At 45.2% G+C, this 70,838-nt stretch overlaps 3 protein-coding genes across 7 annotated transcripts in view; 1 reads left to right on the forward strand and 2 right to left on the reverse strand.

Moving 5' to 3' along the window:
• The first annotated feature begins 2,840 nt into the window (after window positions 1-2,840).
• Window positions 2,841-13,492, forward strand: LOC109317519. The gene is made up of 6 exons (XM_019546240.1): window positions 2,841-3,142; window positions 6,036-6,769; window positions 7,968-8,102; window positions 10,019-10,080; window positions 10,722-10,985; window positions 13,263-13,492. Exons 2-6 carry the CDS (start codon window positions 6,037-6,039, stop codon window positions 13,305-13,307), a joined length of 1,239 nt encoding a protein of 412 aa, XP_019401785.1. The 5' UTR covers window positions 2,841-3,142; window position 6,036; the 3' UTR covers window positions 13,308-13,492.
• A 4,670-nt stretch (window positions 13,493-18,162) lies between these two features.
• Window positions 18,163-47,900, reverse strand: LOC109317520 (patatin-like phospholipase domain-containing protein 1). 5 transcript variants are annotated; one of them, XR_002103060.1, is made up of 7 exons: window positions 47,564-47,900; window positions 46,309-46,541; window positions 45,176-45,241; window positions 44,310-44,520; window positions 21,128-21,184; window positions 20,550-20,785; window positions 18,163-19,293 (listed from the first exon to the last, which is right to left on the reverse strand). XR_002103060.1 is itself a non-coding variant. In XM_019546241.1 (6 exons), exons 1-6 carry the CDS (start codon window positions 47,694-47,696, stop codon window positions 20,613-20,615), a joined length of 873 nt encoding a protein of 290 aa, XP_019401786.1. In that variant the 5' UTR covers window positions 47,697-47,900; the 3' UTR covers window positions 19,932-20,612. The 5 variants fall into 5 exon arrangements, 3 of the variants coding, with proteins under 3 accessions (XP_019401786.1, XP_019401787.1, XP_019401788.1); XM_019546241.1 differs by lacking the exon at window positions 18,163-19,293 and having other exon boundaries at window positions 19,932-20,785; XR_002103061.1 differs by lacking the exons at window positions 18,163-19,293; window positions 20,550-20,785; window positions 21,128-21,184 and adding an exon at window positions 41,191-42,669 and having other exon boundaries at window positions 44,156-44,520.
• Window positions 47,901-70,020: 22,120 nt separating this feature from the next.
• Window positions 70,021-70,838, reverse strand: part of LOC109317522 (patatin-like phospholipase domain-containing protein 1) — a 12,639-nt gene continuing 11,821 nt past the window's right edge. The window contains exon 7 of the mRNA XM_019546244.1: window positions 70,021-70,537. Within this exon, the coding sequence (XP_019401789.1) occupies window positions 70,422-70,537 (116 nt within the window). The 3' untranslated portion in view covers window positions 70,021-70,421. The remainder of the gene's footprint in view (window positions 70,538-70,838) is intronic.

Consider the following 70,838-nt stretch of genomic DNA (forward strand, 5'->3'; position numbering starts at 1 on the left):
AGAGGAAAGGTATGTTGCTTTTCCTAGTTCATTTCATTGAGTTTTGTTTTGGTATTTAAGGAAATGTTTCATGTTCCAAGACAAATCTAGTCCAAATCCATGAGTGAGTCCAGAAGCATAAGTTGCTCTACACCCGGGAAGCATGATATTTTTCCTAGTGTTAGGTTGTGAGCGTGGGGTCCGTGAGGGGAGCTGAGGGAGGGCTAGAGCCAGGACCCTGTTCCTGGTCCCGGGAAGGGTCTCGCAGGTTGGGAGAAGGACGGGTCGAGGACCAGCACCCCTGGGTTCCTTCGCAGCTCTGAAGGCCTTGGGAGGGAAGAGGTGAGTGAAGGGGAACTGACTAGTGTGTCTTCAGGAAATGCCTTGCCCACAACTCCCTCCAGTGCCCTGGGTGTAGGTGGGGCAGGGCTGGGCAGGGGCGCTGCAGGCGAGGGGGCTGTGTGCTGGGAGCCGTCCCTGTTGTGTATATTGAGACCGTAGCCAGGAGCCAGACCTAGGTGCAGTCAGCACAGAGGGAGTAAGAGAGATGGGTGTGGGAGGGCGCCCAGGGCCAGTCCTTGGTACGGAGGCAGGGATGGAGAGTGGCATGGGCTATTGGAAGAGACAGGGCCTGGGGGTTTGGGGTGTGTGCAAGGTGACTGATGTCTCTACCTTCCGCCCCCAGTGCTGACACTGCGGCAGAGGGGAGGAGGAGAAGGGGGCGAGCAGCATGGAGGTGAGTGCCCCCCTGAACCTTGATGGGTCCCAGGTCTGAAGGACTGTCCCCTCATTCCACATGATGATCGGGTGCCTCCTGCCTCTAGGCTGGTCAGGATAACCTGTCCTGCCTCTCTTCTAGGGCCCCAGTGCCCTGTATGGACCGGCTATCTCCTGGGGTGGACCCCATTGTCCAGCTCTGGGCCTGAGGACCCTGCTGCCATGGGTTCACTCTGGGGCTTGGGGCGCCAAGCTTCTGGCTCAGGTGTGAGGCCGGTTGGGGACAGAAAGCCCCACTCAGGCACTTGTGAGAGCCATGTCCTGGTCACTGCTGGGGAGACTCTCCTTTATCCTGTGGCTGTTCCCTGGGGGTGAGCAGAGGGCCAAGATTAACACTGCCCCACTTGCACTGGTTTTTTCTCGCCTGGCCTGGAACCCACCCTGATTGTGCCCTGACTCTGCCCCTTCTGCCACAGGTTCAACCTTGCCTGGATATTGCCCTGCTGCTTCGCCTTCAGGCGGTGAAGGCTGCGACTGCTCCCCTCTCTATCCACCCTTGTCCTCCCCTCCCCCCATCCTCCCCTCTCTAATTCGGGATGGGTCCACACGATGACAGCGTTGGTGCCTCTAGCTCTCTGAGAACGTAAGTGCTTTCTCATTGCTTCTAGGTTTTTGCTGTCTCTTCCTTTGAGGATCAGCACCAGGAGCTCCTGTTTAACCTTCGACAGGAGTCAGGAGCAGGCAAATATATATTTGTGAAATTTTTTAAGTGTGCCAGTAGCCGGATAAAATGGCTTGGTGGGCTGGAGTTGTCTTGCAGGCTGTATTTTGCCCACACCCGAACCAGACCATGAGCTGCTTAGGAGGGTGAACCAAAGCTGAGGCCTGCTTCTCTCTAGTTCTGCTAGCAAAGGTTTGAGGTCCTGCATACTCAAAGCTCCTATGAGTTTGCAAAAACGACCACTCTGCTGGGAGATACTCCATCTCTGCTGAGTGGAGCAAGATGTCTACTGGTGCTACCTCTTCACTTTGTGCTGGCTGCCACGATCCCTTTAGCAACTGGTGCCTCCCCAGGGTGCACGTCATACTCTGGTGGCACTGCTAATGAGTGCAGCTGCCAGAAGACGTGGGTAGTGTTTGTATGGCACTGGAGTTGGTCATTGGAGGCAGGGGCGCGTACACTAGGCGCAAGCCTTACTGGGACTGTTTAAACCAGACAGGGCCTGGGGTTTTTTTTGTTTGCAGCAGCATGAATGAGGAAAAAGCCAAAAGACAGGTGAGAGGAACTGGTTGGGGGCTAACCTGGCCCTGGGAAGAAACTTGGAGACAGACCAGCTGAAAGTCCCAGTGCTTGTTGGAAAGGCAGGCTTGGAATTCTGAGAGGGGAACTTCCTTCTCAGAAAGGCCAACAGGGCTCTGTGTCATCCTAGATAGAAAAGTTGTGGGTTGTATCTAGGATGTCCACCCTACTTGGGTGGGAAAGTCCTGGAATGGAAACCTTGAGTCCCAGTCTTGGGCTGCATGACTCCAGGACAGCATTTGTCCCAGATTCACAGCATTTGCAGTGATCTACAGGAAATGGGCAGGTTCCCTGTTGCAGGCTGGCAGCATTCCAGCCTGCAAGGGGTGCTGGGAGCAGGACTCAGAGGGTGCCACATGCTTGCACACATGCATGTGGTCAGGATCACAGCCAGGTGGCCTGGAGAGTAGCTTCCTGCAGGTAAGTCTATGGTAGGGAGGAGGTATGTGGGTGTGGGTTTGTGGACAGGTCAAGGTCCCCATGGTGAGGGCAGGAGTGGGGCAGGGAATGGGGGCACTGCCTAGCCAGGGTGGTGCATGGGGCCAGGGTGTGGAGCAGCATGGAGCCATGGACAGCTTGTCCAGGGGGTGAAGGGCATGCGGGGGGGATGTGGAGAGGGGCGGGAGCAGGGGAAGTCAGGCCAGTGTCCTGCCTTTCCCTTTTGAAAAGATGGTCACCCTGAAAGGTATCATCTATTACTTTTCCTCATGGAAATAACCTATCAAGGCACATATGTAGGCAAAGAAACCTGAACGAACAAAGGTCACATGCTGTTAGATTATCTGGGTTTCAAAGTCCAGCAACTATTCTCGATTGCTGTTTACGAGACTTTCCATTTTCCTGCTGCTGTTAAAAACCAGGAAGCTTTCTTATGTTGAAACTCACGAGCGTTTGCAGGCCAAATATGGCTTTTCCCACCCATGATGTACCTGCACAGAGGAGGAGCTAGCTGAGATAGCAGCTGGGGGTGCTATTGACTGCTCTGCTGTGTGACTGGCTGCTAAAAATAGACCTACCTCACCTTGTAACAGGGTCTGGTATAAAAGTGATCTTCTGTGATTCCTGGGACTCCTAAAATCATTAGTGCTTTGTGGCTACAACATTCGTCTGAACTAGGCCCAGAAAAGCAGAATTACCGGTGGAAAGGTAACTGAAATATATTTCAGTAAGTGATTATTTGTCCTCAGCAGGCCAGAATCAATAGAAGCTAAATGAATACGCCTTGGGGTTGAATATGTGGTTGGAATAAACATTCCTAGGATTGCTCGATGATTTCAGAGTTGCCCATGAAGGGTATAGCTTGCATAGCTGATATGAAGAAATTTTTGCAGGCTTGGGGTGGGCTGGCCCTGATGTCGCTTAGGCTGGTCTAGCACCATCAGCTTGAGTTGGAATCATTCCGGGTTTGCACCTGTGAGGGCTGACTCATGTCTTTATTTCAGCAGTGGGTTATCTGTAAGGCAGCTGCAGTGGCTGTGATTTGAGTTTGTGTGTGGCCACACCTTTCATTTCTGCCAGAGGAAGCATTCTTCATTAATCCTCCTCGGGGTGGAATTGATTTCGTAGGCAGTGAGAGCAAGCACAAAACCTGTGTAATAGTTAAGACCTGCCTGTCACTTCAAAAAAGGGTTTATGTGGGATCTGAGTGGTACTGGGGCTTTGCAATCGATCTCTGTGCAGGGCTGAACTTCACCTTCTGGTGGTGTTAATGAGGAATGACTGCTTTTAAAGCAATGCAGTTGGATAGCAATGCGGCTGGGGCATGCCTATGCTGTCAAAGGACCAGGCTCAGGGGTGCTATCATGAAACATGGTGGATCCAATCTGTGCATGCTACACTGTGCCATGTGTGTCATGATAATCCAGGTGTTTCATGGGTGCTTAATGCAGTTGTTCTCAACCATTCAGACTGAAGGAATGCTTTGTTAGACTCCAGAAAAAACTCTTGTGCTAGGGGCGATCCAGGTATCTGTAGGGAAATGCCAGCTCTTCACTTTCACTCATTTCTTGGCTACGAAAAAATAATAAAGCAATTCTTCTCTTGCAAAGAACTAGGAAAGCCCATAACAGGTCAGAATGGTTTAAACCCTAGGAATTCTTATTTGAAATCTCTGGGAAAAAAATGGGCCTCTGGTTTATCCCAAGTCTGATTGTTTTGGGTTTTGGCCAGCATCAAAATGCAGCCAAAGTAGCAATTTGTTCAAATTAGCTGTGTTCATCCTGAGAAAAAGGTGTTATCTTGGATACTTCACAGGTAGTTAAAGTGGGACAATGGGCTTGTCTGTAGGATCCCAGGATAAAAGGCTTTGATTAAAAATCCAACCACTGTTTTTACCTTCTGGGTTTATCTTTTTTGCATAACTAATGGTGCTAAAATCCACCTGGTGGTACCCTTGAAAGCATCTCAAGGTACCCTGGCTGAAAATCACTGGCTTAATGACAGATTAACAAAGCTCTTGAGTCAGAGGTGGTATCTTTCATTAGACCAACTAAACAGCAGCAAAAAATATTCTTTCTTTGCAAGCTTTCGGGTACAAACACCCTTCTTCAGGCTGAGGAGAACTCAAAGATTGCAAAAGTTCTCCTAGGTAGAAAAGACATTTTTTTATGACAGGGGAAGTAGAGTGTGGACGTTTAGTCCTCCGGGTACCTCAGAGTCCTTTTGTGACAGGGTTGCTCTGTGATGTGCAGATTAGGCAGGTTTCTCCCCTGGCTTAATGGCACACACTCAGTTGCATGGAGGCACCTCTATTATGTGGAGCAGGTGTATGCATTCTTCCTATGCCTGAAGAAGGGTGATTATGCAAAAAGCAGAGCTTGCACAAAGCTTGTTTCCAACTACTCAGTTGCTCTAATAAAAGAGAGCACATCCACCCAAAGAACCTTGTCTGTTTATGTCCTTAGACCAACACGGCTACAACCAAGAACCCAGGAGCATGGAGTGGGTGTGACATGCTTCACTGCAGTGTCTTTAAAAGTACAGATGTGCCCTGGGCAGCAAGAGAAAAAAACCCACCAGGCTGTGTGTTTTTTGATTTGCAGTATTTCATGGTCAGTTCTTCTCGTAAACATACAAAAAAGGGGCAGTAGCACCTGGAGTGGATTGGCTGGTTGAATAACAATCCTTGTCCCCGTCCTAAAAACGAGCACTAAAAAAGTAAGAGAGGGCAGACATGGGGACTGTGTGATTCACCACATCCCCAGCCCTCAGGAGAAGGGAGGAACTCGTTCACAATGGCCCGCTCTGTCCTTTCTCCTTTGGCTAAATCTACCAGTGAAGATGGTTGTGAGTTTTGTTATGCTGCTGACACCTCTCTGCCAGGAAGCAGGGAAAGAGATGGTTCACTTAAGTGAACAGCTGGGAAAATCTTTTGATCAAGTAACACCGCTGGCAGGAATTGAAAGCACTTGGCTTGTCTGGTAAATGGTTGGTACAGTGTCTGGTTTGCAAGGGCCCTCACTTTTTTCCAGGAGAGAGATCCAAGGAGCCACTGGGGTTGGAAAGCCACTTAGTTCACCCTTGGGACTGAATGACTCCCTGTAGGTTGATTTTACTTTAACTTTGGTGGTGTACGACTGATTAGACCTTAAAATAACATCATTTGGATTATATGCTTGTAAATCTACTGTGACCTGAATAGCATTCTGGCTTGTGATTCTTCCCATGTGCCTCCTGGGACCTGCTTTTGGGATGGAAATTGGCTAGAGCTGAAAAACTCAAAAGCTGCTTGCTAAGCCCTGTGCCCTGCTGCAGTCCCTTGGGTCACTTTTCCTTTCTATCTATGAATTATCTATATCCCAGCTTTTGTGTCAAAGCTTCCCAAAAACAAGCCCCATGCATGATGAGATAAGAGTCTGTCTGAGTAATAATACTGAAGATGGTTGATCATTTTCCAAGGGCAGAAATAGTCTCAGAGGATCAGTGTCACCTGGACTTTAGTGGAGCCCTGCTGATTCAGACAAGGGCAAAATCTGTTCCACAGAGTCTTTATCCATTTGTGTGGGTTGCTTAAAATATCCTTTTTGCCCCCTTTATGTAGTATGCAAGCCATGGAAGCCCGGAGGGTTCTGCTGGAAACAGAGAGAAACCCCAGGAGGAAGATCCTGTCTCTGGACAGACAGGATGCAAAGAGAGTGTTGGAACTGTATGTCAAACGCACCCTGAGCAACTGCGAGGACTGCTGTGCTGCTAAGGAAAGACTGCAGGAAGGCAGTGGAGGACAAGTAAAGAAGACGGCCCAGCTCCAAAGGTCAGCGAGTGACTTCTGCAGGTACTCAAGCTTCAGAGGCATTTGGAGGAAAAGCCAGGCAGACAAAGCCAAGGCACAACAGCCAGAAGATGCTGGCAGCAAGAAGAACAAGCAGGTAGCTTGTGGGAGCACTACAGAGGATGAGCAGAAGCCAAAGGGGAAAAGCTCAAAGAGTGTGCCTGAGGGGAAAAGTCAGTATTCGGGGATCAAGACTTTTCTGAATTTCCTCTTCCGGAGAAACACAGATGAGCACAGAGAGAAATCATGTAGGAAGAAAAAGGATAAAGATGCTGACAAGCAGCAGGTGCTTTTGGAAGCTGAAGAGGTTAAGAGATCCAGAACAGACTTGAGTTCATCAACGCAGTCTCGTAAGGCCAATAAAATGAGAACCAGCTTCAGGAAAGCTTTCTCCTTTAAGAAACATGTCACTGAGGAGGAAAAGGGGGAAGGGTTGGAAGCAGGAGCTAAAGCAAAGAAGTCCAACCTTCTTTCCCTGGAGGACAGTCAGAAGCTATCCGTGCCAGGTGAGCACATATAATATTTGTGTGATGAAGTACTCATGTGTTCCCTGGGGAGGAATGATGTGGCTAGAAGCAGAATTTACAATGGGGTTATAGAGGCCTGAAGCCTTGTCCACACTAGAAAGGATTTGCTGGGAAAGCCGGTGTAGTGGTGTAGCTTTTTTTGGCAACCCCCACATTAGAGCCATAATTTAGGGCTTTCAAGGGTCTGTGCCTAAATTATAGAGCCTGTCCCAACATCCTATGCTAGCCTAGCTATATCAGCTGGTGAATGCCAGCCTAGTGAAAAGGGAACCAGCAGGAAAGCATTTTTCTAGGTGTGTAGCTGCCCCACAGCGCTGAAGGACATAAGCTAAATTGACAAAGGTATCCCATAGCCGGGGTATGGCTGACCTAGCTATGTTCGCTAGGAGGGGTGACTTTTTCATGCTTCTAGCTGACTTAGCCACATCAGAAGTATTGGTGTAGTCTTTTCCTAACATGCTATATACCAGTTTCCTGAATGGATATTCTGTCTTTGCTAAAGGACTCGTTCCATAGGGTTATCTGCATCTACACAAAGGCTTTGTGCCAGCATAGAAGTGTCACAAAGAATCACGCCCAGACCAACATTCTTATTTTAGTAAAAGTTGGGATAAGATCTGGCTTCACCTCCATTCACTTTCAAGGGTCTGTGCCTCGTCTAGATGAAGTTACTTTTTTTTTTTTGTGGGAATAGTTTAACTGGTCTAGAACTGGAAATAAGCAGTGCTGGTTTCAGGCTCTTTTCTAACCTGTATCATTGCAACCAGCCATTTCCTGGTATATAACTGAAAACCACACCCCCAGCCTACAGAGTTTTTACTTGTAAAACTTCTCCAATAGATTAGCTATTAGTTTCAGGCACGTAAGTTAACTGCTTTTCTCCTGGTTGTGACTTATTCTACTTAAAAACTAGCAAGATGGTTTTGGGAAGGATTTGGTAAAGTTTCAGTACAATTTGGGAAGGCTCCATGGATATATATCTGTCTAGGGCTGTTTCTCTAGCAGTAACCGCAGTTTGAGAAGCACAGTGTAATGTTTGTTATTACCTCATACTAATTCAGGTGGGTATAAGCACGGTGCAAACACTGGCTGGAAATCTGGCATTAAGGAGCATGTGAAGTTTCCTTTTTAATCAACTGGATCACACAGATGACGAACCTTATCTTCCTTTTTTCAGACACAGAACAACATGATCAGTACTGTGCACAGGTTTCTGAAGAGATAGAACTGATCATCCAGAGCAATGAATCTAAGGGGAAGAAAGGACACAGTTACCACGAGCCACCAAAACCTGTTAGCGCTAATGAAGCTGGTGAGTATCATCCTATTTGGCAATACTTATATTAACAGGTCACTCTTGATCCACGCATGGAGAACTCAGTGGTTGAGATTATCCATGTGCAGAAAGCACACAGCCTGCGTACCACATAGTCCTTGCCACGGCCTATTTTAAGGATTTAAATGAAATTAAAGGCATGGACAAATGACATACAGTAGTGCAATTAATGCAGGGGTGGGCAAAATGTGGCCCATGGGCCGGATGTGGCCCACCAGGCCATTCTATCCAGCTTGCAGGGCCCCTAAAAAATTTAGAAAATGAATATTTGTCTGTCCCTGGCTGCCTGTCATTTGGCCCTTGATGGCTTGCCAAAACTCATTAAGCGGCCCTCTGCCCAAAATAATTGCTTGCCCCTAATTTAATTTCACAAATGTGTTTAAAAAAAAAGTAGCAGACAGATAATGCACACCTCTAAACTGGGAAAACTTTGTCTGGCCTGCTGTAGAATTGTCCCTTGGAATCGAGGATAAAACCACTTTGGATTATGCTTGTCTGTGTTGCATTGGCGTAGCAATTTCCTAAAGGCAAGCTAAACACCACCTCTTTCCCTGACCCTCTGGGGCAAGGTGTTTTAATAGTTGTTATTACTGTGTAAGCTACACTGGGATAGCTACCCCTCTCTGTCCCAGATCCTAGAGCATATGTCAATATAGAAACCCAATGCGCATTATACTGGGATATGGGATCATTTGTTCATGCCATAGGTATAACATGGGTAGACTGTCAACATTAGGAAATGACTCTGGGACCTGTAGATCTAAAAGCAGGAGCTTCTATTGCTAGAGCTGTGCTGGCAGAGGTTGCAGAAAGGTTCAACCTCAGTACATGGCCAAATCATCACCACAGGGCACAGAATGCCAGTTGGTTTGGGCATTTATTAATGTTACATGCTCTTGGGAGGTTCATATTGCAATTGCTAGTGCATGCTAAAGAGAGTGCTAAAGACATCCTCACTGCTGCTGTTACTGATTCATAGATTCACAGAAGTTTAGGGCTGGAAGGGGCCTTGTGAGACTTGTCCACACTGGTGGCTCATATTCATTTTATGGTCAGTTATGACCCCTAGGTCCCTTTTGGACATGGTGCCAGCTAGCGTAGCACCAGATTCCTGCTATTCTGCTGGCATGGGTGCGTGGGATAGCCAATCTTTGTATTGGTTGGTAGAGGTACTCATTGGGTGCGTCTACACAAGACGCTACTGTGCAGTCATTACTGCGCTTTTATTTAGTACTTACATTAGCAAGTACTAAATAACACTGGCAAATGTCTTTTAGGTGATTCTACTGCACAATAGCCTGATAATACTACACAGAAGCATATTGGCACTGTCCGTGCTGTGGTGTGCTACAGTGCAGTATTTTTTGGCTGCTGCACTGTAGCACGAGTCAGTGTCTCGTCTAGATGTGCCCACTGTGTGGCTCTTTGTCCGAGGTAGCGCTTACAACACCTGTAGGTATCTGTGAACATGCTACTGCTTCTGAGCTGACAGACCTGGTACTTTGTGGGGAATCTCTCAAAGATATTACAAGCAGAGAAGGACACAAAGCCTCACTGTTTTAGCACTAGTTTCCCATGTCACGGGACAGCAGTGATAAAGTTACCTGTCCTAATCTGAGCACCAAGCGTGTGGCACTGAGCCTGTGGTGCGATGATTTAAGAGCTATGCTGGGAAGTGAGAAATGTCCTGGTTCAGCCTTCCTGGGAGGGCTAGAAGGCAAGGCCTCCAGCTTCTCAAGTAAGCACCCTAGCCACTTGGCTGTGGGACATCAGAGAGACACCTTTTTTCTGATTCATATGGAACTTGAAGCTTCAAATTGCTAAGGCAGACAGACTGGGATTTGAAGAAAAGGCTAGAAATTCTGGAAGTAATTCCATTTATCTTTTTGCAGAGGAAGCCATAAGAAGAATTGTTTCCTTCCTTGAGAGTGCTGGAGATGACTGGGATAAGAAGGTGAGGATGTGGCTTTCTTCCAGTGGTTGGCTGGTAGCATATAGATGGTTTTAACCAAATTCTGAAGGTGACTACACCAGTTGACATAGTGCACAGGTGCCACAAAAACTGAGACTCGCATTAAGGTCTCTGCTCTCACTCCATTCCTGCTCTCTGAACCTGTGCCCCATCAATCTTTTTCCCACATCTGAGTGACCTACTGCACATGCCAATGAAGGCTCAGGTCACTGAAAGTCTTAGGTTTTTAAGTCATGTTACATCAGTATGTTTCAAGGTTCTCAAAGCTTTTTCTTGTGTGGAAGGCAAATCCACAAGCCAGTGAAGCAGCACAAAGATGACTGTTGATTTCAGCGGGTTTCAGATAAGATCTCGGTTGACATGGGAGAGTCAAAATGTTTGTTAAGTCCAAAGGAAATCTAGCAGAATTTATTTTTGTGCAGTAGTCTGGACTTAACAGCTTGTAAGTGGTTCATTTGCCTTGGGTTGACAGAGGTGAATTCCAGCCAGAGAGATAAGGGAGATTTTGTCTTGGAAATGGACAGAGATAGATAGAGAGTTTTCCTGGGTGAGTGCATTGCTGAGGTTGATGGTTATGTACAGAGTGGTTGAATATGTGTCTTACTGTCTCACTTTTTACACAGATAAGAGAAGATGTCGGACTCAGTACATTCTTCACAAACATCTCCTATAGCTCCTTCAAGCACTTAGCTGATGTCTACGTCAACAATGAAGTGACAGCCAGTGTGCCTGATAGGCATCCCGAAGAAGTGCAGTTTGCATTTGCTGTGCACCTGACTGCCAAGGTAGCAGGCATCTGTAACCATACAGTGAACAGGATCATGGGCTTTGGAAACCAGTACCTCCAGGACTCTTTTGCAGAGTTTTCCTACAACAGGAATCTCAAGGTAAGGGAGGAGAAACAAGTCTGTGGTGACAGCACATCTAGATAGATACCTCAGGTCATGTAAACTGGAGGAGCTTCCATAGACACCAGTTGATGCTGGCTGAGCATCTAGTTACACCATGGTGTATGCTACTGTCACACCTATTGCTCCAGCTGAGATCAGGGACCTATTGTATGAAGTGATAGGGGTTTGACAGCCCTTGCAGCAGCAGAATGCTGACCATCATTGTCCCTTTGCTTTACCTTTGGCAGGTTAGTGTGCTATGCCTAGTAGTTGTTTGACCGGATTGATTTGTATAGTTTCAGAAATAGGTTAGACAAGGATTTGTAAGGGATGGTGTGGATAGGGATGACCCTGCCTCAGGCTGGGGCTGGACTAGATGGCCATCAGAGGTCCTTTCCAGCCCTTCCTTTTTACAATTCTGTGCAGGCACACAGTAAAATATAGACTTTTCCTAGAGATTGGATCTGAATTATGATTTCCTGACTCTTCTTGTAGTTTCTGAAGCCTAAGGCTATCATTTCTTTCCCTCTCCTCTTATTTCGTACCCCCATCCCATCAAAGCTCTGACATACTGGTATCATTCAGTCCAATCAGTGGCCGATATCTAGAGCTCTTAATTTTTTTTCTGCATAAAAATATTTGGGTTCTTTTTCTTCAAGCCTTTTGAGCCAAAATGTTGAGGCTTTATCAGAAAATAGAAAAGCTGTCAGTTTTCAGCACCACAAAGCTTTTTGGTTTTTATGTTAAAACCTGAATATTTTTTACCCATATGGGTTTTTTCTCCATAAAAAATTCATTCTTGACCAAGCTTTTTATTTTCTAAACAGTCTTTATGTATTAAGCATTCATGGTTGTGTATTATTAGGCCTATAAAAGGCATCACAGCTGGACAAACTAGCCATTAAAGATGACTGTGAAGGAGATACACACACATTAATTTCTCATAAACCACTTGATTCATATGGATATTATCCTTCTGATTATTGACACACTGAGTCATGAGCTTTTGGGTTTTATTTTCACAGCAAAATGCATTGGCAAGGGGGTATCTGGTTTGCGTGTGTATGACTCTTGTGTCTTCTGCTCTGTAAACAGCAGCAATATGAAGAGATTACGCGGGCACTGTTATGTCCCAGCTAACTGCATTTATAACTATATATAAGCATGTGAGGCCCTGCAACACACACTGCAACTCTGGTTTTCTGGCAGCTTGTAAATATAGAACTTAGTGGGTGCTACAAGAAAAGCTGCAAACTATTTAGAGGAATACTAGTCTATTTTTATGCACTACTATGCTGAATTTAATGTCAATTATATAGCAAAAATAGCCTGAATGTGGGACATTTGCACTTCTTGGCCCTGGCAAACTGGGCTGAGATGGGAGGTTGGAAGTTTAAAGCAGCAAAAAGACTAAGCCCATCCCTGGGCTGCTGTGGGTTTAATAGAGTAAAACCTGCTCCTGGCTGCTGGCAGGAGGTGGAAAGCAGAAGCAGTGTGTTGCACTGTGTGGGGCATAGGATTCTGGGAGCAGATGTATGGGGTGTGATTTCTGTTTTTTAGTGGTTGCCATCAGCTAGCATCTGAAGAGTTTTAAGGAGTAAAGAGTAGAGGCAGGGCTAGTGAATCATCATGTCCTCCTGAGAAGCCAGGGGAAGCCATTTGGAGCAGTGAGGTTACAGAAACAGCTATGAAACATTTCAGCAGCAGGTGTGTGGTGGGTTCTCTCTATATCTGGCCCCTGTAGATCTTCTCAGGGCAGAGCTTGGTTTTCGTAGTAGTGTGATGAGGGAAAATGATGGCCTTGATCTGTCATGCTGGGTTAGGTCATCTAATGTAGTACCCTGTTTCTGAACTGCTGCAGAAAGCAGAAACCCTCCTGGATGTAGTGATGGGATAATCTTGACTCTGGGACAGGGGCAGGCAGTTATTTTGGGCAGAAGGCCAGCTACTGAGTTTTGGTAAGCCGCCAAGGCCTGCATGACAGGCAGTCAGGGGCAGAAAAATATTAATTTTCTACATTTTTTAGGGGTTCCGTGGGCTGGATAGAATGGCTTGGTGGGCCACATACGGCCTGTGGACTGCATTTTGCTCACCCCTGCTCTAGGACAGATTTCCTTGTAACCCCCAGGACTTATAAATTAGCTTGGGCCAGTAGGGTTTGCAGCAATTCTGATACCTGCTTCAGAATACACCAGGGCATGTGCTTATCCATGATGTAGTACACACTCAGATATGGATGGGATCCTCACTGGTATTTTACTTCTGTCTCAACAGGACAGGGAAATGTTCAGAGTCAACAGCTGTGAAGGTCCAGACTGAGCATTATTACCTGTGAGGGCACTTTCTGAACCAACGCTGATGCCTGTGGTATCTTCAAACTCAGCACTGCCTCTGTGAAGGACACAAATATGCTGATGGTGTGTGGTGGTGAGGGGGGAGGGAACATCTGGAACAGATATACTCCTGTTTTTTGTATAATTTTGTGAATAATGGATTAAAAAGCCTTGGACAAAATGTATAACGTGTGTGTAGCTATGTAATATCTATAGGATAAATAGCAAGTATATAATATATTCAATGTATATGCAGTATCTAATACAAATATTACCTAATTCTGTTCTATATTAACCACATCTCTATGTATTATAGCTCAGTTTTAGGAACCAGTTTAACCCAGGGGTATTACTGGTATTTATTTTACTTGCTCTATGGTCCAAAAGCCCCAGTTTTGAAAAGAGCTTAAGCACATACTTAACTTTAAGCACAGGTCCTTAAGTTCTCTCCTCATTTAGGAAGTTTAACTGAATTGGCCTCCAGTCCCACTGGTATATCTTCTGTTTATCATAATTAATAACAAACTTTTGGAAAAGGCCATAAACCTCCATATCCTGGGGCCATTCTCTGACAATTAGCAGTCAAGATGATTCTGTGAGGGATGTGTATTCCCACATTTGCTGCTGTGAGTTTCCAACACCTTCTGAATGACTCAGCATCCATTCAGGGATATTCTCACTGTCAGCAATGGAAAGGGGCAAAGGAAGGGGATGTAAATTAAATTACAGGTCAAATGAATTGTGCTTTAATACAGCTACTGTATCGTCTGCAATATCTTCTATATTACATGCAAAGCAGGCTAATCAGGCAGGCAGGCAGGCAGGCAAACAGATGAATGGTAGTACCTGTGGTGCTATTCTGTGTTTATAGCTGCCTTCCTTCTCAGCAGAAGGATGTTTATTGGAAAGAGATGGTTGACCTGATGGCAACACCTGATGCCTAACACTGACCACTTATTCCCTCCGTTCCAAAGATTTTAACCCCTTAAGTCCCAGCAGGTTGCAAGACCAAAGGGAGTGGGCAAACTGAATCATGCATGTTTTTCATAAAAATAATACAGAAATTCCCCACGCAAGCCAACATTCATCCCTAGTATAAACTCCATGGAAAGAAACCGCGATTGATTAAAGATTACTGGAGATACAGACACCATTCCCTTAATTCTTGTGATTCTCATTCAGGAAAATAGAATCCACATATGACTTCTTCTATATATAAAAATGTTGACAGTTGTGAGTGTCAAAAAAAGAGAAAAATCACACTTGTGTATCAACAGAAACCACAGTGTAAGTGCAGTTACAAGAGCAAAAAGGGTTCAATGGTATATCTTGTACTGTTTAAAACTATCATATTGTTCTATTTATAAATAGGCCATTTATTCCCTCTTAAAGAACCATAAAGATGACAGTTGACTTGGATGCAGGATCAACCTATAATAAGAACAATAGTTTATATGAAAACAAATATTTCGCTGGTATAAACTCTCTCGCCACTAGGGGGGTATATAGCTTAATAGGTACAGCAATACTGGCAAAGCTTTTCAGACGCAAACAAGCCACACACGTGCATGTTTGTGCCTTCAAATTCTCTTTATGCACAGATAATACTGCAGTAGGTTTGAAGTAGCCAGGGAATGTGATAGGGAGGTAGGAGTTACATGCTGCACATGATATTGGGCTGATAATGGGGAATGTTTCATCACGCAAATTATAGAGGAAAGGGGATTTCAGGCTGGGGAGTGGGAAAAGGGATCAATTAAGTTGTGGTCTCTTCCCTGTTTGCTCCGGGTGTAGGGTAACTCTGCACTTGCACAGGGACTGTGGCAAGGACACCATTGCTCCCCTGGTCCTCACTCAGACAAAGTGCCCACTGACGGTGATAGGAGGATTTCCTTAATTAGTATGATGGGCCAGATCCTGACATCTTTGCCCTCTTTCTTGATACCTTATTCCATGAGTAGTACCAGTAGCCTTTTTCCTAGATAAGGTCTGACTAGGGAAGGTAGGATTTTCTCTCTGCCTAACAGTATGAATATGAGCCGGCAGTGCGATGCTGTAGCCAGTAGGGCAAATAATACTTTGACGTGCATCAATCGATGTATCTCCAGCAAAACCAAGGAGGTGATTCTTCCACTCTACTCAGCACTGGTGAGACCGCAGCTGGAGTACTGTGTCCAGTTCTGGGCACCACACTTTAACAAGGACATGGACAAGCTTGAGAGAGTCCAAAGAAGAGCCACCTGTATGAGCAGAGTCTTACACAGCAAGGCATACAAGGAAAGGCTGAAGGATCTGGGACTCTTCAGCCTGGATCAAGAAGGCTGAGAGGGGAACTTGTTATCAATTTACTGCTACACTAGGGGAGTACATCAGGGGCTTGGTAAGCAACTGTTCCCCAGGGCACCCAAGGGGAAAACTAGGAGTAATGGCTACAAATTCCAGAATATCGATTCAGACTCAACATTAGGAAAAACTTTTTCACAGTTAGGGTGGCCAGACTGTGGAATGAGCTCCCTCCAGAGGTGGTACAATCACCTACCCTAGAAATCTTCAAGAGGAGACTAGATAGTCAAACCTTGTTGGGGTCACCTGACCTTCAGTTATCTTTCCTGCTTGGTGCAAGGGGCTGGACCTGATGATCTTCCAAGGTCCCTTCTGGCATTACAGTCTATGGGTCTATGAACACTTATGTTTCTCAATGAGTTTGCTTAGTGCCCTAGCCTCATTGGCTGGATCCAGACATGCAAGTCCGTGCAGTTTGTGGTGCCACAAACCTCTTTCCAGCACCACAAATTGCATGAGTTTCACTTTAATCTGGGCACGATGTTAATTTGCAGCACCAGGGCAAAATTTGCTACTGGGATTTCCCGGTAGCAAAAAAAAAGAAAAGAAAATCCTGATTAAAAAAGTGGTGCAAACTATGCATGCCCTGGGACAAACACAGACAAACACTGGGGCAAGGGGTGCCTTGAGATGAGGGAGCAGGCAGTCCTGGACTAGCTGCCGCTCTGGCTCTGAGTGCCTCAGCATGGGGGCTCTGTTGCAGAGCCCTTGCTCTGAGGCATGTGGAGATGGGGGAGCAGCCAGCCCTGTCTTGAAGCACGCTGTGCCCCAGTCAGCTGCTCCATGGCTGGCTGGGTTGTAGCATGCCTCAGTGTGGGGACTCCATGTGCTTCAGTATGGGGGCTTTGCAGTGGAGCACCTAGCCCAGGGCTGCTTGTTCTCTTGTCTTGTGGCACCCTGCTCCCCCAGCTAGCCGGGGAGTGGCTGGCTGGGGGTACAGGGTGCCCCAGCACTGGGACTCCACAGCATATAGAGATGGACCCCTTGGCTGCCTGCTCCCATCTCCATGTGCCACTCTCTGGCTGGCTGGGGCCCAGGGGTTCCTGCAGACGTGCAGCAAGGCTGCTCCAACATGCTGTAAATCCAGTCTGTCAATCTAGAGTGTGGAAGTTAATGCACTCCAGCAGCCTCTGGAGCAGGGGTGGGCAATTATTTTGGGCAGAGGGCCGCTTACTGAGTTTCAGCAAGCCATCGAGGGCTGCATGACAGGCAGCCCAAGACAGATTAATATTGCTTTTCTAAATTTTTTAGGGGCCCTGCAGGCTGGATAGAATGGCCTGGCGAGCCACATCCGGCCTCCAGGCCATATTTTGCCCATCCCTGCTCTGGAGTCATGTGTATCAGCATCCCCATGCCAGAAAATGGTGGCAGGGCTCTTTAAACTAAAGCCTGTTCAATGAGCTTTCGTTCAAAGTGCCCCACCACCTTTTTTTGGTGTGGGGATGCTGATACATGTGACACTTGAGCACTTTTACTTAGCACGGCTCACTAATTAAAGTGCCCCCCTGCCTCTCTGAGCATGTTTATAAATGCCCAGACTGCCTCAATGCAGGGGCTAGCCCTGCACTAAGGTACCCTGTGCCCCAACCAGCTCCCCGCCTCCAGCAGCACATGGAGCAGTGGAACAATGTATCTTGCTGCAAATGGCATGGGCAGGGGTGGGCACTGCAGCACAAAGTAGCAGCACAAATTTGTGTTGTTGCTATTTGTGCTGTTGCAAATGCATGCCCCTGCTCATGTGGACCTGGCCTTTATGATCATTTTGGGCTTCCATGGTTATTTCTAAAGGCACGGAGCAATAATCTGAGACTCAGGAGAGTGGGGTTCATTTCTGGCTCTGGTACTAGTTTGCTGCATGACTGCGGGCAAGTCACTGCTCTATGCTTCAGTTCCTCCCTCTGGGAAATGGAAATAATGGTACAGGCTTCTTCTGTAAAGTGTTTTGAGATCTCTGGATGAAAACGTTGTCTTTGAGCTTTGCAGATGAAAGGCACATTATAAAAGCATATATGATCGTTATTTCATTTCAGGCTATTGCAGGATCAGAAGGTTATTGTGGTAGTTTAGGTACAACCAAGTCTTGCTATGACTGATTACTAGCCCTTGGGGTTTTTTTTATTTGAACAGGACTCAGAGCCTACAGGGTATTTTCCTAAGCTAGCAATCTATGTTAAACACGATGCAGAATGAGATGGTATCAAGTAAATGACTATAGGACCAGGAGGGAAGATCATGTGCTGCAAGGTGATGGGGTTATTTGCTTTGCTTTGTACACAGTGGGGTTTTGTTCTTCATGGGATGACATACTCCGTCTGTGCAGTCAGGACTTTCCCTTCCATGCAAATGAACATTTGAATAACAAAGTGTCTCTCCCATTCCCGTCCACTGTGGTTTCTCTGATATCATGTACCAGAGGCCTGGGTTCACAATATGTACATCAAAAGCCAGATTCTATTCTACTTACTAGGCAACAAAGGGGATTAAAGCATCTATTCAATTCCATTCTACTTGAGTCACTGTAAAACTCTTAATAAAGAAAGGTGAGGTGGTCCTCCTCCTCCTCACTGCTCTGTTGTGACTCCATCTATGGTGGCGTGACAATGGATATGGATGCCTATTTGTTTTGCTTTGTGCCATGATGAAAATGTTTCTGGTGTCACAACGGTGATGAAAGGCAATGATTGTTTCCATCATGTGTGGCTCTGACAAAAGGTAGTAATAATTTGTGCCACTTTATTGTTGATGTCTATTTGCTGGAGCTACCCACACTCTCCAACTGCCCCAGGCAGGAGCTCTCAGGGCATGGGGGGTTCAATCCTGCATACCCTGGAATTCCCATACAGGATCAGGTGCCTCAAGCCTTGAGAGCACCTGCTCAGCTTTCCCTGATTCCAGAAATGTGCCTCAGGGATCTCTGGGGTATGTCTCTAGATGCGGGGAAAGTTGGGGTTCCCTGCTTACAAAGAAGTATCCTGGAGATTGAGAAGTTGTGTCTCTGGAAGTGGGGAACACTTGGCCCATTGTCCCACAAGATCAATGGGTGGGACAACAGGTGATGTTTGTTTCACCTAATGAAGGAGATCAGCTGAGCTGTGATGCATCCCGAGATGTGGTCAGCAGCAGGGCAGGTGTGCTCACCTGGATACACCTGCCCTGGTCAGCGAGACAGCAGGTGCTGCCCTCTGCCTTCCCATTCCCTGTGCTACCTGCGCTGGGGAGCACCCCTCAGCTTCACTGCACCTGCATCAAAGGTGGCAAAGAGAGAAGAGCCAGGCTTTGACTTTTCATTTCCAAGGCATGGATGCAGTGCTAGAGTTGTGGCATGAACTGCCAGGAGAATGCAGAGCCAGGCCTCTTTTGGGGGACCTGGACAGTCAGCCTCCCTCTTTGGGGAGGGCGGAGCATCAGAAATGATGCAAGTCTGACATAGGCATGTGCAGGCTTTGGGTTTGTTGTAACAGATTCTTCCCCATTCGTTTAAGAAGGAAGGTGTCATCAGGGAAGATCCATTTTTGTGTGACACTTGGGTCTTGACTGGGTCCATTGCCTTTGAAACTATACATTGGGAGAAGTCAGCAGTGTTGTCTTGTCTTTCATTCTGCAGGGTAGAAAAAAAGGAGTTAGACATGCTTAAAAGAAAAGGACCAATTCTTGACACATCCTTCATTTCACTCCACTTTGCTCCTAAAGTCCTGAGGTAGATAACCTACATCAGGGTCAGGGTCAGGGCTCAGCAGCCATGACCCTTGTCTGGGGCTTTAGGCCATGATGGCTAGATTCAGCAAAGCATTGCAAAGTGGATGTAGGAAGAATCCACACTTCAGCCTCATCCCGGGCCCCACACAAGTATAAGGCTGAACAGGTTCTCCAAATAATTAAATATAGAAGGAAAAGGTGACACCAGGGGCCCAATGTGGAAACTCTTTCATCTTGAAATGTTAAATCCTATTGCCTTTCATGAATATTAGTGGCAAATTCTTTTAACCAGTAAGTACCACCATCCCCCCTCAGGCTCAATTTTACTTTGCCAGCAGTGGGAACAAAGAAGGGTGCATGTGCAGACTGAAAGAGATGCTAAAAATAAAAGGCCCGGTTACCCCTACATTTTTTATTTGATTGCGCTCTGCGGCAAAAAGGAGATTGGAATAAACATTAAACTCTGAAATCTGAAATGCTGTAATGCCTGATGCACCAATGTTTTATTTTGGGACTACAATTATTTTGTGCAAGATGATGGAGAAGTAGAAAAAGTTGGTTACAACATGGCTCACGTTGGTTTCATTTAAATCTATTAAGAACAGGTTGAATATAAGCACTGATAAGCTATGCATCAAATGAGAGAAGTGTCCGTACCAAATGCAGCCTGATCTAACTAAAATGGTGTACATTCATGTACAGGCAAGGCTGGAAATGCAGAGGGATGAAGTAAGCTGATAGAGGTCTGAGGGCTTGTGAGTGGAAAGAGCATTAACATTAGAAGTGTGTGTTCTCTAGCAGTTATGAAAAATCAGGAAAAAATTGTATCCGCTAAGCCCCAGTGAAAATTAATTTCTCTATCTTGATAAGCTAGAACAATTTAAAAATTGATTGTCCTTTTGGCTAGAAAGCAAAAAAATATTGTCTGGAAAGCAATGTTGACCCCATTGTTTCCTTTCAAGCACAAAGTGTGTAATAGGGGTCTTTGGCTTCAAGCACATACTAGATCAGGAAAATCAAGTATAAAGAGGCAATGACCCCAAGAGAATATTTCCAAGGCTGCCCTAATGAATTTGGGAGCACAATGACCCTGACCTTCGCAGGGACTTGTGCTCATGTGGATCCTAATGTCACTGTTACTTCACTAGCAATAACTAGAGGAAAAAAACCAATGTAGATTATTCTCTACCTTGGTCCCAGCATAGGGGCAGCTGCTGTATTTTATCCTCTTTTCCATTCTCCACCCCATTCATCACTCCATGCTGTCTGGTGAGGTCCTTGTAAGCTGCATCAGTGGAAGTGAGGATCCTTGTTGATGGGTTCTGGTTTCAAGACCTCCACTAGGCTGGGACAAACCTTTCTTACAGGACTCACTGGCTAATGGGAGTGTCACGCTCTTGGCAAGATAATCTATACCGCACTCTCCTTTTGGAAAAGAAAAGGGAAAGATTTAATTCTCACAAATACTTAGAGCTGTGTAATAACCAGTGTTAACGAAGAGAATTTCTGGAGTTGAATGGACTACTTTGAGATGGGGAAGGGAAGGGCCATAATGGCATCTGAATGTCATGTAATAGGATCAGTGATGGTCATGGTTGAGTGCTAGAGGTGAGAGTTGGCAGCAGTCCTGACTAGCAGTGGGCAACCAATGCAGTTTTGGCTCCAAGTCAGTTGTAAGATGCAGAGACTTTTATGAACTAAACTTCCTGTCCATCCTCCCTCAGGGAATATCATCTCTTCTCTGTCCCCACTCAGCGCAGTACTTACTGTTTCTTTCCAAGTAGAAGCCGGCATCATGATACCCTTGTAAAAAGAACTCATGCACTGCCTACCGAGAAAAGATGTCAGCCTTGTAAACAATGCTTGTTGTACCCACACAGCAGAAGGTAAGCCTGAGGTTGCATCGACTCCTGATGGCTACTCACCAGATGGCCGGGTGGAAAAAAACAATGGAATACCCTGTGGATGTTTTCTAGTTGTATCTGAAATTGCTGCTGAAAACTGTAAAAACTGAAGAAATTGCCTGGCTTATCCTTTGGGCAGATGTCATTGTCCAATCCAAGAGCCGACACTATAATCATGGTCTTTGTGTAGAACGAAGGCTCTGGGCTACTGAAGTTTCCGTCAATATAACGCTAGAAAAAAACAGGCACAATATTTGTGTTAGGTAACAGCTCACAGATCTGTGTGAAGCAGTGAGTGGATAATGTTTGTGCATGGGTCCAAAGTAGGCCTGGGTCTTTATAATGCCCCCCATTCCCACACTGAGAGTCAGCTTCTAGCACTGAGGGATCTTCTGTAGGGTTGGGAATACAAGTTACCCCACTCAAGTGAGTGCCCTCACTACCTGGCCATGGATATGTGCCCTTTTCTCTAGTTTTGTCTCTCTCCCTGTCTCTCTCTGGCTCTCAGAACAAGCCAGGCCTCTGTTAGAAGCTGCTCTACAAACTTTCACTGGCAATTATGCTCTGCTGTTTTTGCTCTGCCAAAATACCCAGCTTTTCTCAGTCATTGGCCGGCACCTCTGACAATCGCATTTTCTTCGGGTTTTGCTGGAGACCAACGCTGTTGTGCATTCCAGACAGCCACTGCCTCATCTTGCTCCCCTCTGGCCTTAGGACTCCCATCCTCGGGTAGGCCTCTCAGTCTCGGGTAGCCAACTAAGGTCCAGCAAGCAGTGAGGTGCTTGTGCAGCTCTGCAAGTCTTCTTTCCTTCCCTGTTGCATCTTCCCCCACATTCCCTTCCCATCTAACTGATTGTCCACCAGCTAGCTGTGTCCAAGATACCAAGGTCTCTGAGGGAGGTACTTTCCTTCTACTCTTTCTCCCTACAGGGGAACCAACTGTTTCATTTGGGCATGCAACTCGAGGGAAAGGGCTGCTTTAAGATTTTTCCCCCATATCTACACAACATAACTATGCCCTGGTTATCCATTTTGCCATCCGGATGTCATTCTGCTCTGGAAGACTGTAAGGACACCAAGTGTGGTGGGAGTTGGATCCCCATGGGAAAGGTTTTGGAGATGGAGGGACCTGTGGTAGCAGGAGGGAGCACCCTTAACAGTAATTAACTAAAATCCTGACCCATGCTCACAGGCTCCTCTGCCTCTGCTGGAAATCGGATGAGGAAGAACTATGGGGAGTGTTTAAGGGTCAGACTCCTGATTTTTGTTATCTGTGTTGATCACAAAAGCCACCGGCAGCAGCTGAGAGGTTCCCCAGGTGTCAGCCAAGGATACTCACCACACCCTGGAAAGAAGGAGGGATGTACCCATTATAGACAGGAATGAAGCAGCTGCAGGTCACTGCCTGTGGGGAAAGGAGGCACAGAGAGATAATGGAGCAGGGCTCTCTTTAAACCTAGGGATGAGGAGTTCTCCCTGCACCTGGGTCATGCTGTTTGGGGTATTTGGAGCAGAGGTCCGGCCATGCCAGGTTCCGTGTGCCAGGCCAATGTAACTACCACCGGGTCCTAAATATATGGAGAGGGGTAGTGGTGCCCAGTGGCCTGGCTGCCAGGCCAGAGGGTGGTGTGGATGAGAAATCCCACCAGCTCCGCTACGGCATCTGAACAGAGTGTTGCAGCCCTTGTTGGACAAAGATATATCCTGATGCAAGTTCAGCTGCCAGGGGTTCGGGAGGGTTTCAGATAGAGTGAATGCAAATCCACGCGCTGCTCCCAAACCTACCTCCGATGGCAGCAGAAGTGCCAGTTAGAGCTAGAGGCGCAGCCTCTGGCACCCAGGGCACTGCTCACGCCACTTAGAGAGTGGCAAGTGTGATTTATGAAAGAGTTTATTCTGCACACTGCCTCTGTTTTGCCCATGCAAGGTCGAGCTGACAAGCCTTCGGGCTGTAATCTTCTCTGTGGGGTCTGAGCTCACTGGGGACAGCTCAGGAAATGCCCCCTCTCCTGCTCCTGAAGGTGCTGCTCCCCTTGCAACTGCTCTGTTCCCCTTGTGCTTGGCTGGGTTCTGTTAATCCATCATAAGCCACAACCACTGCCATCCTGCCTGATGCCAGGAGCTGACCTGGCTACTTCTCAGGCTGAAAACATTCATATGTGCAGTATGAGCTAAACAGTGTGAACCCCATCTTTAAGAGCTACAGCAGACACGGGGTGTCTGTCTGTGGATCGGGACTTGCAAATACCACCCACCTACTACCACTAAGCTCATCGACTCTGTGACCTCTTAGTGTAACACCAGCACTGAGACAGCTGCTCTCACCTGAACGAGCTCCTCCTTTGACCTGAAGTCCGACACCACGACGTTCTGTCTGTCTGATACACGAGTGAGGATAATGTGCAGCCTCCCTGAAGCCAGCTGGTGGGCATTTTCTGGGAGGGTTTTGTATAGCAACTTCTCTATGTTTCGAAGTACATCGATATTTGGAGATATAGGGCCAAGAAGGACACTTCTGACTTCTTTCACAATTGCGCAGTAGTACTCAAACGCTACATCTAGGGGGAAAAAGTGACCGTGTTCAGTAGATTGTATAATGACGTGGTGTGCAGGGCGGTCTCAAGGCGGTTAGTTTTTAAATGAAATCTTCATATTTTCCCAAGCAGCAAGCAACTGTCACCACCTGAGATCCTGCTCCTGCCTTTGTTTCCAGGTCATTTGCTAGGATCCTGCTAGGATCTGCCTGCCCAGAGGAGTTTTCCATCTGTTGACCCCTCCGTAAAATCCTATGAAATACAACTTTCATTCCTACCCAGGAGAACTTTTCCAATCTTTTCTCCAATGCCTGATGAAGGGGGTATGTGCCTGAAAGCTTGCAAGGAAAGAATTGGCCATTAAAACTTGCAATTCAAGATTTTTATTTTTGCTGTTGTTGCAAAACTCTTGTTGGTCTAATAAAAGAGATCATCTCTACAACAAGTCCCGATTGCCAAATGTTAGTGATGTTTTGGGGAGTATGAGACGTGTGCCTGAAAACAGAAGGCGCTCTGCTCCCCTTGCTTAATCTGGGGATTGAAAACCACTCCAGGAAGCCTCGGTGTGACACCAGCTTCATTTGGGAGGTCCTAAGTTAAAAGTCAGGGAGCCATTGAGCAAGGACAGCAGGTTCAGAGGTGGCGCTGGATTCTCCAAGGAGCAAAGTGTGCTGATCCCTTTTGAGAATCTGGCCTCCATGGCGGGTGTTGAGCACCTGAAGATCTGGTCCTGAGCTGTTTTTCCAACCAGGCCCTGTTCATTTACTAGCGAGTGGGTGCATCATGTACCAGACGTCAGATATTATATGCAATACCCTGCTGGGTTTTTTTCTGTAGGTGGAGGGGAAGGAGGAATGTTTCATATCTCCCTCAGAGGCATGGAAGGAGCCGGAAAAAAAACCAATCTCATCCTGATCTAATGTGGCGATTCCCTGAAGAGAATTATTTTATTATCTCTTTAGTTATTAATTATTTACTTAGGTCTGAGGCATTGTGGTCATGAGATCCTGGTGCAGGGGCCCAGAGGCGCTGAGGGGACAGCTCTCCCTCCATTTTGTGTGTGGCTGAGCAGGCAGCTTTCCCTTCATCTGAGAGGCCCTCTCAGTGCCTCTTACTGAGGGGCTCGTTACCTCAGAAGAAGCCGCATCCAGGATTTACTTAATTACAGAAGTCATCTTTAATGAGGTACCATAACTCTGTTATATTTATACCAAAGGCCAAGTGTAAATCTTTTAACAGTTAGTAGATCGCTTTCTGTTTACTAAATGTTGATGGGCTCAAGGGGTTGATTATATAGGAACTCTGGGTGCCTACGCCTGTGCCCGATGCCTGCTCCCAGGCGTGCTAATTAGCATCAAAGCAGACTTGATTAATCCAATAAACGCAATGAAAATGCCCACAGCGTCTCATGTATTCAGCATCCCACACTTCAAAATGGTTCCCCTGCCACACTTCAGAATGGTGCCCTCGCCACACTTCAAAATGGTGCCCCCGCCACCATTTTGAAGTGCAGGGATGCTGCATACACGAGATGCTGAGCCTTCCAGCAGACTCAACTTCATGTTGATTGTTTTTCATTTATAATTGACTAAATTATAGTTTATTTCTTATTATAAATACATGATCTATACATTATCTATTCATTATAAATGATTAATCAAGTCTGCTGGAAGGCACGGCGGCTCGTGTATACAGCATCCCCGTACTATAAAATGGTGGCGGGGTCGCCATTTTGAAGTGTGGGACGCTGGATACATGAGATGCTGTGGGCCCTTTCATTGAGTTTGTTCGATTAATCGAGTCCGCTTTGATGCTAATTAGCACGCTTCGGAGCAGGCATTGGGTACAGGTGTGGGACGCTGAATACATGTGACACCGAAGGGGCTTTAATTAAAGCGGCTCCCAAGAGCCGCTCTTATTAAAGCACCCTCTCCCCACATCCCACAGTACCTGTAAAGACACCCTTTTATTTGTATCAACACAGGCACTCAGCAAAGTATATTCTAGTATATGATGTTATATTGCCACTTTCTTTTCTGCTTTTGTTAGTGGATTTTAATATCTTTGACAAGTAGTAAAATTAATACACAGATGATGCTGCAATAACAATCTAATAGTTTTAACTATTTAGTATGTGGGGTGGGGAGTTTGGTTGTGTTAGTATAAGCCATCAGGGAACTGAATGTACCAAAGTAGTGTGATAGTATTTTGGGGGGGGGGTTGGGTCTTATTTTGTTCGTTTTTTTCTTTTTTCTGTTATGGTCCCTCTTTGCTTGGTCACTTCATTCAATATACCATGGGCGACTGGTGCCTCCTGAGTCTGGGGGGTGGGCACCAGATCACCAGCCGGGGGGTGAGGGTCCCCTAGAAGCCAAATTCAAGTATCTGCTCTTAATTTTACAAATATTTGGTTTTGGTGAGAAATTCACAAATTGGATATCAATTTTATGCAGGTCTTCTTTCACAGCAGTATCCACTAATGGTGTGATATCACCTTCATTTTTCTGGGCAAGAAACATATGTGTCAGGGATGTCATATTTCTCTACCCTTACTCAATTTAGCATTGGAGCCTCTGGCAGCTGCTATTAGGTAATCAATTCACATTGAAGGGATAAAGATTCTTGATCAAATATATAAATCAGTGTGTAATATCTCACTGCTGTTGAAAAACCCAGGTAATTTATTATTTCATGTGGTAGCTCTGTTTGAGTTGTTTGGCCAGTTATCAGGCCTTAAAGCTAATTGGGAGAAATCCTATTTTATGAATGTGTCAAAGAGACCAGATCCATCCAAATGTTTCCATTCTCAGCTACGGAACTGTAAGGAACTATAAGGTAATAGATAATTTAGGAATACAGATTAGATGCTCTAATCTTTACAACATGGCATAACTAAATATCGATACAATCTTAACTAATATTAAAAAGATATGGAAAACACTTCCAATATCATTAATGAGAAGAATAGAAATAATCAAAATGAATGTCCTTCCCGACCCCAGAAATAGCTATGTACTCAGTTTATTGGCCTTGAAAGTACCTGCATTTGTTTTTAAGTGTATTAATAAAATGATATTCAACCTCATGTGTAATTTAAAAGACCAAGAGTGGTTTAAAATGGCATGGTGTCATGTTGGAGTGGGTGTCTCAGACTTCTATTTATATTATCTGGCTTTTCGTGTGAGGGTGCTTAAATATTGGATGGATTAAACTATTTCAGGGGACAAACCTATATGGTTGCACATAGAAGGGAAGTTAGCTTCCAAGCTTGGAGCATTATACTCATTTCCATTTCTTAAGAGCTTACCTGGACCTCTGAAATTAAACATTGGATTTAAGTCTTCATGGAGTGCATTGCAGAAAATGAAAGCCTTAACATCTTCTGATTTAACAAAATCTCACTTTATTCCTTTATGGGGGCACTCTCAATTGAAGTTTAAAGATAATAAATGAATCTCAAATATCTGGGAAAAAAAGGATATAGCTACAATAAAATCTATCATTAAGGATGGTAGTCTTGCATCTTTTGCTTATATGTGTGATAAGTTCCAGTTCTATAATAAACAGGAGATATTCTACAAAAACTGCTTAACTGAATAAGGGAATATATGCAATAATGTATCACATACAAATTTGGAACGATGTGTGTTGTATTCCAAGGATAAACCTCACTTTGTTGGTAATACATACAAATGGTTTAATACATTATTATATCCAGCAGATATTATTATTAAAGGTAAATGGGAAAATAGTTGAGAAAGGGCATAGTATCTGGAAATCACTTTTTAAACATCTAAGTCATTGCTTTTAAGATTTTTTCAGGACAAGATATTAAATAGGTTTTATTGGACTCCAGAAAGGTGATTTAAAGCAGGGCTCACTTAGGATGACTATTGCTGGGGATGTTGAAACCAGGTTGGGTCTCAGTCACATGTTATTCTTTTGTCCTAAAATTACTATTTTTGATTTAGCATGTATAGCACTTTATAAGATACTTAAAATTAACATGGTACCATCACTAGATCTATGCATATTAAGGATTATGGATTCATTACCATTGTCTATGCCCATAAAAAAATATATATAGTTTTGCATTCTTATTGTATTTTACTTATTAGTTTATCATTTACTTTTTTGATTTTACTATTTTTGTTATAATAAAAAAAATTAATAATGTTATAATTACCAAAAAAAGGTTACCAGGAGATGTGGTGTGTTTTTTTTTAGTTGTCGAAGACTTTAAATGGAAAATGTGATACTTTCTAAAATATAGGATCAAACACATTTTGGCTGTCAGACAAGCATGTCAGACATCCATGTGTCTAATAGAGTTCACTCATGCAGTTTGGACAGCAACCCCCAGCACTGTCAAATGTGGGTGTGCAAAAAGGGTTACATTCAGCCATGCTTTCTACTCAGGTGCCATTGCTAAATGTCAGTAAATTATAGAAGAAGTTATAGGTATGTTATAAATTCAAACAGGATCTGTTGTAAGCCATGGGAATGATCAACTTGTTAGACACCATGCCAATTAATAAACCATATATTATAACATCTATGGCACCATTGTATGTATTAACTATTACTGGATATTTATACATAACTATAACTATGTATCATCATCTTAATAGAAAGTGTGACTATTGCTGTTTCTATGCTGACCAAGTCATTTTCATATTTCTAAATGAACACAACAATCAGTATTTCCAGACCAGTCCATCAATACTTCTTTAAAAAGCACAGTAAGACACAGTAAATTTAACCAGGGCTTTCTTACCCAGCTCACATCCACAAGTCACTAGTGAGGCCACAATGGACCCAGATGATGATCCACAGATTTTGGTTGCTGATCTCAGTATCTCAGGTGCCAGTTCCTTCAGAGCTTTCACCACTCCCAGCTCATAAACTATTAGGAATCCACAGCCTTTAAAAAAGAGAGAGCAAGGCTTGTGCTTTGGACTCTCTTCTGCCATCTTTGGTTGTGTTGTGAGTTCAAAGCAGCAGGGTGCCAACAGACTGGAGTGAGGAGTTTGGAGATGTTGGCTATTGCTGATCAGTGTGCAACCGGGACACACAAGGTGCTTGGGAGGTTGTGCTCCAGTCTTCACAACCAGCTGCTGCTCTGATTTTAGTATGTGAGCGGTGAGCATCTTAAAAGCCAAGGTTGTGGTCAGAGTTAGGTGGAGTTAGGACACATAGTCAAAGATTAATATGTCCATATTAACTGGATGTGAAGCAGTGGCACAGACCATGCTCTCCAGAGCTGATATTACCTTTGTAGGTGATTTCTTCAGTTAACAATTGTCACTGTATGTAAGGGACAGGAATTGACTGGCTTAGAAGGGCCTTCCTGTTCTATGTTTTGGTATCCCTACTCAGTTCCTACTGAAAATGATGGAGGTGTACTAATGAGTGCAGTGGCAGCATCCTTCTACCAGTACTGAAGGCTTGTGAACGCCGTACTCATGCTTTCATGACTTTTTCTCAGGTGACTCCTTGTCTAGAGTAAGTAAGGATGTTGAAAAACCTGTGTCAGTAGCTTAAGAAAGTCTAGGACAGGAAAAGCTGTTCTTAGCATTGGTAGCTTACAGGTCAATTCCAACTACACCAGGTTATTCCACCTTACTTCCAAAAGTTTAAATAGGGTAAAGAGGTTCACTCCATAGATAAGAAAGCAAAAATAATAAATAAATACATAAAAGGAAAATACTTTTTGTGTAATGTATGATTCAGTAAGGATCCTTCCTCAGTTAGAAAACTTCATTTGTGTAGGGGCTGGTCTGACTGAAATCTTTATGTGAAAAGACGGTGAAAGACACTGCTGAAACTGGACAAGAGCAGAAATAACTGGATGGGTTGGCATTGACCTGGAAGGTGTGGGCAGTGGAGTCTCACAAGGCTCAGTCCTTGGATCTGTGCAGTTCAATGTCTTCATCAGTGACTTGGATGAGGGTGTAGAAAGCACTCTGTACAAATTTGCAGATGATAACAAATTAAGAAGTAAAGTTAACACACCAGAGGGGAGGGAATGAATCCAATTAGATCTGGACAGGTTGGAAAAATGGGCAGAAGAGAATAATGGGCGGATGCATTCAATAAGGTCAGATCAAGGTGCTGCACCTAGGAAGATGGAATCATCAGTGCGCTTACAGGCTGGGGGAGGACCTTCTCAGCAGCATGGCAGCAAAAAGGGAACTTGGAGTCATTGTTGACACCAAGATGAACATGAGTTGTAAATGTGATGAAATGATCAGTAAAGCTAACCACACTTTATAATGCATTAGCAGGTGCATGACAAACAGGTCCAAAGAGGTGATACTTCCCCTTTATGTGGCATGCGTCAGACCACAGTTGGAGTATTGCATCCAGTTTTGGACACCACACTTCAAAAGTGATGTGGACAACCTTGAGAGGCTTCAGAGGAGGGCCACTCGTATGGTTAGGGGCCTGCAGGCAAAAACCTATGAGAAGAGATTGAGGGCCCTGGATCTCTTCAGCCTCCACAAGAGAAGGCTGGGAGGTGATCTTGTGGCTACCTACAAAATTCATCGGGGAGGACAGCATGGAATAGGAGATGCCCTGTTTACCAGGACACCCCTTGGAGTAACTAGGAACAATGGCTACAAACTGACGGAGAGCTGGCCCCAGCCTCTAGCTCCCCCTGGCTAAAGATCTGGGAGGAGCTGGGCAGGATCAATTTGCCCCAAGTGGCCCAATTTGCCCCACACCAAAATGCATGTTTAGGCATGTGTGCTGAGGCACAAATTTGTGCAGCTGCTTTTTGAGCTGCTGCAAGCACACGTGCTTGCATGTGTGGATGCACCCCATGGATTGAATGCTCTGCAGATGGGCCCTGGAGGGGTCAGGGAGACACTACACTCTAGGGAGTAGCCTCATTAGCCTTTTTCTAAACCTCCACATTTCGCTTGCAAGCTCTGAATTACAAGCAGTTTTGCTGGGCAATCTCTACAAGCTGCCCCAGACTCCCAGCCTCACTGCATCAGTCTGCATTGCCACTCATGAAGTTGACTAAGTTTGTGGGTTCAGACTGGGCTAGATGTACACCTCCAGGCTCAGCTGATTGTCATTTGTTTGGGTAAGTCACTGCCCCCAACTAGCTGAGTATTTACAACAGGCCCAGGGATGCAACGCTTCCTGTAGGCTCTGATTGGCTGGGCAGCTCCAGGCTCCTCTTATAAAGGGGGCTGCTGATGTAGTCCTGCTGCTTGGAAGAAGTCCTGTGTAGAGGCAGAGGGGACCCCTTGATATGCCACAACTCTGCACCTCATCACCCTGCCCAAACTTCACTCCCTGCTGCAGAGTGAGTTCATAGCAACCTGGGGAAGCTGATGGGGTAGCGGGTCCTGCAGAACACCCTCATCTAGCATGACCATCCGTGGGGAGAGCTGTCATTCTGTCATTGTTGTAAGTTGTGTCACTGGAACTGAGCACCCTTGTTGGTGGGTTCTGGTGTAAAGACTTCATTGGTGTGGGACAGGCCTTTATTATGGGACTCACTGGTCAGGTAATCAATACCAAAGTCTCCTATTGGAAAGGACAATAGAAGGATGCATTTCTCACAGATATTAAGGTGTGGGTAATAACCAGTGTTACCTTGGAAGTTTTCATCTTGGTGAGATGGAGGGAGAGGATGTAACTGGAGCTCATGACCAAGACATACCGCTTATAGGTTTCTCTGAGTCTCTGAGCTTCCGGGCCCCTTGTCATTTATGTCTCAAGCAAAACCAAGACCGGGGTGGCTAAGAACCACATTCTGCATTTATCTGAACCACAAAGAACTGGAAAGGGACTAACTGAGGTGGGATGAATCACTAGGAGCATGAAGAAGGGACGGGCAACTATTAGATTTGTAATGTAGGTGGCTGGTGGTTTACTGCTAGACAGCAGGGTTGGGAGCAGCCCTCTTGGGCAGTGGACAAGCAAAACTTTTTTGGGCTGCAAATCAATTACAAAATGCAGAGGCTTTTATGAATTAAACCTCCTATCTTGCCTCCCTCCAGAAATATCAACTTTTCTCTATCCCCTCTCAGTGCAGTACTTACCATTTTTTTCTAAATAGAAGCCAGCATCATGATGCCCATGTAAAAGGAAATCATGCAACACCTACCGAGAAAAGATGTCAGGATTGAAAATAGCACTCGTTCCAGCTGCAGGAATGATATGTACTCATTCAGGACATGCAGGAAAATAGCACTCATTCCAGCTGTAGGAGGCAGTTCTGGAGTTCTGTAGGCTCCTCACCAGGGGGTTAGATGGAAACAAGGTAAAGAAGGGTCTGCGGATATTTTTTAGTGATAACTGTAAGTCCTGCTGCATGATGTGGATACTGAAGAAAGTGGTTGGATGATTCCTCAGGCAGATGGCATTGTCAAATGCAATCCCAGTCACTGTAATCATGGTCTGTGTATAGAACGAAGGCTCTCAGTTACTGAAGGCTCCATCAATATAGTGCTAGAAAAAAACCCAAAAAACAAGAACAAGATTTGTGTTAGGTCACATCTAACAGCAGTGTGTGAGGCATTCACAGAATTATAGAAAAACAGAGCAGGAATGTTCCTCAGGAGGGCATTTAGTCCAGCCATCTACTCATTGTCTAAACCATTCCAGGCAAGGTTTGGTCTAACCTGCTCTTAAACACTTCCAAGGAGAGAGTTTCCACAACCATTCTTGGTAACCTGTTCCAATGCTGGACCAACCCTACAGTGAGATACTTCTTCCTAATAACCAACCTAATTTTTTAGTGATGTAATTTAAAACTGCGTTTCTTCTTGTCTTTTCCCCCTTGGCCACAGCGAAGAGTCTAACTTTGGTCTCTTTATAACCACCTTTTAGGTTTTTCAAGACTATTGTCAAGTAGGGGGCTTCAAATGCATCAAAGCCCTTCTTAACCATGGTGCCATTACACAATTCATTCTGTCCTGTAAGGCTGTAAGGAAACCCTTGGACACCGGTGTGGTGGGAGTTGGATCCCCAGGAGAAAGGTCTTGGAGATGGAGAGACCCATGGTAGCAGGAGGGAGCCTCCTTGGAGGTAATTAACTAAAACCCTGACCTGTGCTCACAGGCTCCTGCCCCTGCTGGAAATCAGATGAGGAGGATCTATGGGGAGGGCTTAAGGGTCAGACTCCCTATTTGTTCATTTGTGTTGATTACAAGAGCCACTTGCAGCAGCCAAGAGCATTTCCCAAGTATCAGCCAAGGATACTCACCACACCCTGGAAAGAGGGAGGGATGTACCCATTATAGACAGGAATGAAGCAGCTGCAGGTCACTATTTGTGGGGAAAGGAAGCACGGAGAGATACATGAGCAGGGCTTTCTTTTAAACCTGGGGATGAGGAGTGCTCCCTGGAGTTGGATCATGAGGTTTGAGGTATTTAGATCTGCACTCAGGGTCAGGCTGAGCAGAGGTCTGGCCATGCTATGTTCCATGTGCCAGGGGTGGAGTCTAGTATAACCATCACTCAGTCCTAAATGTGTGGAAAGGAGTAGCAGTGGTGCCTGGTAGCCTGACTGCCAGACCGGAGGACTGTGCATCTGGGTAATCCAGCCAGCTCCCCAGTGGCATCTGAGCAAAGTGTTGCAACTCTTGTCAGAACAGAGCTAGATCCTGATGCAAATTCAGCTGCTGGAGTTTTGTTGGATGATTCTCAATAGAGTGAAAAAAAATCCAGGTCCTGCTTGGGAACCTGCCTCAAATGGCAGCAGAAGTGCCAGTTATGGCTAGAGGCGCAGCCCCTCATACCCAGGGCACTGGTAACATGGTTTGGAGAGTAGCATGTGTAATTAATGAAAGGGTTAATTCTTTCTGCTGCCTCCATTTTGCCAGTGAGGGGTCAAGCTGACAAGCCTTTGGCTTGAAACCTTCTATGTGGGTAAATAAGCCCAGTTGCCTTTGACTCTTATCATACATCATGTACCCTAACCATTTTTGTTGCCCTTTCCTGTACTGTCTCCAATTTGTCTACATCCTTTCTGTAGTGATGGGCCTAAAACTGGACACAGTACTCCAGATGTGGCCTCACCAGTGCTGAGTGGAGGGGAAGAATCGCTTCCCTTGATCTGCTGGTGATACGCTCATTAACACAGTCTAGTATGCCATTAGCCTTCTTTGCAACCGGTGCATCATGTTGGCTCATTTTCAGCTTTTTCTCCACTGTAACCCCCAGGTCCTGGCTTCTGCTCTCCTTGGAATTCTTCTTTTATCTCTGTACTCAACTGCGATCTTGTTTCACGTGCAAGGGAACCTCATCTTATCTTGGTACTCACCTGTTGCTAATTGACTCTGGATATGACCATGAACTGCAACCAATTGGAGGGCTTGGTGGCAACTTGGTGGGGCTACTCGTGGTGGGGTAGCTCCTATAAAATACTGCAACATTGCAAGCTCCAGAACAACAGGAATTTAGGGTGCCTCAAACCCCTAGCCCCCACTGCCTTGTGGGTACTTCTTGGTTGGAGAAAGGCAAAGGGGCATCACCTTGACAGAAATGTGCCCTCATTGAGGCATTAGGCCATCAGCAACTGCTTTAATCTATTGCTCTCTGGCAGAAGCTGCAACCATTGGGGTATTGAACGTTCAGACTCAGTTTGGTCTTTGGACTGTGACTTAATGGTGTAAAGGGGGGTGGTAGGTTTTTGGCAGCCTGTGCTCTTCCATACGTTTGGGATCTGTTAATCCAACATAGGCCACGACTGCTCTTTTGCCTGACACCAGGGACTGACCTGGCTACTTCCCATGCTGAAAACATTAGTATGTCCAATGTGAGATAAACAGTTAAAGGGTCTTTGGGGATCAGGGCTTGCATTATACCTCACATTACAGCAGTACACTTCCCCTCATATATCTGTGAAGAAACTCCTCGGACTCTCAGTTACTTTTACTCCAAACTCAGCGCTCAGAAAGCTGCTGTTACCTGGATTATCTCCTCTTTTGAGCTGAATTCTGATACCACAACCACAAGAAAAATGTGCAGGCTCTCTGAAGCCAGATGGTGAGTGTTATCTGGCAGATGTTTTTCTAACTCCTTCTGTATATTCTTGGATTCATCTGTTATTTGGATATAAGTATCTGAGGATTGAGCCCTGCATATTTTTTACTGTTTTATTCATGTAAAAATCTACTCCATCTAGAATTAAAAAGTGACGATGCTTAACAGGCTGTGTTTTCACATTTCCAAATAAACACTCCAGTCACTACTTTTAGATCTGTCCACTGACTTCCCTTTAAAAGGCTCAATATGATGCATAGTATATTACACCAGGTGTTTCTTACCTGTTACACAACAATAGGTGGCTAATGTGGCTAAAAGTGCCCCTGAGGATGTCCCATAGATCTTAGATGCTGATCTCAGTATCTCAGGTGCCAGTTCCTGTAGAGCTTTCATCGCTCCAATTTGATAAAATATCAGGAATTCACAGCCTTCAGAAAATAGAGAAAGGTGCATGGGGGCATGCTTTGGATTCTCTTCTACCATCTTTAGTTGTGCTGTGAGTTTGTGGCAGCAGGGCACAAGCTGACCGGGAGCGAGGGGCTTGGTGGTGATAATCAGTTTCAGTCAGAGTATAGCAGGGGCACAAAGGTGCACTCAGGAGGCGTGCTCCTGTCTTCACAACAGGCTGCTGCCCCGAGTTTGGCCTGAAAATCCCCTTGAGCTGTGAACGTCCTGGAAGTTTTGGGCAGGGTTAGGTGGAGTTAGAACGTGTAGTGTTTGTACCTTGTACCTGGTTCACTTGAACAAGTTGCAAGTGCTGGTACAAGTCGTTCTATTTTGGACTGTCATTTCCTTTATAAATGTGTTCTTACTCATGCATATCCCACCCAGTATGCGGCAGCCTGTGCAGTCACAGCCTCCACTTGTTCACAATGCACATGGCAATTAGGATCTCTCTATGTCTTGTATACAGTACTAGAGCTTGAGAAGTAGGCCCTAGGTACTAATAGTTACCACCAGAGTGGATGAATTAAAGAACGCATATGCTCAATGTGAAATTAGAAGGGACCTAGTTACAGGTAATCTTGAACATTAGCAGACAAGAGTTGAAAGATAGAATTTTTCCAGTGAACTCTTTAACAGCCAGTGTCCTTATTTCCCTTGCTGTGATCTGTCCTTGAGTCTTCAGAATATAGTTCCTTATAAGTGTGGGTGAGGGTTCCAGGTGACAATATGGGTGCTTCCTTTGGTTAGGCATTGTCCTCAGATGCTGGACTTGCTAGCTCATTTGTTCTCTTCCAGTCCAATGTTCTGATGTCCCTTGTCTTCTCCCACTGAAACTGATGGAGTTCTACTAACTCATGACTGCGGTAGGGGCACCCTTCCACAAGCACCAAATGCTTTTGACCTCCCCACACATGCTTTCCAGAGACCTTCTGCCAGATGGCTCCTTGTCCTGATCAAATGGATTTAGATTTCATAGACATTCGGGCTGGAAGCGACCCCAAAGGATTGCTGAGTCCAGCCCCCTGCCCCAGGGGCAGGAAGTCAGCAGGGATCATAGGATCCCAGCAAGATAAACATCCAAATGTGTCTTGAAGGCATTCAAAGTGGGTGCTTGAACCACCTCCGGTGGCAGTCTATTCCAAACCTCGGGATCTTGAACAGTAAAGCAGTTGTTCCTTATGTCCAGCCTGAATCGGTCGCAGTGGAGTTTGTGACCATTCGATCTTGTCATCCCTTGGGGTGCTCTGGTGAACAGATGTTCCCCCAGATCCTGGTGAACACCCCTCATGAACTTATAGGTGGCCATCAGATTGCCCCTGAGTCTGCGCTTTTCCAGGCTGAAGAGTCCCATGGCTCTCAGCCTGTCATCATAAGGTCTGTTTTCCTGACCTCTGATCATGTGCGTGGCTCTCCTCTGCACTCTCTCAAGCTTCTCCACATCCTTTTTGAACTGTGGAGCCCAAAACTGGATGCAGTACTCCAGCTGCGGCCTCACCAAGGCTGAGTACAACGGGAGAATGACGTCCCGGGATTTGCTTGGGAAGCATCTATGGATGCAAGCCAGCATTTTGCTCTCTTTACTAGTTGCAGCATCACATTGAAGGCTCATGTTCATTTTGTGGTCAATCATGACCCCCAAGTCCCTTTCATCTGTAGTGCTAACCAGTGTAGCACTGCCGAGCCTATAAGCATGCCATGGGTTTTTCCTCCCAAGGTGGAGAACCTTGCATTTTTTGGTGTTAAACACCATCAGGTTCTCATCTGCTCATTTCATGAGCCTGTCAAGATCTGCCTGGATCTCCCTCCTGTCCTCAGGTGTGGATGCTTTACCCCAGTGTTTGGTGTTGTCGGTGAACTTGGCCAGCCTGCTTCTGACACCAATGTCTACATCATTGATGAAGATGTTTAAAAGTATAGGCCCTAGGACAGAGCCTTGAGGGACCCCACTGGTCACAACGCACCAGGATGATTGGCTCCCATCAGCCACCACCCTCTGAGTCCTACCACAGAGCCAGTTCCCCAGCCAGCAGATCGTGGTGAGGTCAAGGCCACAGTTAGCCAGTTTTGCCAAGAGGTGATCATGGGATACCAGATCGAAGGCTTTTTTAAAGTCAAGGTATATGACATCAATCTCTTCCCCCTTGTCCAGGTGATAGGTCACCTGGTCATAAAAGGAAATGAGATTTGTCAAGCAAGACCTGCCTGCAACAAACCTATGCTGGGTATCCCTGAAGATATTGCTGTCAGCTAGTCTGTTAAGGATGATCTCTTTTATAATCTTTTCCAAGACATTCCCCAGGATAGAAGTCAGGCTGATGAGCCTGTAGTCTGCTGGATCCACTTTTCTTCCTTTCTTGAAGATAGGCACCACATTGGCCTTCTTCCAGTCTTCGAGCACTTCACCAGAACTCCAGGAGTTCTCAAAGATCTGTGCCAGGGGCTGAGCTATGATGCTTGGAGAGGCTGAGAAACCTATTCCAACTGCTTAAGTGATGTTATGAGAGGAGCACAGGTTCTGCCTCTCAGTGGGGGTATCTATACATGCATTAATGCACCATTGTTACTACGCAATCAATTTAGTACTTATAACAACAGGCAGTAAATACGCAGTAACCAGTGCAGTAGCACCAGCACATGGTCTATTAGTGATGCTCAGCATGGTGAACTAAGTGTACTGTGTATTAGTGCATTAGCATGGCTTTTGCCATGACATGCTAATGTGCAGTAGAATTAGTCTGGTGAGCATTTAGCATGTCATGTAGACGTACCCAGAATGTATCAGTCCAGAGCTGAGCCAGCTAGGGCCCTGCTTGGTGTTGTTACTTCCAAGGGCTGGTTAGGTCTTTCCACAATGTGGTTCAAATAAGCATGCAGCTATCCAGTGAGTTTAAAACTTAGTGGGGTGAGGTGGATTGCTTTTGAATGTTGAGGATTTGAGGGATGTTGTTTTGCTGCTCCTTCGTCTTTGAAGATTCAGTTCCATTTCTATCATTTTTGTCTTGTATTTTAAGCTACTCTGTGCCTTTTTTGGGGAGGAAATGTAGGAATCAAAGAAATAAATTCATGCTCTCATTTGAGTAATCAAGCTGGCTGTTGACTGCAGTGATAGTACAGGGTTAAACACAAATCCAAAGCGTGCTTTTATGCCATCTTTCTGATATCTTGTAAGTATTTATGCATTAGAGAAGCCCTTTTACCAATCATATTGCTGATCTGCAACAATTATGTTCCTGATCATCAACTAAGAACATATCTTTGGTGTCATGCATCTTTCAGTTGCTATTTTATTAATGTATTCACAACATTCCCCTGTTCCTTTTGTACTTACTGTACCAGGCTCATTTGAACTGCGCTGCATGCTTCCCTTGTCTGTTTTAAACCTGGAATGATTCTGGCTACCTCTAGATGTTCTTGAATAGGTTTCAAATGTTTTGATGCTTCCTGTTGTCTTCCAAAGAGCTTTAGACCTGTAACCTTTTAACTCCTACTGCTCCTATCCTGCCTTGTGGCCTGTGTATGGGAGAGCAGACACACCATAGACTCTTACCCTATGGATAACTACCCATCCCCCTCTGCTTATAATGGGGCCATTTATGGGCCCACTGTATGTACAGAATGGCTCTTAAATATTGGTCATCTTCATTGCACTTACCAGCACCCTCCATTTTACATGGTTACAAGGATGTACTAGAATTCCTCCCATAGTATAATGCCAGGGGAGGATTAAAGAGTGAGTTTGCACTATTATACTTTCTCCCCCCCACCCCATGGGGACTAACTGCCTCATTTAAAAAATAGGGAGACATCTGTGCATTTCTGGATGTGATACTACTTCATTGGGTCCCTCCAATAGATGCACTGGGAGGGCAGCATACCTCTTCTGGACCATTCCACTCCAGCCGCATGACACTTGGGGTCCTGCTCACTTCCCAGAGGCACTTTGCAGCAGCTGCAGAAAGCTCTGCCTAGACAACATCCCACAAGTCCTGGATAGTGTGGACTATAAGCCACAAGAAGCCCCTTCAGGACTCCCATGTGTTAGTGACCAGGCACCACACGCACAATGTGCATGTGATGGTGGTCAACACTGTCCATCTTGCATTCCTTGAGGGTGTGACCAGGTTCTCCTCATCCAACAATAATGCCTCCTTGACGGCCAAGTCAGCCTTCCTTTGGCAGCTCCTCTGTGGGGAGGCTGCATCCAAGTGGCTGAGAAAAAGCGACTCTGTCCCTCACCAGGGCTGCCCCATCCCTGAAGCTGGGATCCATTGGGTACTTCAGATTTCTGAATATGTCCCCTATGGTATCAACTGCGGGGCAGACAAGTCACCATTTTCCTCTAGGAGAGGGTTGGGGTGAAATAGGATCACCCAGCAGAGGGGCACTAGCACCTCCCTAGTCGTATAATAAGGACACCTGCTCATGCAGTGCTGGATTTAGAATTGCCCCTAAAGACTGGCCAAAGAGTGAGACTAAACCACAAGCTACACTTTGGTCTTCTACCAGGTGAAATGGGTTTCTGCCCTAGGTGTCGTCCTGCTCTCCCCTCCTTTCGCCCAAAAACAAAACCCCAGATACCACAGCCTAAGTCATGTGGGTCATATCTTCATCTGACAAGTTACAAAATAAAAGTAATTAAGCAAATGTATTAACTATGTGTTTGCTTTCCCATGTAACTTAGAGGTGATGAGGTATAGGATGCTTGAGATGAAGCTGAGTGAAAGTTAACCAAGTTAAGATGTTTCTGAGCTTTTGGATCTTGTGCCTTGTAACAGTGTGAGTGCTGGTCATGATGTTTTCATGCGTGTGTGAGGAAACTTCTTGACAGGGATGATCCTGCCTTGATCAGGGGCTTGGACTAGATGTGACTTCTTGATGTCCCTCCCACATCTGTTGTTCTGTGATTCTGTTATTTTATTCAACACCCGGCTTTCCTTTATTCCCAGGCAACTTACAGCAGGGTTGTGTGATAGGAACTGGCCTGCTTTGACTATTGTAATCAAAATCAGTTCCTGTCACTGAATTTGAGCTGCTCCCAGCAGCACATGAAAGGCTGTGACTCATTTCTGCAGCTTACACTTTGCAGAGCCTCTGTCTTGGGGCAGATTGCAAGCCCTGCGTAGGGCTTGGCAGGGGAATGGCTTCTTGGGTTCTTAAAGATACCAGCTGCTTTGGGTTCAGGTTGGAGAAGGCAGGTAGAGGATATGTGCTGTTCCCTGTGGGGCTCCAGGCAGGTTGTGATGGTTGTTGGGTCTGGATTTTGGATCCAGAGGCCTTGTTCAAGAGGGAGACCCACCCTCAGACTGACCATGACCTTTCCATTCGATAACAGGCAAATTTATTGATACACAGTGATAACAGAAAAGGAGAAATACAAACAGTTGAGCAATTCTATATTCTATCAAATCCTAGGGCTGTCATCAGAGTCAAAGTTCATCTGACCAGGTTGTAGTCTTTATTCTCAGGCTCTCTTTCAGGTATCAGATGTCAGCATGTCAGCAGTATGTAGGTGGGATGCCGAGGCTAACACTCCCCCTCAGTGGGGTGGATGAAACAGGTTGGCTGTGTGCCCTCTGTCCATGGTGGCTTCAGGCACCCTTCCTTGGGGGAGAGGGAGGAGGACCCCTCTCGGGGAGAATCATGGGGAGGGACCTTTTCTTACTCTCAAAGCTCTGTTTTTGTGTTCTCCTTCCCTCCTGATGACACATGATGACTCTGCATCCATGGTTATCACTGGATGGTTGTCATGCATCCATGTCCTGTGTTATCAGCATGTTCCAAGCTCATCACATGTACATATACAAATTTGGTCTTTCCAGACCTTCTCCTAATGTAGTCTATTCCCCCAAAACCAGGACTCAGGCCCCGCTGCTCTGGGGCCTTGTTAGCTGGTGCCACCTTATTTCGTGCTATTTCGTACATGTTCCCTCTGTTTTCCAGACTATGTGTCCTTCTTGGCTTTGTTGTGTTAGACACCTGTCTGCTTCCAAGGCTGTGAGAAGCTGTGTGACTGTGTTACCCAGACTCTTAGAAATCAGTTAAGCCCTGCTGCCCATCCTGAACCATTCTAATGCAGATATATATAGATATTCCTATAAGAGAATTCCCGGAAAACAAACCTTTAAATACCATTTTCTAAGGCAACCTTCCCTTCCTTGAAGGGTCATGCTTTCACAACATAAATGGAACATAATCACTGGAATCATCTGAAATGTTCCTGAGATTTGTGGGGAGGACCTCCACCAGTCATCCCAGGAAAAGTATGATGCCGTTCATGGTCAGGGGCTCCAGAGGGCTGGATAATCCCCAAAAGGATAACAACAAAACAACCCAGCCGTCTCAATCTTTGATGTGGCTGAGCTCCTTTAATGGACTGTGCTCCATAGGCGAGAGGAGATTGGATTAAAAGATAAAATCTGAAATCTGAAATGCAGGTTTGGCACATGCACCAATGTTTCATTTTGGGGTGAATAATATTTTATGCAAGATGATGGAAAACTAGAAAATCTTGGTTACAACCTGGCTAACATTGGTTTCATTTAAATGTATTAAGATGCAGTTGAATATAAGTGCAGATAAGCAAGGCATCAGATGAGAGAAGTGTCCATGCTGCTTGCACACCTGTCTAACTAAAATGCCGTACATTCATATTCAGGAAAGGCTGGAGATGCAGAGAGATGAAGTAAGCTCATAGAGGGCCAAGGGCTTGTGAGTAGAAAGAGCATTTACATTAGAAGTGTGTGTTCCCTAGAAGTTATGAAAAATCAGGAACAAATTGTATCCGCTAAACCCTAGTGAAGATTTATTTCTCTGTCTTTATAAGCTAGAAAGGTTAAAAAAATTATGTCCAAGCGTTTGTAAGCAAAAAGAGCATTAACAATAGAAGTGTGTGCGCCAATGGACATAGTTTGGACAGGTCTGCTGACCCCAATGTCTCCTTTCAAACATAAGGTGTGTAATAGGGGGCTGTGGCTTCAAGCACATTCTTGATCAGGAAAATCAGGTGTGAAGAAGCAATGATCCCAAGAGAACATTGCCAAGGCTGCCCTAATGAATTTGGGAGCACACAGTGACCCTGACCTTCACTGGGACTTGTGCTCACGTGGATCCTAATGTTGCTGTTACTTGATTGTCAAGAACCAGAGGAATAAAAGTGATTTTGATTATCCTCTATCTTGGTCTCAGCATAGGGGCAACTGCTGTGTTTTCTCCTCTGTTTCATTCTCTGCCCTGCTCATCGCTCCATGCTGTCTGGTGAGGTCCTTGTAAGCTGCATCAGTGGAAGTGAGGATCCTTGTTGATGGGTTCTGGTTCCAAGACCCTCCACTGGTCTGGGACAAGCATTTCTTATGGGACTCACTGGCTAATGGGAGTGTTATGTTCCTGGCAAGATAATCTATACCAAACTCTCCTATTAGAAAGGAGAATAGAAAGAGTCAGTCCTCACAAATACTCAGAGCTGTGTGATAACCAACTGTAACTCAGGAGACTGATACATACCCTTGGACCCTGGACACACATTCTTGTTGTAGTGTTACGAAGTGTGTAGCTTTATAAAAAAACATACCACCATGGGGTGTGCAAATGTTCACAGCTCCCTGGCTGAAGTGTGCCAAATTCACCAAAAAGGCCCACTCTCCAATATTGTGTTAGAGATCTGCTTCTCACCTCGCATCCTTCTTCCCCCTGTGGAGCTTTCACGTGAGCAGAACATGCTCAGTGACAGACTTGTTTGAACAGCACTTGCTGCTATAGCAACAGCAGAAGCAGGGGCTGCTGGGATTCCTTCCCATAATAGAGATAGGACTGGTAGTCAGCAATAGGGGTGTGTGAAGTGGGCCCTATTCAATTTGGATTTGTATTCGGCCTGAATCAGACACAGACATGGCTTTAAAAGTTTTTTCTACATACCCTGAAGTAGCAGGAGTGGCTCCTGATTGTTGTGATGTGGGGATGCATGGAACATCCCACAGGAGTCTGGGGGGCGCTCCACCTGCTTGGCGGCAAATCTGGAAGTAGGCCAGAAGTAATTCCAGTCCACTTCTGGGTCTGCTGGGGAGGGAGAGTGAGTTGCCTCCCTGGCTCAGTGATCAGCCACAGGAGGACCCCAGGGACCCACCCCTCCAGACCTAGATGGCACCAGTCACCCAACTGGAGGGATGCAGGGTTCCCCTCTGCATGCTGCTTCTTGTCAACTTCTGAGTATGCTGCTGAGCATACTGGGGAGCCCCCCATGATCCTATGGGACACTCCATGCATCCCAGCATTGCAGCAGTCACAAGCCCATGCTACCTAGAGGTATGGAGAATAAACATTTAAAGCCGTCTGTGTCCAAATCTCTGAATCTTTCCAGATCTCTCTGAAGCAATTCAGAGGGTTCTGATTCAATTTGGAGAAATTAAAGGGTCAATGATAATAAGCTGATAGAGAATAGGTTTAGGTTAGAGATCAGAAGGCAATTTTTTAGTTAGGGTGGCCAAAATTTGGAACCAACTCCCCAGGGAGGTGGTTCTCTCCCCTAGCTTGGGCAAATTCAAGAGAAGGTTGGATGATCACCTGTCTGGGGTCTTGCGAACCCAGATTCATTCCTGCCTATGGCAGGGGGTCAGGCTAGATGATCTGTTCAGGTGCCTCCTGACCCTAGCTACTATGAAGCTATTGTGAAACTATGGGTCCTCTGATTCGATTTGGATTCAGAGATTTGGCCACCTAACTGGGCCGTATCTCCACTGAATTGAATCAGGGATTGAAGCTTTGCACAGCCCCAGTGGGCAACCAATGCAGTTTTGGCTCCTAGTCAGTTATAAGATGCAGGGACTTTTATGAACTAAAATTCTTGTCTGGCCACCCTCAGGGAATATCATCTCTTCTCTGTCCCCACTCAGTGCAGTACTTACTATTCCTTTCCAAGTAGAAGCCGGCGTCATGATACCCTCGTAAAAAGAACTCATGCAGCACCTACCGAGAAAAGATGTCAGGCTTGTAAACAATGCTTGTTGTACCCACACAGCAGACGGTAATTCTAGGGTTATATCAATTTCTGATTGCTACTCACCAGACGACTGGGTGGAAAAAGACAACAGACCATCCTTTTTAAGTTTTCTGGTGACATTTGAAATAGCTGCTGCAACATGTACACACTGAGGTAAGTGCCTGGATTATCCCTCGGGCAGATGTCATTATCAAATGCAAACCCAGACACTGTAATCATGGACCTGTGGAACGAAGCCTCTGGGTTAGTGAGGGCTCCATCAATATAGCACTGGAAAAAAAAATGACACAATACCTGTGTTAGGTAATGGCTATCAGTCATTGGCCAGCACCTCTGACAATCTCATTTTCTTTGGGTTTTGTTGGAGACCAACGCTGTTGTGCATTCCAGACAGCCATTGTCTCATCTTGCACTCTTCTGGCCTTAGGACTCCCATCCTTGGGTAGGCCTCTCAATCTCGGGTAGCCAACTAAGGTCCAGCAAGCAGTGACGTGCTTGTGCAGCTCTGCAAGTCTTCTTTCCTTCCCTGTTGCATCTTCCCCCACGTTCTCTTCCCATCTAACTGACTGTCCACCAGCTGTGTCCAAGATACCAAGGTCTCTGAGGGAGGTACTTTCCTTCTACTCTTTCTCCCTACAGGGGAACCAACTGTTTCATTTGGGCACCAAGTGTGGTGGGAGTTGGATCCCCATGGGAAAGGTCTTGGAGATGGAGGGACCTGTGGTAGCACGTGGGAGCCCGCTTGGCAGTAATTAACGAGAATCCTGACCCGTGCCCATAGACTCTTGCCTCTGCTGGAAATCGGATGAGGAAGAACTATGGGGAGGGCTTAAGGGTCAGTGTCCCGATTTGTTTATCTCTGTTGATAACAAAAGCCATTGGCAGCAGATGAGAGGTTCCCCAGGTCTCATCCAAGGATACTCACCACACCCTGGAAAGAGGGAGGGATGTACCCATTATAGACAGGAATGAAGCAGCTGCAGGTCACTGCCTGTGGGGAAAGGAAGCACAGAGAGATATAGGAACATGGTTTGGAGAGTAGCATGTGTAATTCATGAGCAGGTTAATTCTGCATGCTCCCTCCAATTTGCCAGTGATGGGTCAAGCTGACAATCCTTTGGCTTGAAACCTTCTATGTTGGGGTTGGAGCTCAGTGGGGGAAGCTCATTGGGAACCTGCTCCTGAATCATAGAATCATAGAGAATGAGGGTTGGGAGGGACCTCAGGAGGTCACATCTAGTCCACCCCCTGCTCAAAGCAAGAGCTGCCCCAACTATATCATCCCAGCCAAGGCTTTTTATGGATGGTTGTTATAAAGCTGGAAGGATGGAGATCCCACCATGTCTCTGGGCAGCCTGCCCACTGTAACCCCCAGGTCTTGGCTGCTGTTCTCCTTGGAATTTCTCTTTTACCTCTGTACTCAACTGTGATCTTGTCCCATGTGTAGGGGAACCTCATCTTATCTTGGTACTCACCTGTTGCTAATTGACTCTGGATAGGACCATGATCTGCAATCGCCTGAAGAGCTTGGTGGCAACATGGTGGGGTTACTCGTGGTGGGGTAGCTCCTATAAAATACTACAACATTGCAAGCTCTGAAGTAAGGTGAATTTAGGGTGCCTCAAACCCCTGACCCCCACTGCCTTGTGGGTACTTCTTGGTTGGAGAAAGGCTAAGGGATGACACCGTGAGAGCAACAGCTTTAATCTATTGCTCTCTGGCAGAAGTTACAACCATTGTGTCAGTTAACATTTGGGACTTGGCTTGGCCCTTGGACTCTGACTTCAAAGGGTAAAGAGGGAATAGTAGGTGTAGGGCAGCCTCCACTGTTCCATAAGCCATGGCCACTGTCCTGCTTGACACCAAAGACTGACCTGGCTACTTCCAGTGCTCAAAACATTAGTATGTCCAAAATGAGATAAACTGTCAAAGGGTCTTTGTGGATTAAGGCTTGCATTATACCTCTCATTACACCAGTATAATTCCCTTTATACCTCTGTGAAGGAGCTTCTCAAACTCTCAATTCCTTTTACTCCAGACTCAGAAAGCAGCTTTTACCTGAATGATCTCCTCCTTGGAGCTGAACTCTGATACCACAGCACTTTGGATACTTGATACTTGAGTAAGAAAAATGTGCAGCCTCCCTGAAGCCAGCTGGTGAGCATTATCTGGAAGACATTTTTCTAATGCCTTCTGTATATTCAGGATTATTTTATTATTTGGATACAGGTACCCGAGGATTGAACCCTCCATATTTTTCACAGTTTCAGTCATGTAACCAACCACTGCATCTAGAAGGAAAAAGTGACCATGCTTAGCAGACCATGCAGTCATATGGGAGCAAGTTTTGCCTTTATGTCTGTGTGTACCAAAGACAGGGAGTCTGTGATATGTGAATAAATCATTTGTATTGGAAACCACAACAGCAGTCATTGGTGTTAGGCCTGCTACATTTGGCTGCACTGGTTACTATGAAGAAGGTTCCTGGGTTAAGGGTCAGGGTGCTGCTAAGCCTGGACAGAAGATTCAGAGGTGGGGCTGGATTCATTGAGGAGCTCAGTTCCTTTGGATGGTGAGCATTTTTGAGAAGATGGCCTTGATAGTGGGTGCTGAGAGCACCTGAAGATCTGGTCCAGAGATTTTTGGACAAGCTGGTCCCTGCCCAACTATCCCTGCCTGTTTTCTACCGAGTGGGCATTGTTTACAGAGTTTATGGTAGTTCCATCCCTTTGGAGAAGCGGAGTGCAGTAGATATTGTCTTGGCTCTGAGAAGGTGGGAAACAGAAGAGCCTAGAACAAGAGCTGGAGAATGTGGCTGGTATGTAGAAATGTAGGGAGCTCAGTGTATTTGAGGTTTGGTTAGGAAGGTTAAAAAACGATTTTACCGAAGTCGGTAAGTAACAGAGCAGGGGCAAGAAACTTGACATTCTGGGGGACGATGAAGGCTTTTATTACAGCAGATGAAGTCCAATGGCTGCGTATTAAAGCAACAAAACCTATATGCCTTTGGGTTTATCAGCTGGTAGATGCCACAGGAATTAATTAACTTATTCTCCCATCTCCAACGCTACAGGATACTATTACTGTAACACTACATAGTATCGCTAGCACTATTAATGGATATCTACTATTATACATAACTAGAACTGTGGCACCTTAGTAGAAAGTGCGACCATTGCTGTTTCTAGGCTACTTGGGTTCTGTTTTCCTATTTCCTAATGAATGCTCTAGTCAGTACTCTTAGACCTGTCCATTGACTTTCCTTTAAAAAGCACAGTACAACACAGAGTAAATTCAACCAGGCATTTCTTACCTATTTCACACCCACAAGTCACTAATGTGGCTATAAGTGCCCCGGAGGATGTCCCATAGATCTTGGATGCTGATCTCAGTATCTCAGGTGCCAGTTCCTGTAGAGCTTTCATCACTTCCATTTGATAAAACATCAGGAATCCACAGCCTTTAAAAAAATAGAGAAAGGTGCGTGCTTTGCATCCTCTTCTGCCATCTTTAGTCGTGCTGTGAGTTTGTGGCAGCAGGGTACAAGCTGGCTAGGAGCGCAGGGCTTGGTGGTGCTAATCACTTTGTATCAGAGTGTAGCAGAGGCACAGAAGTGTGCTCAGGAGGTATGCTCCTGTCCTCACAACAGACTGCTGCCCTGAGTTTGGTCTGAAAATTCCCTTGAGCTGTGAATGTCCTAAAATGCCCATTGTGGGCAGGCTTAGGTGGAGTTGGGACATGTAGTGTTTGTACTTGGTTCATTTAAGCCAGGTGTAAATTCTGTTACATAGATGTTTCTTCACTCATGAATATCCCAGCCTGTATGGCGCAACCTGTGCAGTCACAGCCTCTTCTTGTTGGCAATACGGATGGCAATTCAGATCTCTTTATGGCTCTTATGGCAGAGAAGATTTCCAGGATAGGATTTTTCTAGCAAACTCTAATGGCCTGTGTCCTCATCTCCCTTGCCTTGACCTATTATTCTAGGGTGTTCAGATATAGTTTCTTGTAAGTGTGGGTGAGGGTTTCAGGTGACAATATGGGGGTTTCCTTTGCTTAAGGATTGTCTTTGAAAGCAGAGGACAGGACCCCCTCTCACCACTCGTTCAGTGCCAAGAGCTCTGGATTTAGTTGCTGGCCATGTTCACAGGGAGCTCTTCCCACTTCCTCTGCTTTTCTCTGTCCTGGATTCACTATTAGTTCTTGTGCACCATGCCGGAGTGTGAGAGTTGGGCCTTGCATACTGATTATCCCTGTGAGGGTGGATGGAATGGCTGAGTTCAATAATGTATGCGCTCATGAGGAAACTGCAAGGAGACTAGTTATAAATAATGGCTGATCATTACCAGGCAAGACTTTAAAGATGCCAGTTTCCAATGCATTCACTGCTGCTAGTCCCTTCATCTCCTTTGCTTTTACTTGTGGCATGGCATTAGGTGTTCTTGTTCAGATAGTGTTCCTTTTATTTGTGGGTGAGGGGTTAAAGTGGTGATTTGGGGGATTCACAATGTGCATGAATGGATTGATGGCCAAGGAGCCCCTCTTCTAGTCCTATGCTCTGATGTCCTTACTCAGGTCCCATTGAAATGGATGGAGTTCTACTGATGAGTGTATTGGAAGCACCCTTCCACCAGCACCGAATCCTTGCGGACACCCAAGTGACACTTTCATTACAGTGTCTGTCAGATAAATCCTTGTCTTGACTGTTGAACAGAGATGCTGAAAAATGTATGCCAAGAGGTCAACGAATTCTAGGACAGGAAGGGTCTTCTCAGCTTTGGAAATTTACAGGGCAATTCCAACCGCACCAGGTAAGACCAGTTTAGCTCCAAATGACCAAGGTTTAAACAGGTTCAGTGTGATGATAGAAAAGCAGATAAGGAAGAGAATTGCCTCTGTGACCAGTATGGTCCGGTTAAACACATTGCCTCAGCTGCAAAACCTCATGTCTGCATGGGCAGATCTGACTGTGAAAACTATTTGGAAAGATATTGGTGACAATGAAACCTGAACAGGGTAGAAATGAGAGTTGTATAAAGATGAATAACACATCTAGAAGTATGGGCAAGATAATCCCTGTGATTGTGACACAGGGAAATTTCAAAAGAGTTGTCTCTTAGGGGCAGGAACTTTCACTGAGCATTGATACAGAGCCAGACTGATTACGACAGTGGTTCTCAACCTTTTTTGTGTCAGGTCCCATTTGTAAACATTGATGGCCAGTCCTGACCCACTGCCCCCTCACCCCCCAGATCCAGCCCCACAGTGTGTGGGGCAAGGAGTGGGTGTGTGGGATGTGTCTGTGTGTGTGGGGCAGGGGGACAAGCAGCTCCAAGCAGATCCTTGCAATCTGGACTTCTGCCAGTTTGCAAGTGAAATGCCTCAGTTTCCCATGTTTTTCTCCTTTAAAGGAGAATCCATTTTTAAAGTTTGTTGATCCATTTTAAATTTTCTTTGTAACCCTTTCATATGTTCTTGTAACCCATTTTTGGGTTGCGACCCATGGGTTGAGAAACACTGGATTAGGCATTGTTCTGAAAAGGGACTGTCAGTGACACTGCAATGTACAGAGCAACACCAAAGCTCACCTCATCTCTTCCTCCTTATGAGGATGTTGGTTTTGGGGCAGGCACCCACCTGGAAGGCTACATCTTTGCCATAATTAAGAGATGGAGCTGGAGGATATATTTGGATTCATTTCAATGTCTTGGATTGGACAATTTTATCATTGGCTCTAGGGAGCTAGTGTTTTATTAATAAGATATGCTAAAACAAAGTTAGGAAAAAACAGGATTTGTTTTTCTGAAAAAAATACTTCCAACTCTGTCTTTGTTCTCATGCTTCCATGCTAAAGGTAAAAGGCACATCCTTGACTCCAGCTTGACAAATCCACTCCCTCCTACTTGCCATATTCCCTGGATCAAAGCATGGAAGCATGAGAACAATGAGAGAGTTGGAAGCATTTTTTTCAGAAAGACAAATCCTTTTTTTCCTAACTTTGTTTTATCATATCTTATTAATTGAGCCAGGGAATTTGGCAAGTAGGAGGGAGTGGATTTATCAAGCTGGTGTCAAGGATGTGCCTTTTACCTATCACTATAGAAATCCACCATAATTAAGGCAAGGTTTGAGCCTCTGGAAAGCTTCTCTTGGCAATGAGTCCATGAACCTTTCTTCAGAGTCTGGTAGCATTATTGTCAGGAGTCGTTGTCTCCTTGGAGCATGCAGTATGAACAGAGGGTGCCAGGGGCAGGAGTTTAAAGTAGGTGGGAGCACAATTCCAGTTCATAACCTGGAATTGAAGCTATGACTCGTTCACATGATATTTTCCCCTGTGCAAACCCTGCCTCATGCATGACACAGATTGAATGGATTGAATGGTACTTGTAGGTCTTGTGAGCACACCCCTCTTGACCATCTTGGCTGGCTGATGCATTGCCACATGGCAGCTCAAAGCTTGACGACCCTGGCCCTGGAAAGTGAGAAAGTGACCTTCCTCAAGTTGTGTTGTGTGCTCTGCATATCTGAGAGACCCAAGCCTGAGCAGTAAGAAATAAGTGACTCCAGGCAGAACTATCAGATCACTGGGTTCACCTTCAGGTTGCATATTGCTGCTTTTGGGCCCATGACAGAAGTGCTGACTGGCAGAAACAGTGAGTTCTGAGGACCTGGGAGAGGGACTGGTGGCAGCAGTACTTTTGGTCAAGCAAGGGCATCTTCCTTGATGTCTGTGCTGAGATGGTTGCTAACCTGTTACAGAATCCAGGGCTTTCCAGGATCAAGGTTCATTGACTCAAAAGTTTCATGAGCCATTTACTGAAAGGTGACAGTACATGAAGTGGTTTTAATGTGAAGGGATACCAGAATGTTTAGGATGAAGAGAGAGGCTGTTTTGTGTTGAATGGGACTTGGATGAAGAGAACTGAGCTTTGAGTGAGTGCATGGTCAGAGGAGGTTCAGTTTGGAGAAAGTCAATTTGAAGATGATGGAAAGGTGATTCAAGGAGAGTGGACTGTGGAGGAATGGCTGGAGCAGGAATTTTGGATGAGTGAGCAGTTAGGTGAATCATAGAAAATGAGGGTTGGGAGGGACCTCAGGAGGTCACTCCAAGTCCTACCCCCTGCTCAAAGCAGGACCAGCCTCAGCTAGATCATCCCAGCCAAAGCTTGGTCTAGCCAGGTCTTAACAACCTCCAAGGATGGAGAGTCCAACACCTCTCTGGGTACCCTGTTCCAGTGTTTTACTACCCTCCTAGTGAAAGAATTCTTCCTAATATCTAACCTAAACTTCCCTTGCTGCAACTTGAGACTTTTGCTCCTTGTGTAGTCATCTGCCATCACTGAGGACAGTCTAGCTCCATCCTTTGGTTTGATCAACCACAATGAGTATGTTGTTAGACCACTTCAGCTCTACCTCTTCTCTCAGAGTGTGGGCTGAGGTTGGAGTTGGGAAAGTTGCAGTTCTAAGTAAATGGTATAAGGCTGTTGTATAACTAGGCACAAGCTTTGGCAGATGACAGTATAGAGATGCACTATCTCACAGAGAAGCAGAAGTACTGTCTATAAAGTGAAGTAGCCAAATTGGGCTATCTACTTCACTATGTAGAGAATGAGAGCCATGCTGGGGTATTATGGTACCACAAAGGTACATCTTAAAATTTCAACCAAAAAATATAAGGGGGCTTTGATATATCTGTTTTTTAAGAACCATGCTTCAGAGGGACCAAATCAAAAGTACTTCTGCAAGCTGAACAAACTGGTGAAAAAGATTATTAAAATGGTACTGGCAATTAATGTGATCTCTAAGCATCAAGGTTCCATTGTCTCCATCTTGTCTGTGAGTCCCAACATGCCCCAAATTGGTGCAAACACTGTTATTAGATCTCCCAGAATATCTGCCAAAGAGCACTCACCAACCCTCCACAGGAAGGAAGGCTCCATCCATAGAGGCCAGGAATAAAGCAGTTGCAGATCACTGCTGAAGAAGAGGAGAAGAGTAAAGACATTTTGCAGTGAAAAAGATGGGACTGATGCTATTTTGTGCTTTGCATTCCTTGTTTCACAGACTGGGAAACTGAGGCACAGAGTGGAGGTGTTTTGGCTAAGGTCATTCAGTGGTTCAGTGGTAGAGCTAAGAAGAGGGCCTTGCCTTTGTGGCTCAGTCAGTTCTTTCTCCACTAACCAAATATCGGGGTTATGGTTCTGGACTGGCTTCATGACGAGGAACAAGTATATATGGAAAAATTCAGCTGTCCTGATAAATGCAGTTACTCTTATTACTTTTGTTCTAAAACATAACAAAAATCAAGCCTAAATGACCTCTTCCCTTGAGCAGAACTCAAAATCAGTGACTTCCTGCCTGTCTGCCACTCATGTGAGGCTAATGTGAAGCCTCTCTGAAGCCAGATGGTGACAGTTTTCTGCTAGGTTTTTGTGCAACTCCTTCAATATCTGAAGGTCATTGAAACCTGGAGTGAAGGAGCCAAGGGTTCATTTTTTGCTTTCCTTCAGCATCTTGCAAGTAACTTCTTTACAAACATATAGGGGGATAAAAAAAAAGAAAAGTAACCATTACAATCGATTCTTGAAGGTTTGATCTCTGCTTATGGGGCCCAGTCAAGTCAAAGGAAATTATGCACATGTATCTGACAGGTGGTTTGTTCTTTTGGGGCTTTCTACTTAATTCAAGGGCAGACTTGCAAGTGTTTTCTGCTTCTGGGTGATAAGCGCCCACCTTGAGACATCTTTTTCCTGTTGTAGTCTAAAACCTCCTCTGGTTTCTTTCTGGTAGTATTACACACCCAGCAAGAGACAGTCTGTGCCCCAGTTCCCATCTAAGTACCCAAGTCATCTTAGTACAGTTATATGAATCAGTTGCCCCTCCTTTGCCCTTTCTTTTCATTAATGGTCACAGGGCAGAGTCTTAGATCTGGCCATAAAGTAATACAAGTACTCTTCAGTAATGTCTTTGAGCAGAGGCAATTGAAGGTCCTCAGAAAGCTGGGTAGAGGATACTTGTGCAAACATTATAATGGGGTACAAAAGAGTGCTCTGTCCCTTTAACAGGAAACAATCTGCTCTTTTGAGAGTGCTCAGCTGCAGGGTATTTAGATCAGGAGGGTGTGACTCACTGGGAGTTTAAAACCCCAGGAGAGAAAGCAGAAAGCCTCTAAGGAGTGAGGGAACAACATGAGTAGAAGGCAAGCTATAATCAGAACAAGCTTGTTATCAAAGTGGGGCCAGGTTGCTGTGCTGGGGTTAGAGTCAAGGGGCTGTCCTGGTGCCTGAGATGTGGGGAGAGGAGTTTGGGGGCTATGGCTTGCTTGTTTTCTGCTCAAAGCCAGTGCTTTAGTTGAGGGGTTCCTCAGAGGGCAAAACCTGTCTGCAGAAGCCACCAGGCTAGGCAGCCTGCATACATGGGGGTGATTAGACTGTGCTCAGCCTTGCACAACAGTGGGAGGGATCTCAAGGTCTTTGTCCTGCTAGGATGTGGTGTCAATGGCACCAAGCATGTAGAAAGTAGCATAGTTTTTCTGCAGGAAGCAGCTGGTGGTGAATTCATGCTGACTTGGTAAGGAGGGAGCAGCCTCTGAATTCCATCTGGGAGGTTTGGGAGTCAGGTGTGACAGAGCAGGAGGTACTAGGATAGCAGGCAAATGCATCCCTTTGGGAAGTGCCTCCAAGTAGCCAAACTTGGGCGCACAGCTTGGCCCTATGATTCAGCCTGTTATCACCAATGCAAACAAACCAAGAAAGGGATGTGCTTGGATTAAATCCACTTAACCAGATTCTCCCAGAGCCCACTGCTGTCTTTCTGCTTTTGCTCTAGAAGGAGACTCCCACATCTATGAGAAATGACCCAGGCAGGCTGAGGTCAGGTGCCTGGTTTTAAATCCTTTCCTGGTGCTCTTTTATGAATTGAAGCTGGCCAGGAAGCAGGGTTGCCAGGATAAGAGACTGGATAGGCCACGGTGGGGCTGTGAACTAGCCCAAGAATCCTCAAGGCACCATAATTCATAGATTTCATAGACATTTGGGCTGGAAGGGGCCCTGGAGGATCACTGAGTCCTGCCCCAGGGGCAGGAAGTCAGCAGGGTTCATAGGATCCAAGCAAGATCCTATGATCCCTGTTGACTTCCTGCCCCTGGAGAGACAGGGAAAATGGCTGAGGACGGGTACTTGGTACCCAAAAGTTTGTCTAGCTCTCTTCCCAACTATACAGTAAAAAGATCACCTGCAAAAAAATCTTCCTCCTTGCATTGGCAAAAAAAGCATGTTGTTTTAAAGCTGCCTGGGCACTTCTTCTTGCATTCAGGGCCCTCTGTTTTTCTATCATTAGTTCAACCCACTTGCTGCAGCTACTCTCAGATCCCACCCTGCCTTCCTAGACCAGGCCAGTCCCTATAGAAGGAAGGGTCTCTGAAGCCTAGATGAAGATGAGGATTACTATTGAAAGCCAGCTCCCAACTCCTACCTAAGGACTGAATCTCCTAATTGCAGGTTAAAAGCAACCACTTTCCTTCCCAGACATGGTATGTGGTCCAAAGATGGGTTAGGAAATGTTGAAGTAAGCAGATGTAGACTAGCTGGATTACAAGCTACTTTCGTACACGTTTTGGATGTGGTACCAAGTCTTCATTGTCCGATGAGGTCATATGTTCTTGTAACCCACTTTTGGGTTGTGACCCGTGGGTTGAGAGACACTGGATTAGGGCATTGTTCTGAAAAGGGACTGTCAGTGCCACTGCAATATACAGAGCATCACCAATTCTCACCTCATCTTTTCCTCCTTGTGAGGATGTTGGTTCTAGGGCAGGCACCCACCTGGAAGGCTGCATCTTTGCCATAATTAAGAGACAGAGCTGGAGGACTAGTTGGGTTACAAGCTACTTTCATACACTCTTTGGATGTGGGCCCAAGTCTTCCTTGTCTGATGAGTTGCAGGAGTGCAGTGTGCTGTAACCTGTCCCCATGACAGGGCTGGTTTTACTCATGATTACCCTGAAGTGTTCAAGGGATACCATGACATCTACTGTGTTCTTACTGAAAAACTGGATACTTTACTCAGCAGCAATAGGTGAAAGGTCTGTCCCAAGCCTAGGCAGCCATCAGGCTGGTGTGGTTAAGGAATGCTAGTTTTTGTGACCAATGATGTGTGAGGGATTGGCATGGCTGCCCAGTATAACATCCATGCCTTTGCCTCCCAAGGCTAAAGGCCAGATAGATACCTGTTTACAGGTAGGCAGGAGGGGCCAGGGTTTGTCATGATGCCAGAGCAAGAAATTCTCATGCCTTTGGATTTGCACTTGCATGCCCTGACAAGCCATCACACTCCAAATAATACTAGAATTGCTTTAATTGTGGCAAATGATCCACCCACATCTAGTCTGACATTGCAAGATGAAGGGCCACTGTGTCTAGACCCTGGACATCAAAAGGTGGGTGTTCTACCACTTCACACAACCCCACTTGGGAGTATAATACAAGGCTTCAAACAAGGGAACATTTTAGAGCAAGGCTTGGGGACTTAAATGAAAGTATGATCCATTACCCTGGATAGATACAGAGCCAGGGTAGAGATGTATTTAACAGACAAAGTAAATCGAGAGATGCATACGTTTTCATGAGCCCAAGCTTATCTGATGAAAGCTTCTGCCTGACTTGAGACTAACATGGCTAATTACTTCTCTTGAAATGTATAGTCAGAGATGGTCACTGCCCCACTAAAGCTTGTGCGCTAAAGAGAAAGGAGAAAATGAAAATTAACCCCATTTTGGAGACTAGGCCTGACATACAGAGAAGCTGAGATGGAAGTATCTGGAGGGCTCAGGCCCACTGCACTGTTAGTATTCAGCAGGAGTTCATGCCAAACTCCCCTGAAAATCTTAGCCCCAAGAGCTACGAAAGCAGTTCATAGCAGAGCTGAGAATTCAGCCCAGTTGTCCTGATCTCAGTCCACCCTGTTAACCACAAACAATCCCTCTCCTCTGTTTTCACCAAGTACACTACATTTAGACTAAAACCAGCACCTAGACCTCCATAAAAGCTGGACTGTCAATTGAGGGAAGTGAAAGTATTGCAGCTGCAAAGAGCATGTTATGTATGACTCCAGGGGTAAAGGAGCATCACCATTTGATCTGTGACCTGTTTGTTGCATAGCTAATATATGTATTAGTTCAAACTTAACTCATATATGTGGGGGCATTTGTTACTCTTCCCTTGCACTGTGCTAATTAGTAGAGGTACCACACCCTTCATATCCCAGTAAATTGTTGGCTCCTGGTGATGCTCCAACTAATACAATGCTAATTATTTTAATGAGATGGGCTGAAGAAGCCAACACGTTCATTATTCTATATATCTCTATTGCATCTCCTCTTTAGCCTAAATTTACCCTAGTCTCTATAATTGCTGTTAATACAGAGGCACCTCCATCCATTACCTAATTTTTGGCATGTCTTCTATTTTTCCCTGATCTTCCTAAAAATGGGATTATCATTGCAGAACAAATTATTCCATATGTGGGTGAAGCATTGTACTGTCCTCATTATTTATATTCCACTCCACTCTTTTCATGTGTTAATAATGTATTGTTTGAGTACCATTTAGAAGATGTTTTCATTGACCGGTACATAATAAAGTCAGGCTCTCTTTCTGTAATGATTACAGTTAGTTTTAAGACTAACCATGTGTACAAGTAGTTTGAATAATTCCTTACTTATTATTTGTATGATTATAGTGCCCAGGACTCCAGTCAGGCATCTTCAGTGTGCTATGTTGTGTTTGGGGGCTGAATTCAGCCAACAAAACCACAACAGTTCCTTATTTTTCCTCCAATGACAGCATAGGTCTGCTCTAGCTGGGAAAGCTGTCTTGCTTAAATCAAGGAAAGACTAAATTAGGAGATACTAAATAAATAGGGATCTTCTTCAAAGACTGCTTGCAAGTTCAAGTAAACAATGTCAGCCACTTCTCCATCATCTCTTCCTACACTGAAAAGTTACGGGTAGGTTAAGAGATTAGAGGCATGGTTTTCTTTTGCAGAAGCAGTAGTGGCTAGGATGGACCATTCCAGAACCATCTAGATGTTTTAGCATTTTATTTGTAATGATCATCTGATCCAATTTGATTAACTCTGAAATAAAAGTTTTTATAAACTGTAATTCCCAGAATTGCCCCTTCACATTTTTAAAGATGGGTGTGGCATTGACTACCTGTTTCTTTGACACCCCATGATCAGCAGTCTCCCTTTTTATATTTTGTGAAAAGAGGATCTTAATCTTATGTCTAGAACATCCTCTGGGATAAAAGGTGAAGCCATCTGTGCAAATTATTTGGTAATATTCTATATAATCTCTTGTTTGCCCAGAACAAGGAACTTGGTGCAGAAGATCATGTCTTTGGGTAGTTTGTGGAGAATAGCTTCTATGCTGGATGCTCCCACCCACTTCTATCAACAAGAAATACCACTTTCTGCCCTTACAGTTTAGCATGGTGCCTGAATTTAGTAACTAGCTTCTTTTTCCTCCATTTAAAAGTGATCAGAATCGTGGGAAATAAGTCATTTGTATGAAATAGAAATAGAATATCCATCATTTATTTTTATAAATATCAGCAAATTTAGGCAGGTATTACTTGACAATTTAATTGCTGCCTATGGAAAATGGATGTTTAAATAGTTATTTGAGGGTCTCCAAGCTGGAATATATGGAAGCAAAAAAGAAACATTAAGCAGAACGTGAGATAGTCACAAAAACCTTTCATATCATAGTTCTCTTATTCAAGATTTTTCTGGCTGCTATTCTGATGTGTAATGCAAGATATGATATGCTCCCCTGTAGTCAGATATGTAAATGAATCAGGTCCTCATCTCAAGAAGAGGAATGGACATGATCTGAAGAAGAGGTTGAGGTTGATTTTACTTGAAGTGGTGCAACTGCATGGACTTCACTGGATTTATTTCTGGTTTACATCGGTGTAAATGGTGCTGTCGGTTCCAAGAACCTGTTAAGTCTTGCTACAATGCAGTTCAAGGAAGCAGCTAGTTGGTAGTGAGTATACACTCACTGAAGCCTCTGTTCAGGTGATCAGACTGGCTAGCAGCAGGAACTGCATTTCTATTGCACCCTGTTTGTCCATTAGAAGAGCTTACATCAAGCACATATTATATCTTAAATTTGCTGATTAATGATCTTTATAATTGCTGATGAAGCAAGCCCTCTGCTTATGAAAGCTAATGTTATAAACCTTGGATTTAGTTAATCTGTAACATGGGTGGGCAAAATACTGCCCACGGGCTGGATCTGGCCTGTCAATTGATTTTTATCCAGCCCATGGGTGTGGCACCATGTGGCAGGCCCTGGGCAAACTAGACTTGGGCTTCAGCCTCTGTTGGCAGGTAGCATAGGTGGCAGCTCTGGCCTTCACTGGTGCTGTGGATACAGTCAGCAGGTGCTGGCTCTGGCCTCCGCATGGGGAAGGGTGGGGGTGGCAGGCTCAAATAATCATCCACCCTGGTCTATAAAGTGCAAATATACCCTGCTTTCTGCCTGACTTCAGACTAACAGCTAACTACCACTCTCTCTTTCTTTTTAACATTGCTATGCATTTCATACCTACTGTACCAGGCTTGGCTGTGCCTACAAAATCCCAGTAAGAAGCCTTAGTTCTGCTTTAGGCCTCAGCATGAGTGAATTTTTTTCTGAGTAAGCAATGCTGTTTTAATTTGCTAGGAGCAGAGCTATTGTGCAAATTTTGTTTTTCATTATTTTAAAAGTGCAGGGTAAGTGGTTGATTACAGAAGTCATTGGATCAGTTAATTTCATGATTAGGTAACCCTTCTGCTAGGCCCTAAATGGCAATAACGTGGGCCTGGCTCAAATTTATGGGTTTCACATACATTTTTCATCTTGACTCAACACCTCACCTAGAATCCTGGGAAAATACATTTTCCCTGGGTGTTTCAAATTGAACAAGCTTCTCTCCTCGCGAGCCACAGTAAACTAAAACAGGTTTACTAAAGGAGAGGGTTGACAACCACACAACTTTTAAAAAGAAAACTTTAGCCTTTAAATAATAGCTGAACCCCAAAACAACAGCTTATCATAGGCACCACTATCAGAGTTCTTTTTCAGTTTGTGGAGGGTGAATTTGGTGGCTAGTAAGATTGGTGTAGCTGTTCTGTCTCTTTGGATACTGCAATTAAATTAACCCCTTAGAGAGAGGTGCTAGTCCTGCAGCAGGGGCTTCTTTTGGTCTGCTACAGAATACACCCAGGGGAACTTTTTCTGCCTAGCCCAGGGAGTCTTACCCAGAGCTACTGTCCAGCGGCTGTACCACTTATGCTAGCCAAAAGCTGCAGGTGCTTGGTAGGAAGGCCTGCACCAGAGGTCCATACTGCTCCTTGTTGTTGCTTTTATCTACCAGGGTTGCCATCAAAGTGACAAGTGCTTCTTACTACTGAGGTCACTGCCATTGTTCCTCACCACAGCTGGGTGTTACCCCTGGGGATTGCAAGCCCTCCTTTTTAGAGCCTGATTTGTCCAACAGCAGTGTCAGCTGTGAAATATGTGAAGGTATTGGATGGACTCATTAGAATCTAAACTAATTTTTTTGTTGTTGAATTTCCTGATTGCAACTAATGCATAGCTTTACTTAATGTTCCTAATATAGTCAGTGCTGGCCCACATGGTACCACTCTTTCCCACATCTGTGGTTGGAATCATTTAATTTTGGAATACCCCTGGTCAAATAAAATAACTGGTGATGAGGAAGGGATCCCATGAGCAGGGCATGCATTAAAGCAAGCAGAAGAATCTGCTTTAACTGTGAATACCTGAAATCAGTTGGGACTGGAATGACTATCTATACTGGAACAACTGGAGCTTATGACAACACCCTGGAAGATATAGAGCAGCTGGAGCAGTTTTTTTGAAGTAAATGAGATTCCCCCATGGAAATATGTAACTACAGTGCTGAATTTGGGAGGAAGTTTACTGTGCACTCTGCTTACCTGAGAGAAACCAGGAAGCAAATTCTTTAATAAATTAGTAATAATAATCCTAGAGCACCTGGCACTCAAGCTGTTGAACTATGCAGAAAGAACACAACCTGTTTGCTATGCAACTACTGTTCCTTCACAAGAAGTAAGGAGCAGCATAATATCCTTGGTTCTGTATTTCATGTATCTCTTGGAAAGAAAAAAAATTCAGTGTTATAGAAGGGGGATCTTTTCGAAGCATGCAGTGGGGCTGTGCACTGTAGCTGGCCTGCTACACTTCTCATTGCTTTACAGGTGTGAAGGGAGGAACTAGGTCACAGAAGAGCCTACACAGGTTCTTAACTGAGGGCTGCAAACTGCAGTCAAGGATCTTGGTACAGTAGGAAGCAACTTGGACATACATCATTCTGTTCTGCATATGGTGATATGATAGTTATAGCTGCTGGGCCAGGACAAGGCTGCAGGTTGCTGACGAAAACAAAGCGCAATAACTTTATATATGGTGTCCTATTGTGCTACTAGATATAAACATAGTGAAATCCTGGAAGAGCCCAACAGATTCAGTAGATTAGAGATAGAAAAGCAATGAAGTTTTGCATGGAGGGATGGGGCTAAGAGAAGCTACACTTTTGGGTTGAATGGGACTTAGATGAACAGGGTTGGGATTTAAATGAGTGGATAGTAAGAACTGATTAGTAGATGAGCCATTTGGCAAGATGTGTATGGAGTCCGGATTGGGAGCTCCTCCAGCCCTACACTCCTGCCAGAGGGCTCCATAAGGTTCTTTGGTCACACTGGACCTGGGCTCCAGTTGCCACATCAATCGCCCATCAATTCTCATGCCTGCCTTGGGGCATTTTATTAATACGTCCCATAACTCATACCTGGGATCCCCAGTAGTTTATCTAGTATGAAAATAGACATGTGGGTGGTCTAGCTGCTTCTCACCCCCTTCTACCATGTGTCTTCATCCATTGTCCAAGAGCTTCTCCCATCACTTCTGGCATCCTTTTATCTCTGCCCTGGGGGGTGTCCAGCCAGTCAGCATCAGGACTCACCTCCCAGCTGTGGCTCATGCCCCCTGTGGGAAGAGAGCCCATCTGAAGTGAGTCAGGGCCAGGACTCTTCTCATTTGGGCACCTGCTGAGATACTCCCAGCCAGGGCCTTTCCCTGGCAGCTGCTGTTTCTTGGTTGGGAATTCTGGTGTGCAGCATCCAGGCAGTGTCTCACAGTGCTGCGTTCAGTGCTTTGGCTGCATTGTCCCAAGCCAACGGGGCTTTTTGCCAGACCACAGATAAGGGAGAGGGGGCAAGTGGAGTGTTCTCATTTCCCAATCCCGTCACTCTGCTACACTGCTTTATTAACTTCATGAATCCATGCTAAAGAGTTTAGCAAGCTAGCAAGATTACTTCAATGCTTTTGTTAATACATCTAGCTTGTCAGCTTCTTCCAGTCCCTACGGCAAGATTAACAATGTGGTGATGATGCTTTGAAAACATAGGGAAACTGGAATTAAATTGATACATCGAAAATCATCCCTCTGATGCAGTGCACAAGTGTTACTTGTGTCTTAACTAAACAGAGCATTTCATTCTAGATCATAAACAAAGACCAGCATCTTTCCTGCCCAGAGCAGGGGGCCTAAACCCAATGATCTCATGAGGTGCCTTCCAAGCCCTAAACTTCTGTGAATCTAATGCCATAGTATTACCACTCTGCTCCTTTCTCAGCTTTTCTCTCAGGTCTGCTGTGGAGTTCACATGTTCAGACTTGTAATTCTGGTAACCTGAGCACGGTAAAATGAGGCAAGAGAGGAAAGTACATAGTTAGACAGGAAAGGCTTGCCAAAGAAGAAACTTCAAGGAAACTTTGTGCACAACTGCTGCCTGGCACACAAGCAAAGTGAGGAGGTTCCTATCATGAGGGCAGTGCAGAAAGGCATGAACAAGGAAGGAAAGAGTGAGAATAGATAAAACAGGGATCCTGACAAGAGACGGTATTACAGAAGAAGAACATTTTCAGAAACGTATTTCCAGCCCTCTAGAGACACTCTTCTGTCAACTGCTGGACCCAGTGGGCTGGGAGAAACAAATAATAGCATGGGGTTTTCCATCTTAATGTGTGAGACACTTCAAAGTAATATTACTAGTCCATGCAGGCCTTATTCATGTCTTAACCTTTGCCTGTCAACATTAAAACAGGACTAGCAAGCTCAAAAGCGAAGGGAGGCAGTGCAGCTGTCCCAATAGTTGAAGAAGGGTATTACTGTTCCAATCTCCATTGTTTCCCTTATAGGGGAAATTGGATCAGCTAGTGCATAGCACCCATACACCGAAGGTGTGCTCATATGCCTAAGAGCACTGATCTTGTCCCTTTTGCTTGGCTCGTTCCTAGCCGCGATCAATTAGGCAGAGAACGAGGGAGTGTCGGCAAGATGATTTATTTCTCTGCAGAGGGGTTACTCAGTGCCCAGAAGACAAAGCTCCCCCGAACTGAGTTCAGTAGCACCTTTTATACCAACGGGTCATACATATGCAAATATAGGTATACATAGGCATATATGTGCGTGTATCTTTGGAAATTTCCACTCACCTTGGGTTTTTGCACTTGAGGTCACAAGGTCACTACAAAACAAGCTCTAACTGGTTCAAACTGGTGGTGACCATCTTGCGCACATGTTTTCATGCACGTGGCTCCTCCACAAACCCTCATAACAACTTTTCCCTTACAATTCCCCCCTTTCAGCCTTGAGTGTAAGCTCAGTGGCTGATATTAGAGGCTGCCATTCCTGGGCATACATGACATGTCTGTTTTGCATTGTACTCAAAAACAACTTTTTTACGTAAGCAATAATACAAGATGCAAACATACACACTATAATAATCACAACAAGTATAGAGAACAAGGGGGTAAATAAGGAACTTAACCAACCACTAACAGTCCATCCTAATGAGATTAGTTAAACTGCTAAACCAATTATTGCTAGCCAAGGCTGCCCTATCAACATTTGTGGCCACAGATTTAATTTTCTGTATTTGTTGCTCGAGTGGAATAGAAACATTGGGGATAGCTATGCAGCAATAATCCTTCGACAAGTTAAGGTATTGACATAGACCACCTTCGCGGATAAGCAGGGTATCTAGGGCCAATCGATTCTGCAAAGACATCTGTGAAGCAGCCTGTAATTGCTTGTTAACTAGGCTGAAACTATCTGCAGTAGCATTGGCAAGGATTGAAACCTGTTCAGCAACTTCAGCTATTGCTACCCGAGCCTTGCTAATTCCTATGCCTCATAAAAACAACCTTTCGAATCCCCATTCTAATTTCTTTTTCACTCGTTCACCGTAAGTGAGTTGGCTTCAGGCTTCGTTAGAAAACAGAGGTATTTGTACTTCTCGGCGGTTCCTTCTCCAAAGGGTTATGGGAGGTGATATACCAGTGTATATTAACAGTGGGCAGAAGATTACAACTCCTAGAGTGCATTGGACATTACTTAAGATTGCGGGTAATACTGTTTGGAGTGTTCCATCTGTACACGTCCACAAAAATCCTGGTGGAGCTGGGGTGCTAACCTCACTACAGGGGATCGGTTTAGTTGTGTCTCTGCCTGCGTGGAGGTGCCAATTAAACTGGGATAGTCGTGATACATCTTGTCGGCCCATTGGTTAGTTTGGTTAAAACCGAGGCTACTGTTATGACAAGCTAGACCTTGTAAGTGTGTGCGTAAGGCTGGGAAATAGAAGTTGAGACTATGGTGAATCCAGGGTTCTTTTCCAGCAACCTTGACTGCCGTGTGAGTTGTCAGCAGAACCTAAAAGGGCCCATCCCAGCGTGGTGCCAAGCAGTTCTGTCATCGTTTCTCAATCCAAACCCAATCGCCGGGTTTATAAGGGTGAAGGTTAGCATCAAGGGGTGCTGGTTGTACTAGTGCCACGGACCTGTGAAGAGAACTGAGAGAATGCTGTAATGGTAAGACATAATCAGTTAGTTTTTCATGTTCCCTCAGCAGACTTACATGTGGACTTTGCCAGTCTTTATACAATGGTTTGGGGGGGTGACCAAACAACAACTCATATGGTGACAGATTGAGGGGTTTACGTGGCCTTGTCCTAAGAGCAAATAACACAATAGGCAAAGCTTCAGGCCATTTTAATTTGGTCTCGGCACAGATCTTTCCTAAAAGGGTTTTCAAGGATAGGTTTAACCTTTCTACCTGACCTGAAGATTGCGGGTGATAAGGGGTGTGAAATTGTGTTTGGAGTCCTAATACCTTATACACCTCCTGCAATATCTTTTCAGTGAAATGCGAGCCTCGATCTGACTCGATAACTTCGGGGAGTCCAAATCTTGGCACAGTATCTCTGAGGAGGGCTTTAACCAGAGCTGAGGCATCTGCTCGTGAGGCAGGGAAAGCTTCTGGCCATCCAGTGAGCTGATCACTTATTACTAGGCAATGTCTGTAATGGAGAGCTTTTGGCAAGTCTATGTAGTCAATTTGTAGTCTCTGAAATGGCAGGTAAGCCCATGGTCTCCCCCCTTTGTGAGGGCTTTTCTTTGTTGAGTGGTTGTGCGCTTGACACGTAGGGCAAGAATTTACAATTCTGGCGGTCTCTACGTAAATGCCGGGAGCAAACCAGTCATGGAGCACACTGTGTGCTAGGTTTTCTGTTCCTGAGTGGTTCAGGTGATGGACTCGTTGCGCAAGTGTACAGAGAATAGCTCGAGGGGCGATGGGGTGTCCATCAGGTACTCTCCAGATACCATCTGCTCCTTTTGCACCCTCGTATTTGGTTTTCCAGACTTGGACCTCTGCTGGCTGAAGATGCTGGTAGATGGAAGAGGGGTCAGATAAAGTGACACATAAGAGACGGGAGTCATGGTCATTGGGAACGGGCTGAATGGCCGCTGCTTTTGCTGCTGCATCAGCCATGTTATTCCTGACGGCAAATTCAGTGTTGTCTTTAGAGTGACCTAGACAGTGGACAACAGCAATTTTGTTGGGAAGCAAGACAGCATTCAGAAGATTTTTAACTTCTGTGGCATAAGCAATTAAGTGTCCATTTGAGGTGAGGAATCCTCGCTGCTTCCACAGTTGACCGATTGTATGACAAATGCCAAACGCATATCGGGAATCGGTAAAAATGGTCACTGAGCAGTTTTTGGTAAGCTCTTCGTAAAGCAATAAGTTCTGCAGCTTGAGCACTGGTACCTGGCGCAAGAGGCTTGGCTTCCCAAACCCACTGCATAGTAGCTACTGCGTACCCTGCATGCCTAATGCCCTTAATGACTGATGATGACCCATCGGTGAAGAGAACATAGTCTGGGTTAGGCAAGGGCTGCTCCTTTAGATCACTCCGGGGCTTTTTGGTGAATTCAGTTATTTTGCAGAAGTCATGATGTGGTTGTCCTTCATCTGCCTTTGGCAAAAGGGTGGCTGGGTTAAGTTGTGCGCATCACTGTATGGTGATGTTCTCAGATGTTAACAGGAGAACTTCATATTGGTTGAGCCTTTGGTTTGAGAAATGTTGAGTGTTATGTTGGAGAGGGAGGGCCTTGACTGAGTGTGGCACTCTCACGATAAGCTGATGCCCTAAAACTAGATTTTGGGCCCGCAGCACCAACGTCGCGGTGGCGGCAACGGAGCGAAAGCACGCAACAGCTCCCCGGGCAACAGGATCTAGCTGAACTGAATAGTACGCCACTGGATGAGGCCGATCTCTCCAGGGCTGTGTCAGTACTCCAGAAGCAACTCCTTTGTTTTTGTGAACTTATAGGACAAAAGGCTTAGTATAGTCAGGGAGGCCTAAAGCCGGTGCAGTCATGAGGGCATGCTTTATTTGATTAAAGGCTTGCTCTTTATCTTTAGACCAGTGAATGGGGTCCTCAGCTTCATTTGCAGTCGCTTGAACTAGAGGATGAACTATTTCTCCAAAGGCCAGGATCCAAGGTCTGCAGAATCCTGCCATGCCTAAGAGTGCGCGGATTTGCCTTTTAGTCTGGGGTCATGGAAGGTCTTGAATACTCTATGCTGTTTGAAGCTAGCATGAGGTCATCTACGTAAACAATTAAAGATACTTTATGCCCTTGGCTCGAGAGGGCAGAGGGCTCACAAGCATCTGGGTGATAGTTCTGCACACAAATCCACAACAGTATAGCAGGTTGCTGTGGCTGGGATGGTTTTATGTGAACTGTCTCTTTTTCCAAGTAAAGGAGATCTTTATGTAAAATTTGTGAAAAAGTGTGGGGGATTCCACATACCCTTGGGGTAACCGTGTCAAAGTCCCCAAGGTTCATCTTGTGGAAGAGCCCCCCCCCCGCCCCCCATGTCAATCTTCCTTTTGTTTTAACTTTAGCTTTTCTTGTTTCTGAACCTCAGGGCGCCAGTCAAAAACATAAGTGGCTAAATCGACTAGCTGGGGAAGTGTCTTGGTGTTCCAATCGGGATGGTGTTTGGTGATTATATTTCAAAATCACCACCATATCTGTTCATAGCGCTCAGGAGCTTCTGACAGTAAACACTCGGGTGTTCGGATGGTCCCTGTTTAATAGATTGGACCTTAGTCCAATCTGTTGCAGGCGCAGCAGGTTGTTAGGGCCATGCTGTTCATCATTTGGGTCCCAGTTTGGAGGGTCTAGGGGCCATGCTATATGATCGTGGCTAATGCCCCCTTCTAGAGCCCATTGATTTGCTTGATTAATAATTTCTGCTTTCTCCTCTTTGCTAAGGAGAGCATCTAGGAGTTGATTCATATCTGTTCATGTAGAATTGTGGGTATTAATTATAGTTTCTATTCTGCGCCTCACCGATTCTGGGTCATCTCTGAACTTGGGGGTGTTAGTCTGCCAGAGAACAAGGTCTTGTGGATTGAATGGAACATGAGTGTATGGATATTGAATTCTGTCTTGTGTGGACTTCGTGTGTGTGTTACCACAGGTGAGGAGCCATCGGTTAGCGCTGGGAGTTTTGGATAAAGGGTTTCACGGGAAGGTTTAGACCTCAGATTGCCTTTGCCTTTGTTGTTCGAAGACATAGGAGATGCTGGAGTTGAGAGAGGGTCAGGAACAGGGTGGGATGGCAGTCCAGTTGGATGCCACTCGTCCTCCTCAGATCGAGGGACTTTCGGAACATAAGGAGGTGGCAAAGTTTCAGAGGGGCTCTTTGGGCTGGCCTGAAGTGAAGCCAAATGTCAGGTCCTATCTTTGGAGGAGCCTATGAGGCCCTTCTTTATTTCAGTAGCAGCATTTGCCCAGACATACCAGAAATCCATCTGATGGGGATGAGGATCTTCCAGGGATCCTCTGAGGTACCTCAAAATTTCTTGGTCAGAGGAACCGAGGCTGGGCCATTGTTGGCTTGGATCCTCATAAGTATATCCAGGCCAAACGGCTGTGCACAGCTAGATCAATTTAGACTTTTTAACCTGACCTGTTCCCAGGATTTTAGTCCAATCAGAAAGGACAATTCTGAGGGGACTTCCTAGTGGGACAGGGACAGATCCTGTCTGCCTCATGTTATCTCCCTCGGCAGGGTACCCCTTTGTCTAGACTAAACCAGATACCAAGAGTTGACTTGCAGACCAGACCAGAATTGTGCCCCAAACAGGAAAGGGGACTTATCAAAAGGAAAAAATTAGGGATAGAAATCGGTTCCTCAGTGCACGAATGGAGACATAAACTGTGCCACACAGCTTTACTGGCCTGAAAGGGTCGGACGGACAACCCACTATGGTTGCCTGTGTCACCAGGGCGAGGAACCGAGGGAAGACAGGCCTAAGACTGACACACAGACAAACAGAGACACAGATAACAAGGAACCTGAGAATCACTGTACTCAGACTGACACACCACAAAACAGATAATCAATTTGGTGCCCAAGAATCACCATACTCAGGGCATATAGCTGACACTCTCACCCTTAAAAGATATGAGATCACCTTACCTCCGACTGAGGGCCTCCCGCTCCCCTGACAAGGACACTGAGGGGAAACTTACCCTCATTTGCTGGCTGGACATTGTCGCGGGGCGGTGGCACTGGTCCGGAGAGCTAGGGTCCCATCTGGGTCGCCAATTTGTAGGGGAAATTGGATCAGCTAGTGCATAGCATCCATACACCGAAGGGTGTGCTCATACGCCGAAGAGCACTGATCTCGTCCCTTTTGCTGGGCTCGTTCCTAGCTGCAATCTATTAGGCAGAGAACGAGGGAGTGTCGGCAAGATGATTTATTTCTCTGCAGAGGGGTTACTCAGTGCCCAGAAGACAAAGAGCTCCCCCAAACTGAGTTTGGTAGCACCTTTTATACCAACGGGTCATACATATGCAAATATAGGCATACATAGGTATCTATGCACGCGTATCTTTGGAAATTTCCACTCGCCTGGGTTTTTCCACTTGTGGTCACAAGGTCACTACAAAACAAGCTCTAACTGGTTCAAACTGGTGGTGACCAGCTTTGTGAATCTGCTAGCTGGCCATCTTGCGCACACGTTCTCATGCACGTGGCTCCTCCATAAACTCTCATTACAAGTTTTCTCTTACACGCTGCATTTGAAATGTTATTCATTGTGACCGAGACCCCCACAAGCCTGGTGTCATACCACCAAACCATGTATAGACAACAGGAATATTGAGTCTCAAATCAAAAGCTATCAAAAATTGGATATGTTTTCAGAAACAAAATGCTACTTTTTAGTGAAGAAACCATTGTTTCCTACTCTATCAATGATACTGTGTTACTGGAGGAAGTAATGTTAGGAGCACACTGGGCTATACCTGTAGATGGGAACTCTGTTCCCGCAGACCTCCTAGGTGAGTACGGGCAAGTCTCTCCAGTGTTCCTCAGAAACATGGAAACCTGTGACCTATCTGCTCTGAGATCTACAGACAAAAAGTTGTAAAAGAACTCATTCTTCATCTTATCAGCAGGGACCCTAGTTTTCTCTGATTAAAAAAAAACCCAAACAAAAACCCCAATTTGGGGATTAAAAAAAATAACCCAAAATCCACATTTTTATGTGATTTTTAAACTGAAAGACCACTATAGATAAAGATTAGTGGCATTTCATTTTAATCACAGAAAAATGTGGATTTTGGGTTACTTTTCCCCAGAAAGGTCTGATTTTGACAAATTGGCATTTTTTCAATAAAGAGATGCTTTGGCATGGGTATAAAATAGTGATTATTAAAGCTGACAACATTTACCTTTGAAACTTTCGACAGAAAAATGTTACATCCAATTTTGATGAAGGGGTGGGGTGGACAGAATAAATTGATTGTTGAGGCTATTCCGGCCTCAGATCCAAAATTTATTAAACACTTAAGCAATACCAGAACAAAACCCCAAACAGTTTACAAACATATCCTTACATAAGTCTTCCAAACGATGTGATGACTTGGCTGGTCAGACATTGTCACAGTATTGGGGGTAACAATCACAGCAGTTGGGTGGTTTGTTTCTCTGGCTTCCCAACTGCTTCTTTGGCTATTTTTATACATCCTTACAACTTTTATTCCCCCATATGATTGACAAGTTCCCACAGGTTATGTCACAGGCTCCACCAATTGCCCCTTTATAGCAACTATCCCTATTACTTTGTTACCCATAATCTCCCTCTCAACTTTCTTATTGGTGGATGGATATGTCATTCTTATCACCATCATCAAAATCTCTTCACTTATGTCAAGGCCTGCAGGAAAGGTAGGTTTTTGCCTAATAGTTTTTTATTTAAATATATTTGATTTCCATAGAAAATTTATATATTTAAAAACTGTATGCCTGATGACACACACATCAGCTGACACCAGATTATAGCCTTTTACTCATTTATAAATGTTTCCATGAAAAACATTTGAACAACAGGACAAATTTAGTACTTTATATGTAGCGTGAAGCATAAATACACAATGCTGTTAGTTTTTAATATCATGATTAGTACTAACAAACATTACTTGCATGTGAAAAAATCACAAGTGAATTCTGCATGCCAAATGAACATCAATAAAATAATGTTATATCATGTGATCAGCTATTGTGTATACATCACAGCTCCCAGAAAGCTTTTTCTAGTAATGTTTTAGAGGATGACTCAGGATGTACAGTCCTCTGTGTCTTCTTCTCCATGCCCACAAATATAAGAACTCTCCTCCCCCCTGAAACTTCCATTTCAGTCCTCATTAGATTTTTGCAGAATGTATTTTTTGAAGATACTTGATGTAATTCCAGAAACTCTGCAAGAAGATCTCAGCCAAGGCATGCAGCAATCCAGATAAATTCCTGTTCTCTTGGGCATCTGACTCAGGAGCAGAAACCAGAAAGGAAACACAAACAGAAACCAATAATGCAAATATTAAAACAATGGTTTATGATCTCTAAAGAAATCTGTCCAACGAAGTTAAAAGAAATGGGGCTATAACACATTTCACATTGGGCTTTGGTGATGCCTATTGCTTTTAAGTCCCCATGTAGGCCTATGGGTATCTAAATATGAATCACTTCTGGATACCTCCAGTGTCTCCCTAATGACTGTGTAGGGATCTGAGACACCCAAGCTAATCAAACAGAATCTCCTTTGGGAGTGAGAAGCCCAGTAC

The sequence above is a fragment of the Crocodylus porosus genome, unplaced genomic scaffold (genome assembly GCF_001723895.1).
Source record: "Crocodylus porosus isolate Cpor-Errol unplaced genomic scaffold, CroPor_comp1, whole genome shotgun sequence".
In the NCBI taxonomy this organism is placed as follows: Eukaryota; Metazoa; Chordata; order Crocodylia; family Crocodylidae; genus Crocodylus; species Crocodylus porosus.

Bases quoted from the DNA above. Each gene is read 5' to 3' on its own strand.
- LOC109317520 (XM_019546241.1), bottom strand. From the start codon at position 47,696: ATGTTTTATCAAATGGAAGTGATGAAAGCTCTACAGGAACTGGCACCT. The intron at 46,542-47,563 runs GTAAGAAATGCC...TTTTCCTTCTAG, and splicing joins GACTTGTGGGTGTGAAATAG to ATGCAGTGGTTGGTTACATG. The intron at 20,786-21,127 runs GTAAGTACTGCG...CTTTTCCAAAAG, and splicing joins CTTCTACTTGGAAAGAAACA to GAGAGTGCGGTATAGATTAT.
- LOC109317519 (XM_019546240.1), top strand. From the start codon at position 6,037: ATGCAAGCCATGGAAGCCCGGAGGGTTCTGCTGGAAACAGAGAGAAAC. The intron at 10,081-10,721 runs GTGAGGATGTGG...CTTTTTACACAG, and splicing joins GAGATGACTGGGATAAGAAG to ATAAGAGAAGATGTCGGACT. The intron at 10,986-13,262 runs GTAAGGGAGGAG...CTGTCTCAACAG, and splicing joins CCTACAACAGGAATCTCAAG to GACAGGGAAATGTTCAGAGT.